Below are 60,948 nucleotides of genomic sequence, written 5' to 3'. Positions count from 1 at the left end.
ATACAGTATTTTTACAGTAAAAATAATATGGGCCTACATGACTTTGATTTCCTAAACTGGTCTACTTTGAAGGTTGGCAGCTATGTAAATCAATCATAGTCAACATATGTTGTTGCATTGAAATAGTGCCATTTGGCCTACTCTAATACCATTTTGCGGCCTTCATAAGATATTTCAGGGTGCTGTGATTACTTGCTTCCAGCATTTCTTTTCTACATTTATTTGTCTGGAATATTTGGGAGCTGGGATGAAATCGACAACAGTTCTGCCATTTTCCATTTCTAGGGCAAGTTATTGGAAATATGGTAAATTACGCTACAAGTCTTTCTGTAAGGCCTATAAACCTGTCCAGCCAATAGGTCAGGAGCTTACTGATAGTTCACTACACATTCCAAATCCCTACTTTAATCCCACCATCATTCAGCTGGACCATTTTTAGCCCATAAATTTGTCTTCTGAAATAGCCCGTGTAACAGATTACTGGTGTGGAGTACCTCCACAATTACACTTTGACAACTTGAAAAGTGCTAAAGCCACCATTTGAGGCACTGACACATATATTCCCAGCCGTCCCTGCCACAATTTAAGGAAAACGATTGGTGGTGGTTTACACTGGATGATAACAGTTGACACTGGATTAGAAGGAAACAAAACTTCTGAGGTAGCAGAAGAAGTAAGGGGGAACAAGATGGAAAGAAGTATCTAGTCCCACAGAGAAATCATACCATGGGCTGGACATCCAATAGTAGAAGTCTTAAAGGTCTTCTGCTATCAATAATGGGCATCAAAGGAGGCATTCTCCATGCCACTTCTCCCTACAGCTTCTTGTGTGGACAGACACTCCAGTTCTACTTTATTTTCAGGGCAGAATAGATGTTGGTAAAGTGTGATCAACATTTCTTTAAGCTGACATACCTTAAGCTAGTTCCTGTGCTGAATAACTGCATTTTAATGCTGAGGTATAGAACAGCCTGTGATCTTGCTCTTGAATGAACCTTTCTATCTACTATTTATATCAATTCAAAAATACACTGTTTTCAATAGGTGGCTTTGTGATGTCATTGGGTTTGCAATATTGTTTTGGGACAGGGAAGCTGTAGCGCTCCAGATGTTTTGGGAATACTGTTCTTAACAGTAGCAAGCTAGCATGGCGAACAGTGGGAAATCCTGGATAGCCACAAATTAACACCACCAGAGTTATATAGCTACGTTTGCTGTGGAGATAAACATTATCAACCAAGTGGTACAATCCCTGCCCCCTTTAACTGTCTGGAGTGCATATGGCCATTATGTCTGCCATTTTGATATCACTGATTCCCATGCGTCCAGGGGAATGTATGTGTTTCTCACATACACATGTGCTGTTCTTGATGTAGCTAGTTGTTACCTGCTTCTTTCTATATTATGAAGGGTTTTTTGGATGGTTTTTAAAAATCTTTCTTGAAGAATCTAAGGATAAAACTGTAAGTTAATAGTTTACAGTTATTTTTCAATCCAACAAATTATTTTTATTCATATTTATTATTCACTCAGAACTCAGTTGGCTTCCTACTGTGTCACAAAAAGGCCAGTCTAAATGGTTTCTGCACATAGGTATTATGTGAAATGGCCTACTTACATGCATATATACATATACATACATAGCAAAATAGCATAAAATGCATTTTCATAGATAAACATAAATCAGCTTCTATAACTTAGTGTTTTCCAACTGCATTAAACAATTCTCAGAATCCCCAGCCACCACATCTGGAGGACCATAGTTGAGCGCTGGACCAGAATATTTTTCTGAATTCAAACTGATAAAAAATGTGATTTGGCCTTTTTTTTTTTAAACACACAATGGAATTTCAGTTAAAATCCATATAAAAGGAGCGTGGTGTTTTGCATGAATTCCATTATGATTGCACCCAACGGGAAATGAAGTATCATATCAGGATCTTGTAATTCATTGTAAAGTATTCCTCCTACAGTCTACACATACTTACCTACACACATACACACACCTCTTGTTTTTCACAAGGGGCTTTTTTCAGATGAGAAGTCACTGTAAGCCTGAGAGGCTACAGGGTGATGGAGTGAGGTCAAACTGAAAAAAGTAACAGCCTCACCCACAATAGCTTATATTGCAAATTTCTTCATACTTTTGAAACATCTTGAGAATGAGGTTGAAAAACTGAAGCCACTTTCACGAGGGGAGAACAGTTTCAGGAAGTTGAAAGGCAGAATTTGGTCTAGTATTAGACAGTTGCCATCCTTTTAGAAATGGGGCTCCAAAATCAGAGGTGGGATGCTACTGGTTCGGCCTGGTTCTATAGAACCGGTAGCTCTGAGGAGCAGCAGGCACCGAACCAGTTCAGTGCAACGACCTTTTGGTTGTATGTTTGGCCCACCCGCCCACCTGGGTTTTTGGCTGTCCTTTATTTCCTGCTTTTTCAACCTCAGCTGCTTTGTGCGGCGCAGCTGAAACTGAAAAAGCAGGAAAGAAGCTTTTCAAATGCTGCGCAACTGCGTGCAGCGCTTGTCAGCTGTCCTGGCGGCACAGCTGATGTCTTTTTGCAAATGTACACGCACATGCAGTGCGTGTCAGGCCCGCGCATGTGAACCGTGCGTGCGCATGCAAAACACAACTCTCACCGAACCAGTAGTAACACCAGTTGAATCCCACCCCTGCCCAAAATCAATTCCAACAGTAACTAACAAGCATTGTTTGTTTGTGGATTATACTCTAGACAGAATGACTGGAGAAATGGACCATCACTTTACTGGTCTTTCAATTTATATCGTATTCTGACATCCGTTTCTGGCTGCAGCATTCCAAAACCATATCTCTCCTTGTCAAAGCCTGGTATTTCCTTAGCAGGATCTATCAGTTCCAAGTCAAAACGGTTTAAGAGGTGGAAAACACATCTGTAAATAGGAGAAAGCCAAAACAAATCAGTATGGCCAATGATACTCACTTTGCAATTTTTTTTGTTTTAATATCAAAGAAGTAGAAATATCTAGCCTCAAAAAAAAGGGGGGATAATTAAACAAAAATTACAATTGTAAAACTAAGCAGTACAGCATGCAAATTTGCACTGTGAGTCCTTAACCTATTAAAAGTAACTGTGATCTTATACAGCTTTGCTCAGAATAATGTGTGGCTTTATTGGATATTTCTAAAAGACACTGGCGGTGGCCAGAGGTGTGATTCTTAACAAATTTACCCAGCAGTAAGATCCAGAGAAACTAATTTTTTTACAAACTATGGCTTACAGCCACTTCAGACCCAGAAAAGCACGCACAATAAATCCTCTGAATGAATGGACTGAGATACAGTATTTGTAGGCAATCAGCAGAAACTCCAAATGGATCAGTAAATGAATCCTTGAATTTTTGCTAAGGCAAAATTGAACAGACCAACTATCAAACTGAGAGCAGGCTATTACTAATTAACAATGAACAGCAATCTATTCTGGGGTATATAAGGAAACTAATTTGCTGCTTGCTTTGAATTGCAAAGTAACAGATGTAATGGATGTCAAACAAAACTTGCGGTTGGCATTCATCTTGTTTCCTTTCAATCTGATGGATCACAAGATGTAAAATTTATTTTATGTGCCCATTTCATGAGAAGTTACTCTGAGTGGTTATGAACAGTGAAATTTGGAACTAATAGATGAAGTAATCTCAGATAGAGTATCATCTGAGTAACGGATGAAGACTTCATAGAGTTTTAAAAATGGATTCAATCCATATTCACACTGTGAAACCTTATCAGATGAGCATTCCTGTTCACTTTGTTTTGCCTTTAAGAGCTTTAGCTTCTGCTACAAGCCAACCCTTGCTTCTTTTAATCGATTCTATGCTTAGAGAGTGTTATGCATTCACTTACAGTTTGATGCTATTAACTGCAAAGAACTTTCCAATGCAGACATTTATTCCTGCTCCCCATGGCATATTGTAATATTTGAGCCTTTTTCCTCCTTTATAGAAGTCTTTTTTTTCTGTGCCATCTGAATTGAGAAACCGGTTGTATATGAACTTCTGAAAAAAAATTCAGATAAATGTTCATTTTCATTTGAAATAACCAATATTTAAAAAGAAACATCCCACTTAGGATATTTAGCTGTATAAAATTCCATCCAGAAGTTTAAACTAGAATAAATGGGAGGGGAATTGTCTATGTGACACATGATGGAACTGGATCCAAATTTAATCTTAAAGCAGACCCACTGAAATTGGTATAAACTAACCCTAATTAACTTCAATCTCATAAACGTTTATATGTTAAGTATTCTATGATCCTGAAGCAATAAAAATATTTACTGTTTGCAAAACATGGCAAAAGAAATGAAAGCAGTTGGATAAGATAAACTCTATAAGGTTTTATTTTAGATTTTTCTGTTTTTTAAAATCTTGCCTTTGTTATTTTTATCCTTCAAAAAAGGAATCCACTCCACTCCAAAGTAAATTTAGTCATAAAGCCTTGTTGAACATTGTGAAAATAATTTGTTATATTGGTAAAAGGAACAGCAATTCCCTAAATGAACAACTATGTATTACTTTGCTTCAACAAAGAGGCAAGTTTTCCTCCCACAGATCGAGTTTGTGTAGGTATCTAGTAGAATATTTGTGAGAATTCTTGTATTGTGATCTTAACCTTCCTTCAAGTGTGATAGTAATCAGAACTTTTATATTTAGATTCTTTTTTTCCCAGTCTCAGGAAAACAAACCCACAGGCTTTACTGTTTATTGGGACTTGGGTTATAATACTATCATGGTTTTCTCAGCATTGTTCCTGGGAAATTGTTCATAAAAGGAAGCAGTTCCAGTATGACTCTCTGTCAACAAAGAAAAAATTAGAAAGGTGAAGTAAAAGAGAAGCAAGTTAGGAACACTGAACTGGGGAAGATACTGATATATTTTTTAAAGAAGTGCAATAGGTTGCCATAGCAACAGCCAAACAGGAATTCCAGGAGAGGTTTTTACATTCTTACTATTATTATATCATTATATTTTTATATCATAAATATGGATCCAAACTATTTTTGTTCCTGGGAAAACTCGAGAGCTGGTCTTATGAGAGAAAAAAATATATTTTTGAGCTGATATGAAAGAACCATCACGAATCTTAATGTTACCCACCAGAAGGTCTGCATTCCTTTCTTGATGCAATCAGTTCAGACGTTCAGTGCAGAGAGAGAAAACCCAAGACTGATGGGTGGGCTGATTTTCTTTTTCCACTCCAAATATGGAACTATTTTATTTTTTTTTGACCATTTTACAGTTAGTCCTTGACCTAAGACCATTTGTTTAACGAGAGGACGAAGATGTCCTTGGAAAAAGTGACTTACAACCCATCCCTGAAGTTACAGCCATTGCCCCATCCCCAAATGGCTCACATGTGTCAGCTGCATCTCGTGGTCGCAGCCTGCAGCCACAGGCAGAGTCAATTGGGGAAGCTGGGTTTGCTTAACCACTGCATCATTTGCTTAACAGCCCTGTGATGCACTGACCAACAATTATGATTTGTTTAAAGACCAGAGTAAAAACGGTTATAAAATCGGTTCGGGTCATGTGATGACTCACTTAACCACCGCAATGCTCAGCAACTGAAATTCCTGTCCCAATTGTGGTCATAAGTCAAAGATTACGTGTGTATTGAATTCACCGTGTTTGTCAACCCTGAAGCTGGCCTAACTGTGGCCATTTTGTTTTTGTAGCTTTCCTCTAAGTTTCTCTTCGCGCTGGAGCGAAGCCTGGAGCGAAGGGGCCAAGGAGGTAGCTGGGGTGTTGTAACCTAAATAAAATTCTTTCCCCTGGGAACCAAGGACGTTGGTGCAGGTGTTCAAAAGGTGGAGACTGAGGTCACCTAGCAACTGGACTGTATGCTGATTGGACCATGTGACTGGAGACTCATGGGGGGGAAGTGACAAAGTTTTATTTTTAATTGGGTGTGTAAAACCAGCGGGAATTTGGAGCCGGTTTTCCTCCAAGTCTGTGCCAATTATATATGTCCCAATAAAATGTTCTTTGAGGAATATGCCTGCCTCAGAGATCTCATTGAATGGGATGTATTACTTGGAACCTTGACAGTGTTTTAAACACAGCTATATCATTAGAAAGCTTTAGCAGTAACATTTCCAGAAATTCTCCCAAGAATAGATCTTTAAGGGTCTTTGATCTCTCACAACAGCCAGGTTTGGTATAGATGGCTTGGTGTGGCTAGGTGGGCATGACTGGGTGGGTGCCCCCATCCATGCCCACCTGGCCACACTGACCAAGTAAAACTCACCCAGCTGTGCCCACCCATCCATATCGACCTGGCTGCTGTGACTCGTTCCATTCTGAATCTTTAAGGCTCTACTGCAAATGAAGGAAGAAAATCTGCTATACTTGGTAGTTATAAGATAAGCCTGCCAGATCTCTTCCTGGGATCTCAACCTGGGATCTCAACCTGGGATCTCAACCTCAGCCTCATTACCTGACTTATGCAATGTCTACATGTAGCTGTTCCCTCAGGTGATTTGCCATTATGTCATTGCCTGTAGTTTTGACAAGTCTAAGAATGCTGCGCACTGAATAATCACAGTTCTTCACTCAATATAGTAGTTAAGAGCACAAACAAACATCAGAGCAAAGTCATCAGGGGAAACAAGATTCAGAATAGCACTGTTTTACCTCTGGCTCCTTATAGATTCCGGGGTCCCTCTGAGGGCTTATGAATGGGAAGAGGCAAAGCCTATCTCCTTTCCTCAGGTGGTACTTTCTGCCAGCTGTCAGTCTCAGGGCCATGTCCTGAAGGACTTCTCGGCTGATAAAAGGAGCAGCTGTCAAACGCAGGGTTTCATTTAAAGCACTGTCTGTACAAACAGAAAACCCACAGGGAAAATTATGGCACCCAAAATAGCACAGGAGCAAAGGTGTGGATAGGCTGTCATGACATCAATGTGCAGGGAAGATGATAGCTCAATTTATAGCCATCACAATTGCCACCCAAACTCCCACCTTGCCAAATCCCTTAGAAACAAGACCAGAAAAAAAGGAAATATAATAGGAACTTGTCAAGTATATTCATGAACTGGAATAGAGCTTGGTAACAAGGTCAGCAATGAAAAGGCATAGCAACTAAGTCAGCCAATGAGGACTGTTTTTGGAAACTGAAACTAGAAGTTGCCTAGGCTGGAAACTGAAACTAGAAGTAGCTTAGGCTTGGCTCTATGTTAAGCTCCACAACTATGTGTTGAGCTCTGAGTCTGTCTATTAAAGATAAAACTAACTTGCTTGCTTGCTGAAGACTGGAGCTCTGCTCTGAACTTGCAACATGTTTCTGTTTGAATTCCATGTTGGAGAAATCTACAACTGGTTTGTAAAATCTTATTATGTTTATAAAGACATTAAATGAAGCATCAGCCATCTGTGTTTATTTTTCTGGCGCTGAATTATCGCTGCAAAACCCTCAATAGAACTCTTGTCCTAACATTGGGGGCCTAAGAAAACCAGCCAGAATATAATTCTGTTAGTTAGATCACTGCTAGCTAGGCACTTGCCCTAGGCACGAAAGCCAGCTGGTGACACCTCTCTCAGCCAACCTACCTCACAGGGTTGTTGTTTTTGGAGAAAATAGGAGGAAGCAGTATTAGGTATGTTTGTTGCTTTATTTATAAAAATAATGAGGACAGGATAAAAAAAATCTAATAATAAATAGTGTTTGCGTACTGCATCCATTATTATCTGTGATTTGGCTTTTTTCTGTCTTTCTTTACTGGTGGCTTAGAACAGGGGTCCCCAACCGCCGGTCCGCGGACCGGTACCGGGCCGCGGAACAAGCCTTACCGGGCCGCTGGTTGCTGGGCGCCGCCATCTTTTTTTTTGGAAAGCTCACCGAAGCGCTGTTTCGTCATAAAAAGATGGCGGCGCCAGCGCTTCGGTGAGCTTTTCCGGTAGAAAGCCATTTCTACCCGAAAAAGCTCACCAGAAGCGTGGCGCCGCCATCTTTTATGACGAAACAGCGCCCGTGACGTCCGAAGCGCTGTTTCGTCATAAAAAGATGGCGGCGCCCAGTTGACGCCGGTACCGGGCCGCGGCGCCCAGCTGATGTCGGAACCGGGCCGCGGCGTCGAAAAGGTTGGGGATCCCTGGCTTAGAACATCATGGAAAGTTTGCCAACTGTAACTTATTCAATCAAGTACAGTTGAAAAACTTTGCATGATATGTGGAAGTGTTAATACTTATTTTATACATTTCTTATATGTAATAACCAGAGCGTAATCAGAGGATAGGTCTGGAAGCAGTGTAATATTTGTGATCCTGCAGTAGAGAAGAATGAACATAGTGGGAGAGGTGGGGGCTTTCTATACAAAGCGAACCAGCAGAGGGCAAAGATAATTCTACAATTTCTTTTACCTGTTCAGTTATTTTTTTGTGTTGGGAATTTTCCCATGGAGAAAGGGCAGTTTCCAATCATACAGTTCAATTGTGTTGAAGCAGTTACCTTCACCATGTGATGATATGTGTTTGTATGAGAGGTAACACTTTTTTCTGTATACCTATGGTTGGGACTAATATTAAGATGCTGACAACATGGAACTTGTTACACCCTTTGAATTTAATAGGATTATTGGTGATTTAAAAGGGTTTTGCGAGGCGCATGCTGATCTTTAGCAGGAAGACTAGAATTAAAATGCTTTACTGCTAGTTTTAGTAGCAGTTCTGAATACAGATCATCTGCATTTCCTTAAAGGAGACCTGACTGGGGCAAAGAAACTGTAGGAATCTGAGAGTTAAATGTCATGATTTAAAATTACAAATAAGGTCGCTACATCCTTTCAGAGGTTCCCTTACTACATTCTGAAAGTGTTCTTTGCAAATCTCAGACTAGGAATGAGATGAAATGTGAGAAAGAAGGCACAAGTGGTAGCAGAAGATCTTGAAAGTTAGATGAAACATAGTGAACTTTTTCCATTTAACCTGAAAGCAGGGGATGCAGCTTTTACTCTGATTGGGTTTTGACACTGTAATACACTGATTGCTGATTAGGTATATGACACCATATAATCACATGCATAAGCCCCAATTGATCATGTAGCCCAAACCTCAATAGTCCAGATCAGCGGTGGGATTCAAAAAATTTTATTACCGGTTCTATGGGCGTGGCTTGGTGGGCATGGCAGGAAATCCCCATTCCCTCCCCACTTTGGGGGAAGGTTACTGCAAAATCCCATTCCCTCCCCACCCCACTAACCTGCTTTCCAGCTCTGTTCTCCTGTGCAGGGCAACCAAAGAAGACCCAGCCAATCATCTGGGACTCAGGAAGCAGAGAACAGATGGGGGCAGAGCCAGTCAGAGGTGGTATTTGCTGGTTCTCTGAACCACTCAAAATTTCCACCACCGGTTCTCCAGAACTGGTCAGAACCTGCTGAATACCACCTCTGAACCAGATTATAATCAACATCTGCAACTCTGGCCTATTGTTGATTAGCTCAATTTAATTCTCATCTGGGGTTCTCTACACCTGAACTAATAGCTAATTCATGGTTAACAGCTACTATTAAGGGTGCAGGAATAGTTACAAACAGGATAAGATAATACTTTTATTTTTTTAAAAAAATGTTAAATGATACTAAAAAGATTGTTGGGGTGCCTAGTGTATACAGCAAGGGAAACAGAGACAATGATCAGACTGGTTAGCTTGACTGGCTGAGAACCAAATGGAAAGTTAGTTTCCTACTATAATATAAACTAAGTCTACAATAATGGTTCCATAAATAATTCCATTATATCTTATGCAGGGGTGCTTTCCCTGCCCAAGACAGTTCTCATTTCAAGGTCACCTTAGAAGGGGGATGTGACTGGAATTTGGGGGAATTTTCTCTCAAACTTTGCCAGCCCTGAATTTGAAAGACATTGCACCCAGGCACATACTGCAGTCTTCCTCTCGGTGATCATATCCACATGTTTACCAAGATAAAAAGACTGGATACAACATGGAGACAGCTAAAGGGAAGTATCTGATATTCGCTATGCTTTAAGTAAGTAAAGCAAATCAAAGAGACAGGAGATCCAGTGATGACAGTGGTAAATATTTAACTGACACTTAAGGAATTAAATAGCTCAGGGTTAGATGAATGACACGTTACTAACTGAAAATGGGTGTGCTATCCAAAACGTCTTGGTTGAGTATCTCACAAATTGGCCTGGTTGCTAATCGTCTGTTTCTAAATAGTTTTTCCATTTCAGCTTGAACTGCTGCCATGACTGGAGGATGTTTCAAAAGAAACAGGAGAAGCCAAAAAACTGCTGGACCAGCATTGCTCTAAAAATGAAAAGAAACAACAAAGGAATCAGACAGAATTTAATGCCAGAGAACACATATAGAACTTTATCACAAAGCAGCAAAATCGGATCCAATTTTAAATATCCTTTCAGTTAAAATCAACGGAGTCTGTTTCACCTTCAATAAGAAAGTTCCATATTAAGCAGTTTGATAAATGAACAACAGGGTGGCCGTAGATTAGATTTCTGGTGCCAGAAAGTCCAGTTGCCTCTTGAAAAAGCACCTTTGGGACAACCATGACCGGGATGACTGAGAATCTCTAAAGACGTTTAGAAAACCAACATTTTATTACTAAGACTTGGCTGGGTCTTGAAATGGGGGTTTTCCTTTCTGAAATTTGCCCAGTTGTGTTTCAATTTGGCATCAACCAAAACTCTGGGGTAGGGGAAGATTTATGACAATCGTTACCAGGGAATCTTTTGTGACTTCAAGGGCTGTGCCCCACAGATCCCTGGCTGTGAGATTCAGTTCATTAAGTTGGGCTCTAAGGATCATTTGCTGTTGTATCAACTTCCCTGCTGCATAGCAACTTCCCTGCCTGAGCTCTTTGACTCCATTTTTCAGGTTAGGCATTGAGGTCTCCAGACTTATGGCTCGAAAGTTAATCTCCCTGGAGAGGAAAGAGTTAAACAGTACTTACAGAATGCTAATTTACCTCAGATACCTAAAGAGATTGAAACAATGTTAGAAAACAATATAACTATGATGGAGTTAACTGAAGCACTCAAGAAGCAAAATAATGGAAAGGCACCAGGCCCAGATGGACTTCCGGCAGAATTTTACAAAACATTACAAGAATCGTTGAATATTCCATTGCTAGAAGTTATGAATGAAGTTATATTAAAGAAGAAGATACCTAAATCATGGTCAGAAGCCTATATTACACTTATTCCAAAAGAGGAGGCCGATCTATTACAAATTAAGAACTATAGACCTATTTTTCTACTAAATGCAGATTATAAAATCTTTGCTTCAATATTGGCAGAAAGACTTAAAAAATATCTAAATAATTTTATTCATCCTGATCAAAATGGATTTCTGCCAGACAAATTAAAGATAATATGAGAGTAATCTTGGACACCTTGGAATACTACGAGGCACATCCTGAAAAACAAATGGCTCTGATATTTCTAGATGCACAGAAGGCATTTGATAATGTGAATTGGCGATTCATGTTATTACTGTTGGAACAGATGGGCTTTGCTAGAAAATTTATTCAAGCAATAGAAGCTATATATTACAAGCAAATGGCAAAGGCAATGATAGAGGGAGAACTGACAGACTCTATCAATATAAGAAAAGGAACAAGACAAGGGTGCCCACTATCACCTTTGTTATTTGTGTTAACTTTGGAAGTGCTAAACAGAAATCTTAGAGATGAAAAGAATATAAAAGGAATGAAAATCAAAAAGGAAGAATTTAAGCTGCAAGCATTTGCAGATGATCTGGTTTTCATCTTAGAAGACTGGATCTACCAGGGACTTTGCGGTATCCCTGGGATCGACAGGATGCGCTCTTTACATTCACCATCTCTTCGGGATGGTTTAGATCCAATTGGACCGTCCAGGAGCAAAGATATCGGCAGTGATTTCAGACCACCAAGATCGCATGACGTATCATCGTGATGCCAGCTCTGCCGATCTGGTTTTCATTTTAGAAGACCCACTAGAAACAGCACCAAAATTGATAGAAAAGATAGAGACATATGGAAAGGTGGCTGGTTTGAAAATAAATAAAGATAAGACAAAGATTTTGACAAAGAATATGCTATTAAGCCAAAAGGAAGAACTGGCAGACCTATTGAAAATTCAGGTCACTAATAAGATCAAGTACTTGGGGATATATTTGACAGCAAGATGTAGTACACTAAAAGAGAATAATTATATCAAACTTAAACAGCAGATAGCGCTAGATCTGGCGAAATGGGAAAATTTACAACTGTCACTAATAGGGAGAATTTCAACAATCAAGATGAATATATTACCCAGAATTTTATATTTGTTTCAAACAATTCCAATTAGGCTTGGAAAAGATTACTTTGAAGATTTAAATAAAATTGTGTTGAAATATATATGGCAAGGCAAGAAAGTGAGAATAAAGTTAAAACTTTTGCAAGATGCTAGAATTAGAGGAGGATTTGGTTTGCCTAATTGGGAGTTGCATTATCAAGCTACAAATCTGATGTGGGTTAAGGCAGTGGTCCCCAACCTTTTTTGTACCAGGGACCGGTTTCAAGCAGAAAATTTTTGCAAGGACCGGGGAGAAGAGAAGGAGGCTTCGCTCTCTCGCTGCTCCACCAGCCCAGGAAGAAACTGCTTCAAAGAAGCGGGGGGCTTTTCCTGTCGCCGCAGCTATTCCGAAGCGCCTGTTTCACCCCCACCCCGCCCGCCCGCCCGCGCGCTTCAATCCACAGTGTCCCGTTCTGCCTGCCTGCCTGCCTGCCTTAGTTTCTGGTTGTTTGGGAGCAGCTTCAGCTGAGAATAATAACTATTCGCCTCTTTTACTCAGCCGAAGCTGTTCCGATTCAACCATTAACGAAGGCAGGCAGGCAGGCAGAACGGAGCACTGGGTTGAACCCCGCGCGCGGGCGGGCGGGCGGACAGGGTGGGGTGGGGGAGAAACGGGCGCTTCGGAGGCGCTGCGGCGACAGGAAAAGTCCCCCCCCCCGCGCTTCTTTGAAGCAGTTTCTTCCTGGGCTGGTGGAGGAGTGAGAGAGCGACTGAGAGAGCTGACCCAGAGAGAAGGACAGGCTTCGGTTGCTTCCTCCCTCCCCTTCTTTCATTTGTGTCCTTGATCCCCGATCCCAGTAGCATTCACCGAAGGTGAAGAAAGCCGCCATTTTTTAAAAAAAAAAATTCTTTGCGGCCCGGTAGAGAGTGCTCCACGGCCCGGTACCGGTCCGCGGCCCGGTGGTTGGGGACCCCTGGGTTAAGGAATGGATAACACTAAGAAATACTAGATTGTTGACATTAGAAGGACATGATTTGTTGTTGGGGTGGCATGCTTTTTTATGGTATAAAGGAACTAAAACACAGGGGTATTTTAGAAGACATTATATACGGGAGTCTCTGTGGTTAAACTGGGAGAAGATTAAAAGACAATGTTATTTGAAAATTCCAGTCTGGCTATCGACTATTGAAGCATTTTCTTATCCTATAATATACAAAAAGGAACAAACTGTTAGATATGGAGAAATATTGAATGAAAAGGGTGAACTTAAATCTATACAAAAACTAGAGGAACAAGGTATAAAGATGAATTGGTTTTCATATGCGCAAATACATTCAAGGTATGATAAAGATTCTAAAATGGAAGGTTTCTATGATAAATTGACTGATTTAGATAAGATTTTGACAGGTACTGATGAAAAGGTGATTAACAATTGTATGGATATTTATTAGAAATTAAATTAGAAGAAGAACAAGTTAAAGAAACTATGATTGCTTGGGGGAAGAATTTTGGATATGGGATTGATTTAGAGAAATGGCAAAAATTGTGGTCTCAAAATTATAAAATGACAATGTCAACAGCATATAAAGAAAATTTGTATAAGATGTTTTACAGGTGGCATTTCCCCCAACAAGAATAGCAAGAATGTTCAAGAATAAATCCAAAAAATGTTGGAAATGTCATCAGACACCTGGCTCATATTACCATATGTGGTGGACTTGTGCGGATGCTAAAAAGTACTGGACTAAAATCCACATGTGGTTGGAAAAAATGACAAAAAAACATATAGACTTGAAACCAGAGATATTTTTATTGGGAATTTTACCTGAAATATATAGTAAAGACTTGAAATATCTGATTATAAATGTATTAACAGCGTCTAGGATTGTATTTGCCAAAAACTGGAAAAATGAGAAAACACCACCACAGGAGGAAATCATTAAGAAAATATTGGAATGTGCTGAAATGAGTAGATTGACATTTGAAATTAGAGAACAAGAGGATAAACAATTTTATAAAATTTGGGATCTATCAATGGTTAGACAATAAAATACAGTAATGAAAAATGTAGACTTTTAGAAAATAATAAATATATAAAGATGTACTTCTTTCTTATTATATCTACAAAATGATTTTAGGATAGATTTGGGATGATAATATGAACTGTTATAAAACAAACTAAGTAAATTATTTTTATCTTGTAAAACATGAATGAATAAAAGTATAGTCAAATGATTGATTAATAATGATACTAAGATATTTAATTTTTGATTGAAAATACGAGATTATATGCAATGTAATTGTAATTGAAGACTACGAAATGGAAGCACAAAACAATTTGTAAACCAACCAGCACACTGTATGTATACATATGGAAGATGGCTTGATGTTTTTATGTTTTGTTTGTTTATGTTTGTTTTTAAAAACCAATAAAAACTTTACTTCCAATGACAGCCTTGGGCCTATCCCAGATCATCCAGAGCCTGACTCAGGACAATGGTCACGTTCTAGATTTGGTGTTCCTGTTGGAGCAGTGGCAATATGATCCAAAATGGCGGGAGCTAACCCTACCCTCTTTGTTGTGGCTGGATCATATTCTGTTTTCTTGGGATTGTCCAATGCCATGACCTACCACAGAGAGGTTGGACCATCTGAAATCTGGGCTGCTACTTGCAATAAGGGGGTGGCTGAGATCTTTGATCAGATTATGCCCATGCAACCTCTCCCTTCTCAGGAATCCCAGTACTCCCCGCGATTTGAGGTAGACCTAAGATGTATACAGAGATTAAAGGGCTGTGCAAATTATCACCTGCACTTTAACAACAAATTTTAACCCACTGTCCTTTAAATATTTAGATGAAAAACCCTAGTCTGGAAACCTTTCAAAAAGCTAACAGAGGTCTTTTTCTACTCAGCCCATCCTGCAATATCCTGACCCCACTTGGCCATTTTGTAATAGACACTAGTACTTCTGGTTTTTGCAGTAAGACATTTTGCTATAAGATGCAGCGAAAACACAGAGCTCAGCATTTATTTCTCAAGGAAATTAAACCATTAGAACAGCACTATACTATCCAGGATGAGGACTGCAAAGGTAGCCTTTGAAATTTAGAGGCATTTACTAGGAGGAGAAATGCTGGGGAAATCAGAACATAATAACTGGAATACCTGCAAACTCTTCATTAGCTAAATCAGTGACAGTTCTAGTGGTCTTTGCTTTTTCTCCTGGATTAGTTTTGAAATGGTTTATATTCCTAGCCTTTAGGAAAAAATGTACAAATATTTTGGCCTGGAAATTGGAATAATAATGGAAGTGCTCTTCTTAAGAATTTTGCATTGTGACACCTCCAGTCCATTAATAAACGGCTGAACAGGAGTTCTGAATGTGAACCCCCAGGTTATATAAAAACTCAGAATATTCCTAATGTCCATTTTTCCTAAGAACTTGTATTCCTACTATTCTTCATTACTAAGACTGCTGTTATATTTCCCTGGTAATTTAAAAAAGTAATATGACAGCTCATTTTGGACACTAACATCTTTCATGTGGTCCTGAGATACTTCTAGTGGCCACAATTAAGAACAAAAGTTAAAAAAAATCTTCTTGCACAGTCTATCATCATGCCAAGGGCAGAAGCTGAGTTTACCTCTCTCATTATAAACCTGTCTAGCTATTAAAACCTGCAGATTTCATGGAGATGTTTCTACTGTTGGAATCATTATTCGAAGGAGCTGCATTTGGTTTTCATGTTCTCAACATTTTCAAAATCTGTATCTTGCCATTTCCCCCTCCTAAAGAATGATGGTAAAATAGCAGAGACCAAAATACTTGATTTTCCAGTTTTCAATTTGTATCACTTTTCAATCTTATCCATTTAGGTCTATCTTCTAGACATTCAATAACATTCTAATGGCGACCTATGTGAGAGCCCATGTATGCTATTTAGAGGTTGTTATTTATAATATTGGTCATCCTTATGTGCGTAAGATCTTTTCTCAGTTCAGAAGAAAATGAGACTACCAGAAAGTTGGTTAACATCCCTTCTGGTCTATGACATGTTTGTTTCATTGCTTGGGTTAGCCATTTTGTTATTGGTATTGTTATATGCTTTTTGTTTGTTTTATTTTTAATTTGTTACCTTATAAGGAAGATGGTAGTATAAAAATTAATAAAAAACAAACAGATTGGAGTCAGGTGATCCATGTAAATAAATAAATAGACAAGCAAGCAAGCTGACTAGACAGCTTTAAGCAGTGCAATATGGAGACTTGGTTCTTGGGAACAACTCTGTGTTCCCAACCACTGCCATTCCTTCCCACCACTGCATCTCACGGGAATGCTCTTATTTCAGTATCTGAAAAACAGAAAACAGGAAGCCCCAGCACTTCCTATGCTTGCTTATTAAAATTGCTTGCTTATTAAAATTGAGGTGATTAAGTGAAATGCAATACAGCACTATGGTTGATCGCAAGTACATCAAGAGTACATCAAATCCAATAGAGAGAAGTGCAAAGAATAAATAATACATGCTGATTTTGGAAGGCTGAGACGCAAGATTTTGTTCTTGCTTGGTTTTTTTTTTTTTTTAGAAGGATGGCTGTTCTTCTAATTAAAGTGCAGCCATTAAAAGTGGGGTGGAAGTGAGAGAATCAAAGTGCATCCAGGGCTTTTAATTATTAAATGTGGTGACCAAAATGGATTTATTCATGTTGTTATGGAGGAAAAGTCTCTCTTGCCACCTTGAAAGCTGCATTCTAAAAATTCTTATTTCAATGTATAAGAACCAAAGCATGGAGTGTCTTTGGGAGCAGATTCACTAACACAAGTCAGGATAATTATGAGAGGGACAGGAATTCAAATATTTTAGAGCAGGGCTTCCAATTATATGCTAGGAAACAAAGGGACCTCTTGGAAAACAATTAGTAATAGTCTGGTCAGAACCAATACCTTAAATTAAATCTTGGTGCTTGTACTATTAGGTTAGTACCTCTACACGCTCTGGAGCAGCTTTTCGGTTCTTTCAGAGAGATCTCCCCATCCTGTTTGGAACGCAAAAGCCTAAAGCTGATCTCCGCATGAAATGTTTGTGCTCTATCTCTTGGTTTTGTTTGCTTCCATAAAGGTGATCCTGCATGCCAGATCTCAGGATACTTTGAGTTAAAGGATCTCCCTAAGTGAAGGTTGGAGAATCTGTGCCTCTCCAGGTGTAGAAGAAATACAATCTTCTAATTTTTGATAGCTGAGAACTGTGACTTCATGGCCTGGATCACTTGGAATCCAATACTAAGTTCCTGGCTCCCTTATGCTCAAAGGATTGCTCAAATTACTTTGGTCATATGCTCTAAAACAGGGGTCTCCAACCTTGGCAACTTTAAGAGTTATGAACTTCAACTCCCAGAATTCCTTAGCCCACTTTGCTTAAAGCAGGGATCCCCAAACTTGGCAACTTTAAGATTTGTGGACTTCAAGTCCCTGAATTCTCCAGCTACCTGGCTAGAGAATTCTGGGACTTGAAGTCCACAAAGTCTTAAAGTTGCCAAGGTTGGAGACCTCTGTTCTAGAACACAGGTCTAGGTCATTGGAACTTTGAAGGACATCTCTGGAGCTTACACTACAAAAGGGGGCTTAGGTGACTAAATTAATTAAATATTAACAACATTACTCATAATAAACATATGTTTTTACAAATGCACCTCCAGCAATTTACATCTCCTCAGTTTTCAGCTGATTTACAAGTTTAAAATGAATTTAGAAACATACAAGCAAAATATTGTAAAAAAAAATGCTCTGCCTATTTTTTCCTTTGTGCCTTTGAATACTGGTGACTACAGGAGTCTGCAGTTTTCTTGGCAAGATTTTGGAAGTGGTTTGCCACTGCCTCCTTCCTAGGCCTAAAGTAGAGTGACTGGCCCAAGGTCACCCAGTTGGCTTTGTTTTTAAAGACAGACTAGAACTCACGTCTTCCTGCTTCTAGGTCGGTGCCCTAACCTCTGCAACAAACTGGCTCTCTGTTCCTACATATGCTCTCCCATATAGACACAAGAGAAGATGGCAAGATAAGAAGGGAATGAAAAACATTATTGATGGTACTGCTGGGGATATGAGGTGGACCTGGACTTTCAGATACTGCAGTTTAAACCCATGTGCTAAAGAACAAGAAGCAGATCTTTCTATTTGACTCAGAAATCTCACCTGTCCTTTTTAAAAAACATTGAGATGGCAAGCACAGTACTTTTTATTATTTTTAGCTGTGCCAAAAAGGAGGTCTACCCACTGAACTATTGTGTATGCTCTTGGTATGCAGGGTTCCTAGGAGTAAAATTCACATTTGTCACTATAAAAATATAAATCATCTTATAAAACATCAGAGTACTTATCCATTTAACTCCATATTTTTAACTGCCCCTTTAAGATTTCATCCAAGGGTTTCTCTCCTGTTAGCTAGTCAATAACTTTTCTAACTAGAGTCATAAAGATATAAAGAACTGCAGCTGGGAAGTTTTATATGTGACAGTACTCTACTTTTGATAAATGACTTCTCTTCCATTATGATTATAATACTATTAACATTATTATAACCATTTTATTTTCAATCTTTCTTCCTAATGGGGAAATAAGCCAACTTACTGTTCATCCAATTTACTGTACATATCCTGTCTCTACGCTGCAGCCTCCCTTTCAACTATAGCTCCTGTTCAGAGAGTTAGATCTGATCTAACTCTGCTTTGCTTCAACTTTGTCATCTGCAGCATGCAGGCTTCTTTTCTAGCTGAGACATGGGTTAAAAAACAGCCTGCCCAGCCTGTTTTACATGAATTAGAGCAGTGTTTTTCTAACTTGGCAACTTTAAGATGCGTGGACTTCAGCTCACAGAATTCCCAGTCAGTCTGCTGGCTAGGGAATTCTAGGAGTTGAAGACTTCCTATCTTAAAATTTCCAAGTTTGAAAAAACACTGAATTAGAGCCTCTCTCATTATAGTCTGTTGTGTTCAACGTTTCTAAAACTGAGCGTAGAAAATAGGAGTGAGCTGACCGTTTGAAGCCAAACACTGAAACAAAAAAAATGCAATTATTGCTATAGAAACTCACATATTTTCTGAGTTTACTTATGTACCACGTGGCAGTCAAAGGAAGGTAATTCCAAAAGAGTCAAGACAAAAAAACATGTTGTCAGATACAGTATTAATTCTCCCAATCGAAGACAAACATTAATAGTATTGAAGTAGTATACACATCGGGACATGAGGAACCATTTTGCCCCTAGACCATCAAGCTTCCTGTTCTTTCTCACCCACCTTTTCTCAGATACACAGAGAGACCTCAGCCCACTTTCTCCTTTGCCCATTCCTTCATCCTTTCCCGAACCCCACTAAAAATCTCCAGCTGGCAGAGATAAGAGTGCATTAGTTCCTGCCCCACAGGTGCTTTTTTTTTCAAAAGGCAACTGGACTTTTCTAGGGTTTTTTCCCCCCTTGAAAACTCATCTACTTTGAAGAAGCTTCTTAGATGAGGGGCAAAACGTTTTCAAGGAGAAAAAAACAAGAAAAGCACCTTGGATGATTATCTCACTTGGATGATTGAGATACTCTATAGACATTATGTCCTGCCATTAGTGTCAATAAGAAACAAGTGGTTCATGATGCAAGACTGGTATTAACATAGAACATTTATATTTTTGATAATTATGGATTCTGTTTTTCTAACTCTACCCTTTTCATATAAATAGTTCATGTAAGACAGGGGTGTCAAACACATGGCCCGCAGGCCAAATCCGGCCCACAGGGTGCTTAGATTTGGTCCGCGGGGCTGGTCTGCAGACGGCAAAGAACTGGCCCACAGTCCCTCTGCTAATTAAAAAGAACTCCATTTTCGCTGGCAGAGAGCTATCAAAACAAATTAAAAACAAAACAAAAGGAGAAATGTTTCCCCTTTTGCAATTAAGCATGCAAGAAAGGAGAAAAGAGGAAAGACAAAATGAGAAGATGTGAAGACAGCAAGAAGGGAAAAATAAGGAAAGATGGGAAGTAAGAATGAGGGAAGGAAGGAAGGAAGGGAAGGGAAGGGAAGGAAGGAAGGAAGGAAGGAAGGAAGGAAGGAAGGAAGGAAGGAAGGAAGGAAGGAAGGAAGGAAGGAAGGATTATAAGTGTGAGGGAGGGTCTCAGGGAAATCCTGCCCTAGCACTTGGCCACCACAGGTGCTCCCAAACACAAGTCCCATGTCACGCCTCCCCATGGCCATACCCCCAGCCACGCCCCATGCCCCCCCAGCCCTCCGAAGTCAAGCCCAACCCTGATGTGGCCCTCAATTAAATTGAGTTTGACACCCCTGATGTAAGAAACTTGAGATTGAGAAACCATAAAGAGGATGAAATACAGAAAGTAAATTGCATATTTACCTGAGTACTCCAGAGTTGCAGCACCATGGCTCTAGTTTGCATAACTTCATTCACACCAAGATCTACCAAGTGTTCCTTATAGATGGTCAACCAAACACTTTGGTTTGCTCTGCTGTTCAGTTTTTCCATAGGAAAAAAGTTCCAGAGATCCTTCCTGATGTTGTAAAAGTTCTGTTTTTCCACTGAACAGAGAAGCACCAGAGATATAAATATAGATGACAGGTGGTTACTATTGGGGCCTTCCTCCAATAAAATTAGAAGGCCTATCTTATTTAATCCTGAGAGCAACCATGTAAAGTTGGCATTCTCAATTTTTATTACATATTTTAAGAAAACAAATTTATGATCTCTCTCTCACTCCCTCTCTCTTTTTCTCTCCCCTCCCTCCATCTCTCTTTCTCTCTCTCTCCAGGGGGCTTTGGGGCCCTTACTGAAGAGGGATAATAAATAAATGAAAGTAGCTTTCCATCATGCTACCAGGTGAATTGCATGGGTGATCAAGAATTCGATCCTTAAAGCCAAACATTATGTCTGAATTTTTAGCTCGGTTCACTCAGGATGTATTTATTTTCAGGTCTTGTATACCTTAATTACTTGCACATCTAGCAGGTACCAGGCTGAGAAAGACTTTTCTATGGATTAGCTCAGGGATCAAGAACTCAGAGGAAGAAAGAGAGAAAAGGGAGGGATGGAGGGTTAAGCAGGCAAACTGTATGTGATTAGTGAGGCAGGTGCTGTTGCTTATCAACCTGGAACCACAGGTAGAAGGCATAGTGGCATCTACAGAGTCTCTCACAGACATTCATTAACAGAACTGGTGCATACACACGTTTATTTCTTTCACTCTCTATAAGCTGTACTCCCCACCCCAATTGTGCTATGGGAAGCACAATTATTTGTGCAGGATGTTTTCTGTGTTTGTTTAACAAGGTGCTCTGTGTGTGTGAGAGAGAGAGGGAGGGGGAGGGGAGAGGGAGAGAGGGAGAGGGAGAGAGATTGTGAGGACAGTAGACAAGTCCCTGCAGTTTTCTTGGCAAGATTTCGGAAGTGGGTTGCCACTGCTTGCTTCGTAGAGCTGAGACAGAGGGACTGACAGTTGGTTTTGTGCCTAAAGCAGGACTAGAATTTCCCACCTCCTAGTTTCTAGCCCAGAGGTCTCCAACCTTGGAAACTTTAAGACTTGTGGACTTCAACTCCCAGAATTCTCCAGCCAGCTTCAGTTGCCAAGTTTGGGGGGCCCTCTTCTAGCCTGATGCTTCATCAATCTAGTTCTCATTGAGGCATATCTACTTAGAAGTAATTTCAACTTCTCAGAAATTAGAGGTATTTGAGGTCCAGCCTCAATTATACTAGCCTCAAGATGGCCAATCTCAGCTTTTCGAACAGTATGCACTCTGCTATCCAACAAGGTATATGCTAACTGGAAGACTAGACTAGACTTCCAAGGTCCCTCCAACTCTATTATTCTCTAGTTTATATTCTAGTTCTCATTAGGTATTTTTCAGCTTTAAGGGTGAAACAAGTTGCAGGTTAGTCTTAGCCAACTATGGGTGCAGGTCCCGAGCTCTACAGATCAGAGGACCTTCAAATGATCACCATGCAGGGGAAATGGTGGCAAGCCATAATGCATTAGGTTCTGTGTTTCAGTCATTTCTACAGCTGTCAATGACAGAGTCATTTTAAGGTGTTTATTGTATCACAACATGATGATAGATGCTTGATGATGAAAAGGTACATCACGATTATCCTACTTGCGAGTATTTTTTTCTTTGAAACACTTTTACTAATTTAAACACTGGCAAGAAAAAGAGTTCTGCTTATTTTGTAAGCTTGGACTGAAAACACTGACAGAATCGTTATAAAATTATCCTATTATCTCATCTGCAAGAAACGAGGAAAGCTGGATGGACCCTACCCATTTCAACAGCCTGTAATAAAAAGGATCTAAAAGGTTGCACAATGGCGCCATCTACTGTTTGTAAATTTCCTTTTCCCAATAGTGGCATTTAAAAGATGTGGTTGTTTACTACTCTTCCAGGAAGAAACAGCTTCACCAACAATAATAAGATTACTAACATTACCTCTTTTATGAGGTTGCATTTATTCTATTAATTAATCACATTTACTCAGTAGTTTTATAGGTTGTTTTTTTTTTGCTTGTTTTGTTCCAGGGAAAATCTCTTTAATAGAGAAGTAGCAACTACGGTACTCATATTAAAATACTACGTATAGTGTAAATATAAACATGATTTAAACATGGAAACTATACTATCTATCTTTCTATCTATCTATCTATCTATCTATCTATCTATCTATCTATCTATCTATCTATCCATCCATCCATCCATCCATCCATCCATCCATCCATCCATCCATCTATCTATCTATCTATCCATCCATCCATCCATCCATCCATCTATCCACCTATCTACCCACCCATCCATCCATCTCAACTACCTTTGAACATGGGGGTGAGGTTTGGTTGGATTAATACCACGTTCTTCCAAAGGCAGATGTGTCCCACTAAAAAAATCAATAATCTGCAGCAAAAAAAAAAACCCTTCATCCTTTGAAATAGGTTTCAAAATGATCATATCACTTAACTTTCCATTACATTTATTTCTATATAACATGTTTTTGGAGGCTACAATTATTTAGATCAGATACATCTTCTGAAGTGAACTATGAACAATCTGTCAATCAACCAGCACATTATTGTTATTTTAAGCTACCAACACATTATTTTAAAAATATATTTTTATCCTACCTTTATTATTTTTATGAATAACTTAACCCTGTGAGATGGGTTGCACTGAGAGAGAATGATTTGCCCTTGATTACCAAATGGCTTTCGTGCCTAAAGTGGGATTAGATCTCAGAGTCTCCTGGTTTCCAATTGTCTTAATTAATAGTCAGCACTTGCTCATAATTAGCTATTAATATTTTTTTTCTGCACATACCACTCTAAAAACTAAATATTCAATTTAATTAAATTATAGTTACATTTAAATAAGAAGTGCAAACACACTGCAGATATTAGTGTAGCTTGATTCTAAGAAGTAAATTCACTTTAGTCTAGGTTTCAAAGCATTGGAATTTTAAAAGTGATATTTCTTTACCAATGACACCTACCTACACTTAAGGTTGACCGGGCTGCTTTCATCAAAAATCGGTCTAATTTATAATATGCATTATAAACTTCCATCGAATGATCCCGATCTTTAGCTTGACCGTTAACATCTTCATAATCCTTGCTTTCATTTCCATACAACGTCAAGAATCCAGCTCTGCAGAGTTAGGAAGGGATTAAAACAATTATTTTAAAATGCCATTATACAATATATTGTAAATGTCACATATCTTAGGAATAGATAAAGTAAATCCCTGACATTCTATACTATTTCTTTTGTATAAAGATGATATTTTTCTCCTCTATTATAAACGTTTCATCCTCTATTCTTGGTTTCTCCAGTCTGGTATCTTTCAGATGTGTTGGAATTACAACACAATGCTAAACAAGCTCCTCTGTTGAAAACATAGCCAGCCACCTTTTCAGCTAAGTGTAAATCTCTCTTTCTTCTCTCTCAATTCGAGTGCAGTTCTTGAAACTACAGCAGGGGCACCCAATCCCTGGGCCGTGGGCTGGTACCGGTCTGTGGCCTGTTAGGAACCAGGCTGCACAGCTAGAAGTGAGCAGCAGGCATGTGAAACTGTGCATGCACTGGATAATAGGTTGTTTGCTCCTCCCCACCCCTCCTTGGTCAGTGGAAAAATTATCTTGCACAAAATCGGTGTCAAAAAGGTTGGGGACCACTGAGTTAGGTAGGGTTTCTAACCACAGAGGTAGGATTTCTAACCATAGAGGTAGGGTTTCTAATTATAGAGGTGGGGCTCCTAACCATAGAGGTCATGTTTCTAACCATAGAGGTAGAGTTTCTAACCATAGAGGTAGGATTTCTAATTATAGAGGTGGGGCTCCTAACCATAGAGGTCGTGTTTCTAACCATAGAAGTAGAGTTTCTAACCATAGAGGTAGGGTTTCTGCAGGGTCCAATCTAGGTCGGTCATTGGGACCAGAGATTTTGTCTTCTCAGCTTTTGGACTCGTGCTGGAGCCCATCTTCATGGAACTTTTCTCTAGCCCTGAAGATGGGGTCCAGCACGAATCTGAAAGCTTGGAAGACAAAACCTCTGGTCCCAGTGACTGACCTAGATTGGACCCTGCAACGTTATACAGGGACACATATGTTCATCTTCATTCATAGGGTTTCTGTCCTAAAGCCCTTAGCCAGATATTATTTGGCTCACTTAATGAAGCACTTCCTCTGGCAAAAGGAGGAGTGCTGTGTTTACTTGTCAACATTTATTCTTTTGAAAACTGTTGAGACTCCAAATAGTAGGAGACTCAGCATGGTTGAACAATTGTACCCTAAGAATGTATGTCAATGATTCTACATCATTACATCAAGAGGCATACAACAAGTCTCTTGGCTTTGGGTTATTCAACACATTTATAAAAGATTTAATCAAGGTTTAGAAAATATCAAGTTTGCAAAATATCAAATATCTAGCTAGGAAACAGAAAAATGAATTTCAAAACAAGCACAAAGTTTTTCATTTAGATAGAAAACAGCATATAGTAGTATTATATCCATACTACTTAGTACTACTACTAGTTAGTAGTACTTGCAAAAAAGTTCTGGGTATCCTGGTGTATCATAAAATAATACACTGCTCTATTCAGCAGAGATTAGACCACATATAGAATATTGTGTCTGGTATTGGGCACTATATTTTAGGACGGGCATTGACAAACTGGAGCATTTATTTTATTTTATTTAAATATTTATATAGTCACCCATCTTCAGATAATTCTGGCTAGCACCCAATCAAAAATTAAGAGACATAAAAAATTATTTTAAAAACTATAAATCAATCAGTCAGTCAGTCTGTCTGTCTATTCTATTTCTTTCTTTCTTTCTTTCTTTCTTCTTTCTTTCTTTCTTTCTTTCTTTCTTTCTTTCTTTCTTTCTTTCTTTCTTTCTTTCTTTCTTTCTTTCTTTCTAATTTATTGACCGCCCATCTTATCACAGGGTAACTTTACCAGAGGATAACTTTAAAAACTATAAAGCATCAGTTAAAACATAAAACATTAAAATATCAATTCGTGTTAATGTGCTACAGCATGTCCATAAGAAAACAAACAATATGATAAGGAACCCAGAAACTTGGAATGATCTTGGATCTATTTAGCTGTCCTCAGCAATTTTCAAGTGTCTGAAAGGATGCCAGGCAGAATTGTTCAGAAAAGAGGACAAGAATAACAGATTTAAATGGCAGAGAAGTAGATCTCAACTGGAAAGCGTTTTCCTAACAATAAAAATTGTTCAACAATGGAACAGAAAGTCTTTCCTTAGCTGGAGAGCTTAGATTGGCTAGAGACCAACCGTGGGGCATGTTGTAATAATGAATTTCTATACTGGGGAGACAATTGGACTAGATGATCTCCAAGCTCCCTTCTAATCCTTAAATACAAGGCATTAGTATTTGGAAGATATTTAGGAAATTAATCAGAAAGATAGAAGAATTATTTTCTCTCATTCTAAAAGCCATAATTGGGCACATGACTTAGTAGTTTACAATGAAATCTATAGTCACTTTTGGACAAGAAATTGGATTGTGTATGGAAACTGGATCCTACATTCTGAAATGTGATCATGGTTGTTCTTTGATCCCCTGTGTGCCTAAAATGTTCAGCTGAAATTTGTATGTTGTTTATTCATGACATTTCCTGTTCATGTTGCATAACGTTCATTCATATGCAGCTATTCAATAAGCATTTTTATCAACATTCTGCAGCTTGGTAGCTCCATTGTGTGAGAGGAGATCATTGAATATAAGAAAAGAGAACTCGATTTCCATTTCTTTGTTTAGTGAAAAGGTGTGGAACCCCTTCCAAATACCAGGAGAGCCAAACAAGCTGATTGGAACTGCCTATTTTTTTCTGCTTTTGTCAGTTTCTTTGTGTTTATACTTTGATCACATGCAGACATCGAGACAGCAAGCAAAGCAAGTGGGAGCTGTGCCACATTTCTTTTCCGTCTGGCACGACTCCATTGTTTAACTCAGAGAGGAGAACAGGAACAGGTAATCCTTGACTTATGACCACAATTTTGCCCAACATTTCTGTTGCTAAACTTAAATCGACAAGTGAATTTTGCCCCATTTTATGAACTTTCTCGCCACAGTTGTTAACTGAATCCCTGCAGTTGTTGAGTGAGTAACACAGTTCCTGAGTGGATCGTGCTTCGCCATTGACTTGGCTTGTCAGAAGGTCACAAAAGGGACTCACATGACCCTGAGACACTGCAACCATCACAAATATGAACCAGGGGTGGGATTCTACCGGTTCTGACCTATAGAACTGCTTATTATGATTCTACGCAGTTTGGAGAACTGGCAAATCATGCTCCTGGCTGACCCCGCCTCTCTCTGCCCACCCCTCCCCTCCCCACCTAGTCAGTCCTTATCGTGCATGCGCGACATTGCAACATCGCTGACTGCGTTCTCCCCCTGCCCAGTCAATCCTTCAGGTATTTCTTTTCCCCCCTTCCCGATGATCAGCTGTTCCAATGATCAGCTGTGCTGGGATCCCCCTCGCTGTCTTACTGCTTCACCCAGGAGGCAAAAAATAGGCATGTGTGACGAGAGGGCAGGGGGGGGCACACAGCACCCCCTGCACTCTGTTTTTTGCCTTCCTGGGCCCCAGGGAAGACTTCTGAGAGCAAAAATGCCCCCCAGGAGGCCCAAAAACTTCTGGAAGGAAAAACCAACTCCCCAGGAGGCTCACCTAAGGCCCAGGAGGCCCAAATACAGAGTGCAGGGGGGAGCTGCGTGCCCCCCCCCCCGCACTCCATTTTTTGCCTTCCTGGGCCCCAGGGAAGCCTAGGAGCAAAAATGCCCCCCCAAGAGGCTTCCCTGAGGTCCTGGAGGGGGAGTGCTGCCAAAAAAAAAGAAGAAGCCATATAGCCATGAGATGCTGCAATGGTTGTGTCATGCCCCTGGTGGAGTCTGACTCTGAGGAAGAGGAGGAACAACCAACAGGGAGTGGGAGTGTGGATCCAGAGGTGGTGGAGGAGGCTGGGGAAGGGCAGAGGCCGGCTGAGCAGTCAGAGGAGGATCCAGGCCCAGCCCCTATCCATCCTAGGTCACGCAGGGAGGAAAGGATCAGGGAAAAGCGAGGTCTACTCAAGAGGAGATTACCATGATCCTCCTCATGGCTTGAAGGTGGGAGCTATGTATATAAGTTTCCAACTGCGCAGTTAGAATTGCTGAAGTCAATTAGTGTTCACCTTGAAAGAGGCTTATCTTTGCTGGCGTTCTTCCCATGGACTTTTCTCGGCTATTTTCCTGGAGTTTATAATTAGTTATCTCGGCTTGCTTCAGACCTCTGATCAATGCGGTTTGATTTGGTTTTCTGTTTGCCTCCTTATTTATTTTTGTGACTTTAAACTGTGCCTAAAAAACAGTGAAGTTAAGTTGAAGGCTTTACCGGACTTTAATATATGTTTTGGGTTTTGGGTTATTTTGAGAGACTACGGGTCATCACAGGTTGTTAAGTGTGAAAAACAGTAATAAGTCTCTTTTTTCAGCGCTCTTGTAACTTTGAACGGTCACTAAATGAACTGCTGTAAGTTGAGGACTACCTACAATAGAACGGAGGAACAAGTAAAGGAAACAAGAGCAAGAAGGCTGAGAAGTTGGCCTTAGATCCCTCACTGGAGATCCTGTTGGCGGTCCTGTCAACTCTTCATATTGAATCCAAGCAGACCTCCTTGGAAATTTGTTCAGGACTTACAAACATGTCTTGTTAGTTTTTTTTTAACACTTGAGAAGTTGTCATAAAATGTGTAAGGGAGTTTCACATGTTATGTTGGAAATGCAACTGCAAAGAGAGTATTTTTTATCATCTCTGGTGAATGTATGATAAAGCATATTGGCATCAAGTTTCTGCTTCAATTCAGAAGTTTCTTAAAAGAAATATAAATAATGAAACCGGAAGGTTTGAAGGATAAGGAATTTGAATGAAAACACAAAGCTTCATTATTATATGTGTTGACAGCAACAAGAATCTAATATACACAAGGATGGAAAAACACATTAATTCTCCACAATGGAAGAACAAATGGTAAAGGGAATGGAGTTAGCAGAGGTAGCAACAATCATTGTTTTAATTAAAGAAAGGCATTTATCTGGCTTTGTTTCTATTTGGAAACCACTTCTGGGCTTTTCGCTCAAATCTGAAAAATATATATGAAACTTTGGTTTTAGTTTTGATGATTGGAATGATTTTGTGATTATAGAAATGGCTTGAAATCTTGTCAAATGTAAAGCAAAAGATTGACATTGCATTAGTTTTGTAATCTACTGCACTGAAGAAAGTCAGAAATCATTATCTTTTTCTCTCTTTACATTTTTCTTCTTTTCCCCTAACTTTTGTTCTTATGCATTTTAATCTTATAACGAAACTTAATTAAAAAATTATTATAAAGGAGAATGTTTGTAGTTCAGGTTTCAAATGAGAGCTCCTTGATGCTTTCTAAGTTTGGCTGTTTTCTTGCAGATGTTTTATCACCAAAACTAGGTAACGTCATCAGTGCTGTGTCAGGGAACAGCATCACTGCTGCATTAGAGCACTGGTGATGTCATCTAGTTAAATCTGCAACCAAGCTCAGAGTACCAAGGATCCCTAATTTCCCTCACCACATTTCCCTCACCACATTGTAAAAAGATGTTGAGACTCTAGAAAAAGTACAGAGAAGAGCAACCAGGATGATTAGGGGACTGGAGACTAAAACATACAAAGAACGGTTACAGGAACTGGGCTTGGCTAGTCTAGTGAAGAGAAGGACCAGGGGAGACATGATAGCAGTCTTCCAATATTTGGGGGGCTGCCACAAAGAGAAAGGGGTCAAGCTATTTTCTAAAGCGCCTATAGGCCAGACAAGGAATAATGGAGGGAAACTGAACAAGAAGAGATTTAACCTGGAAATACGGAGAAACTTTCTGACAGTGAGAACAATCAACCATGGAACAGCTTGCCCTCGGAAGTTGTGGGAGCGTCATCCCTTGAGATTTTCAAGAAGAGATTGGACTGCCATTTGTCAGAAATGGTGTAGGGTCTCCCGCTTGGGCGGGGGGTTGGACTAGATGACCTACAAGGTCCCTTCCAACTCTGATTGATACTCTGATTAGATAAACTCTGTTTATCTAATTTATTATTTTGTTTTAAAAAATGAGTTAGAAACATTTCACCCACCTGAACATAGTTCTGTAGGAGAGTTGAAACAGGCCTTCCTCTTTCCACTGCCCACTGGCTCCATCAGGTCCAGGAAGAATGGTTTGTAAGTTAAGGCACATGGCCTTTGTCAGGCTGTGAAGGTTCTTGTCCGTCAGAGAGCTGAAGGAAACACACAAGAATATTTTGTGAAACCCCTTTTTGCTTCCCACTTAGATTCCCCAAACTCAGGTTCCTTAAATAAACCTTAGAAACTTGACAACTTAGCTAGAAGTCATTGTGAGTTTCTGATAGTCTGACTCACTATGGTAGAAAAAGTGGAACATTCTGACTCACTATGGTGGAACATTCATGCCTTATGTAGAAATGATTAAAGATTTTGGTGCAATCCCCATTGGGGCTATAAATATTACACTGTAACTCAATGGGACTTAGTCCCAGGTATGTTCAGGATAGCAGTTTAAAATAATGTATTCAATGAGGATTTACCAGGGGTCTCATACCAGTGGCCCGTTGGCTGAATTCAGCCTCCGAGTAATTTTCTGCAATCGACAATACTCTGTAAGCACTGATAGTGCTTAGCAAAAGGGTGTTGCAAATCCATGCAACCAGGGCCAGGGGAAACCACAGGAAGAGGAACTTAGGAGTCCTAGATATAGTGGTAAAAGAAATCTGCCAAAAAGAGTCTGATTCCCATAAGCAAATTCCAGTATAGGATGGGTGGTAGAAGAAATGGAGTCAGCTGGAACCCCAATCCTTTCCTGGAAAAGTTAATTTTAAAAAGTAAGACTTTTCCATATAGAATGTGGAATGTTCAGAAATTTGCAAATAAAAAGTGTATGTTTGGGACAGTTGTATATAAAATCAACATAACTCCGGAATAACAGAGAGCTGGTTGATCTAAACAAAATGTATATTTGAATTGATAAATATCCTAAGCATAAGTTACAGATAACCTGGTATTCACAAAAGTACAAGAATGGATATACTGAGAAAAGGCAATTTGGCTGAACTTTTTTTTAATGGATTCAGTACAAAAAAAAAAAAAGAATAATAGAATAGAATAGAATTCTTTATTGGCCAAGTGTGATGGACACACAAGGAATTTGTCTTTGGTGCATATGCTCTCATGTACATAACGGAAAAAAATGCATTCATCAAGAATCATAAGACTCACTTAGTGTTAGTCGTGGTTATTAACAAGCAACCAAATCATACTAGGAAACAAATAAAACAATACAAATTGTAAAGATAACAAAGCTGGCAAAACACCGTGTGATATCCTGTGTTGCTTCTACATTCAGAATGGCACTGACATATGTCAAAGTTTTCCCATGAATGGGAACAAATGGGAAAACTTTGACATATGATGCCCTCAGTGGCATTCTTGAGGTAACAGTTCTAGAGGAATCCTTGGATTGAATTTCATTTCAGCCTCACAGCTGTTCTATGAAGAATATCAGATTGTGAAATGAGGAGTGGCAGTGCTACTGAAAGTTCATTGTGAAATGAGGAGTGGCAGTGCCACTGAGAGTTTATTGCTAAAATGGGTCTTCGTCATGTTTTGGGGAAACTATGTTGGCTTAATGAATCAAAAATGCATCAGCTGCTCCCTATATTTCTCCAGTAATATCCCAAGGGACCAGTTACAGTGGTTATTTTGGCATGTCCAGGCAGTAGGAAACTTCCTCAAGCTTTCACAGGGAACATGCATGGGAAAGTCATGCTGCTTGACATTAATTCATTTGGACTTCCAATCTAACATCCTAAATGACCCACAATACTGAAATCCTTTCAATAAGAAAACTAATAGAACATAATATTTGTAGCTCAGGATTAAATGGTGGGGTCCTGGGTGCTCTCTGAACTTGGTTGCTTTTTTTGTTGAAATATTTCGTTAATAAACTAGATGACATCATCAGGCTACCATCAGGGGTTTGTTAGTATGGAGGGGAGTTTGAGCAAATCCCCACCTTACTAGTACTGATGATATTACCTAGTTTGGTAATGAAACATCTGCAGGAAAACAAGCAAGCTCCAAGAACACCAAAGGCCCCACATTAAGAAAACTCTTACAAATTATTACCAGAAGAGGCCAGATGTCATGTCTTTTTCACCCATATAAACAAACCTATAGTAGTAAGTGCTTTTCTCATCAGAAAATTCCTGGTTCATACTCTGCCATGCACTCACAGGGTTACTTTAGCCTAGCACTCTTTTCCAGTCCCAGCCTTTCCTTTCTATTGCCAGTCCAAAGTCAGCAGGCCTACCTAACAGAATTCCTTACTGAAAGATAGGCTGTTGGCTTCCTTTATGATTACTTGTAAAAGAGCTTTTGAAACAGGCTTATTCTCTCTGGATCTGATTTATTAGTTTGTTGTTTCTTTCTTTATTAAATACGTATCCTGCCACGATCAAACAACCCCTGATGTTATCTCACTGTGAGCTATTGAATGAACTCACTAAGAGGTTTATTTAGATCAGGGGTGTCAAACTGGTGGCTTGTGGGCCGGATGGGTCATGCACAGGCCACGCCCATCCCAGCTCCGCAAAGGCAAAAAACATCACGATACGTCATGAGACACAATCGAGTTTGACACCCATGATTTAGATAGCCAGGGAATTAGGACCATCTACAATACAGTACAATATAAGAGTGAAAAGGATCCATTTCATCTACAACCCTGGATCCAGGGTTGGTCTCTTTGGATGGGGGTACATCAAAGCTTCCTTCAAGAAGAGCATTGACAATCTGTCAGACCCAGTGATTACCTCTACACCCATTCTTCACAACAGTGAAAATAGGCAGGGAGACAAAAGGTAAGTAGTAAACAAGAACCAGTCAGCACCTATCCACTTCCTTGGAGGTCACAGCCCAACATGAGATAACAAAATAACATCACAAGACCCCAATCACCACAAGGGACTCTACCAAAATAAGTGCATGTTCTGAAACACCTTGTCTGAATACAATCTGAAGTATAGCCCAGATCTATTATCAGAATTTAAAGGTGATGTTCTTTTTAAGTTTACTATCTCAAGATTTATAATGCTTTTGGCTGGAAGGAAGAATGTAATGTAACTGAAGAAACATTTACTATATATAATTCCTTATCAAGGTTTTATTAACAAAGCTGGACAAAGCTGGTTTATGCATTCCAACACGTATTAAAGATGACCAATTGACTCTCAATTTTTCAATATTTAAAAGAAGATGCTACCACATGTGTAGTATTCCCCGAAATGAGTGTTTTAAATACATAGTCCATAGAACATATCATGGATTTCTTGGGTGCATGCACTTCCCCTATAAAATTTATACTTACCGTCTTAGCATGGTCTTTTCCTCATTAGAATCATAATTTGGGAGTGTCACATCAAACATCCGTTTCATTAAAATTTGTGCATATTGGCCAAAGTCCAGCTTGGCACATGATTCCCAAAGCACCGTTTCATAGGAAAGCGGATCCAATAAGACCGTTATGAATTTTCCTGCAACTTGAACCTTAAACAAACAATTACATTTAGTCATGTAGAATTAATCTAGTACATTAATGTTAAGAAAGCAATGAATTTTGAAAAATAGAGATATTTCATCATATCCTGCTCCCAACTCTAATCCCTAGAAATCCAATGATTCCTATTAAACAGAAGACTGAATTGAGGTCTTACAGTTTATCCTAAGTCTTGCACATAATTTTTCAACAGACTCCTAATGCAACATTATAGTCAATAAAAAACCAGACCCCGCTTCAAGGATGGAGAACATGTGAACCCTCAGGAATTGAAGAGTGGAATTAGAACAAGGTCTGGAGGGTATACTAAATAAACTGCCTTGACTGTCCTGAGGACCAAGCAGTGGTCTTTGTAGTGCCTATGAGTTTGCATATCATAGCATCTAATGCATTATATTAAAAAGGAGGTGAACATGGAGGATGTTTATACTAGGGCACATTTTAAATGGTTCCTGAATCTCAGTAATGAAATTTCCATATAAAGAAGGCCCTTAGAATCGCTGTATGAACAATTATTAGAAAAAATGATTGATTCATAATTTAAGAGATTTTGGAACTGAGTGAATAGTTCATGTCCCTTAATGGCATCAGTTAAACTGGCTGCGTGACTCTGAGCTAGTCATTCTTTCTCAGCTCACCTCACCTCATAAGGTTGTTGGTGGGAGTAAAATAGGAGAAGGGAAGAGCGTTATATATGTTCACCACTTTGGGTTAATTATTTTAAAAAACACCAATAAACGATACTTTCCCCAAACATGGATAATATGGATTACTATAGTAAGAAAAGAAAGCGAGAGAGGGGAGAGTGGGAGGGAGAGATCAACTGAAACGGAATTCATATTCCAAATTTAGCCGGTTTATATATGTTTGTATATGACTAAGTACACAATTTCTGTGTCCCTAGCAAAAACATTTGAGTAACATTTTTGGCACCATATAGTGTTCTAAATCAAGAATTAACTTTGATTCCTAGAAATCCTACTAACCAGAGCATACAAAACATTTGCTAGACCAATACTCGAATACAGTTCATCAGTCTGGAACCCACACTACGTATCTGATATTAGCACAATTGAGAAAGTCCAGAAATATTTCACAAGAAGAGTTCTCCACTCCTCTACTCGTTGTAGAATACCTTATGCCACCAGACTTGAAATTCTAGAACTAGAAAACCTTGAATTACGCCGTCTTCGGTCTGATTTAAGCATGGTATACAAAATCATACATTGCAATGTCCTACCTGTCAATGAATACTTCAGCTTCAACCATAACAACACAAGAGCACGCAATAGATACAAACTCAAAGTTAACCGCACCAAACTTGATTGCAGGAAATACGACTTCAGCAATAGAGTGGTCAATGTCTGGAATATTCTACCCGACTCTGCAGTTTCTTCCCCAAACCCCAAAAACTTTAACCTTAGACTGTCTACTATTGACCTCACCCCTTTCCTAAGAGGCCTGTAGGGGGCGTGCATAAGCGCACCAACGTGCCTACCGTCCCTGTCCTATTGTTTCTCTTATTCTTCTTTTATTTTTCTTATATGTACCCATTTCATGTATTCACAACTATGTATACACTTATACTTATTATCTTGTAAACAATTGGCAAATCAAATAAATAAATAAATAAATAAATAAATAAATTGTGCCATTGCTGAGGAATGCTGTTACAGTATTCAGGAACACCTGTAGGGTGAAGTATCACCCACCTCAGTTTTAATGGACTTTGTTTTTGCTCTGGCTTTAAGGAATGAATAGAGGTTTCATAGCTTGGAATTAAAGAGGAAATGATGGAGAATTATTCAAAATCATCTGGCTACATTCCATCAGGTCCCTTCTTCTATTCTATTTGAATCTTTATCTATTTAAAATATTCACAAATTTTGAGGAACACTGGTAGCTAATACTAAATATTCTAAAGAATCCCAACAAAAGTCTCAAGTGTTCCCTTCCATTCTATTATTAAGTGTAATCAATAATAGCCAATAATCACCATTTGAAAAATAAGGTTTTCATACTTATTCTGAACACCTGCTAATCAGAATAGGAAGGGAAATTTCAAATTCCAAATTATGGATAATATCCTCAGATCAATCCTATCTGGAATCATACATCATGATGTCATTAGTTTTTCAAGACTCCAGGATCTCGTGTTTGTGTGTGCATGTGATATATATATGCGTGTGTGTGTGTGTGTGTGTGTGTATACAATCACACACACATACCTTGATTACATGGCAATCACATATGTGATTCTTTTATCTCTTTTCCCAAGAACGCTAATAGGCATCCATAGAAAGAGAGCAAGGAAGGCAAGCAACCAAACATGGGCCCTGATGCAAATTATATAACATGATATAAAAGGGGTGGGACTTGTAGTAACATTGTGTCATATGATTCATCATTCTGATATCATCACAAGCACCTGCATATGGAAATAGGTGTGGCCTTGGAATTTACTATTCCTATTTGCTAATAATTCCTTTCCCTGGCTGATGGCTATTATGCTAGACCACCTTAACACATTTAGATGGATGGGAACAGTAATAACAGTGACACAGCTATGCTGCCTTCTTCTGCTTACACATTTTCGGTGGAAAAGAATACGGAAGCACCAGTGGGAAAACTCAGATGGCTCGCAACTCAAAAGTGACATCATCCAGGTGCCGTATAAAACTCTATCAATTACGTGCTGCACCTTTATTTATTTAAATCATTTATTAGGTTTATACCTTACCAGACAGTCCTCGACTTACAACAGTTAGTGACCGTTTAACATTACGGCACTGAAAAAAGTGACTTATAACCATTTTTCACACTTACGATCTTTGCAGCATCCTCATGGTCACGTGATTTACATTTGGATGCTTGACAACTGACTCATATTTATGACGGTTGCAGTGTCCCAGGGTCATCTGATTCACCTTTTACGACCTTCTGATAAGCAAAGTCAATGGAGAAGCCAGATTCACTTAACCACCGTGTTATTAATTTAACAACTGTAGTGATTCACTTAAGAAATGTGGCAAGAAAAGTTGTAAAATGGGGCAAAACTCACTTAACAAATGTCTCACTTAGCAACATAAATTTTTGGGCACAATTTTGGCCATAAGTTGAGGACTACCTGTATAAGGCCTCCACGCAGTTTACAAGATTTTCAAGGTAGCATTCAATGAATGCCTATCTACACTGTGTCTTGCAGGAGATGAGCTTTGGCACCCTGGAGAATGTAAATTTATCAATACTCACTGTGAAAATATCACCATGTTTCTCTTTCATCTCAGACAGGAACTTGGCAGCATCTTTACCAAATGCCAGTGCGTGCCCAAGCCAAGGAATGTGACCTCTGTCAAGTGGAGGTTCATCAGGCCTCCTGGAAAGCATATCAAGATAGATAAACGATTAACCACATTGCTATTTAATCATTCCACACTGTCTCATAAAATACATTGTCCTGAAGTCTTAGATGAAGTTAAATAATACAAGAACCAGAAGCTACCATGTGACAGCTCTAGCAACAATTGAAAGTGAGGGTGTGGCATATGGGCTTTACTGATGTGGCATGGCTGCTCTTCTGCAAGCATGAGACCTCCAATGGAATGGGAGATAGGGAAAAGAGAAGCTCGCTTGTCTGCTGGCCAGGGCTATCCAGGACTGTTGTGGGGAGATGCTGAGGCCCATTGGTCCAGCCTGATACAGAGGTAAGCAGTACTAGAGCCTTGGGAGTCCCACCTCCTCAATGGTTATGCCGCTACTCTAACCTAAAAATTGGAGAGAGAGAAGAAAGAAGGAGAAAACAGAGAAACATTGTGCACGGAGGGAACAGCATAGCTAGAGAGAAGGTCTGGAGAGAAAAATTAAGTGCTCGGTAGTTGTTAGTCCTTGTAAGGAGAAGAAAAGTGCAGGAGTGGTTTCCCTGGAAGAGGGAAAGTGGAGACCCAAAGAGATGAGAGCTCCATCCAGTGCCAAGAATAAGAAAGAGGGACCCAACTGGCCATAAGCAGTGGCTTCACCAAAGAGCCAGGAGGGGTAGATGTTGGTTGATAAGCTCTGGTCACAAAGAAAGACTGGTTGGACGTCTCTCAAAAGATCCTTTCCCCAATGGACAAGCAGAAGGTCTTCGGAAGAGGTCAATCCACGCTGAGCTCATTACAGCAAATTCTAGCCCACTGTTTCTTTTCATTCTCTCTCCTGTCAGGGCCACAAACTGAGGAAGGAGACTAACAGAATTACAGAGTTGGAAAGGACCTCAGAGGTCTTCTGGTCCAACTCCCTGCTCAGGTAGGAAACCTTAGTCCAGTGGTGGCTAACCTTTCTGGGCTCCTGTGCCAAAAATTGCGAGCACACCAGCGGGCCCGCACTTGCGTGCCAGCACCCAGAATGGAATGCGCGCCCCCCCTCCCCATGCCCCTTGCGCATGCACTCACAATCCTTCACCCCCACCCCCTTACCTGCACTGCGCCTCACAGCTGATTTTTCGGCTGGTTTGAGGCCTTTTTCGGCCTCCCAAAGGCTTGGAAAAAGCCTCTGCAAGGCTTCTCAGGCTGAATTATAGGCCCGTTTTGTCACTTCCGGTATTACAGTGACGAAACGAGTGACAAAAAGTGACGAAATGAGCCTATAATTCAGTCTGAGAAGCTTTGCAGAGGCTTTTTCCAAGCCTCTGGGATGCCAAAAAAGGCCTTAAACCAACCGGGGGGGAAATCAGCTGTGAGGTGTGCGCAAGTGCAGTAAGGTAAGTTTGCCTGCGGCTCACGTGCTGGCACAAATGGCTCTGTGTGCCACTTGTGGCACGAGTGCCATAGGTTCACCTTATACCATTTCAGACAAACGGGTGTCCAATTGCTTCTTGAAAAGTGACTCAGAGAAAGGAAGAGGAAGGAGGAGAACTAGACTAGAGGGAATCTCTAGGAGGAAGACTTAGGAGGAAACCCGACACTGCCTGAATACCAGTACTGTGTTGTACTGTTGTATTGTTCCAACACTACTGTAAACAATGTCACAGTATATAGTAAAAAGCATAAAAGTTTCCACTGTCTTATTTTTCAATGTCGATTGCCACACTTGCAAAACAACTGCTGTGACAGAGATATTTGTAAAACAGCCTCAAACAATTTAACAGAGTTGGAAGGGACCTTGTAGGTCATCTAGTCCAACCCCCTGCCCAAGCGGGAGACCCTACACCATTTCTGACAAATGGCAGTCCAATCTTTTCTTGAAAGTCTCAAGTGATGGCGCTCCTACAACTTCCGAGGGCAAGCAGTTCCATTGGTTGATTGTTCTCACTGTCAGAAAGTTTCTCCTTATTTCCAGGTTAAATCTCTCCTTGTTCAGTTTCCATCCATTATTCCTTGTCTGGCCTACAGGTGCTTTAGAAAATAGCTTGACCCCTTTCTCTTTGTGGCTCAAAAGTCTAATGAATCTTATCTCAATTGCAATCCTTTTTAAAAAATATATATATATAACCCCTCTCATTATGGTAGAGGTAATTGGCATCATATGGCAGAAGTTTAAAGAGAAAATTAAATTAAGAAAACTGTTTAAGGGGTGAATTATTGGCTCAGATAACTACTGTCCATATTGAGAAGACAGAGCCCTGGTTAGATAAAGTATAATTTAGATAAATGTATCACAATTTAAAAACCCCTGTCAAAATGTGTTTGTGGTTAGCAGATGAATTTCCCAGAGTAATTGTGCTATGTTTAACTGCTGCATCTTGAACATTAATTTAATGGGATGCAGATGTCTGAAATTAATTGAAAGCACATTATAAATCAGAAAAGGTTATATATCTTTAACATAGTCCTCACTACCAAACAAACACCACAATCCTGCCAGTCTTGTGCTATCTCCTTGCTTCAGCATATTGTATACCTCTAGATTCAGAATGTTCAATCTATGCTCATGTAATTATTTCCTCCATGGGTTCTGAGCTACTTTCATCCAGTAAAAATGCTAAAATAAAATATAGTTTTATTTATTTAAAATGAAAAGCATTTCAGTTGCTCCATTCTTTTCCTATATAAAATTCTTACTTTAGGTGAAACCTCCTCCCATATGGTGACACCCCCCCCAAATGGCTCCTCCTCTGAGAAAAAAAACAGCCCCAGATACAGATCTCGTGTCTTTCAACAATCTGTTCATATACAGCTATTGTCCTTGAAATACATAATAATCCATAATCAGGAGGCTGTCAGTTCGATCCTAGGTAGAGGCTAATATTTGGAATAGACTCTCTTGCTCGAGCAGGGGGTTGGACCAGATGACCTCCAAGGTCCCTTCCAACTCTTGTTATTCTATGATTCTATAAGTATGGGTGAAACCGACACCACTGTTTTTATAAGGTTGCCAGCTACTTTTCTGACCAAGAATGAAAAGGATGAAGCAATCACAATTCAATGTTTTCCTAGGTTTTAGTTTCCAGATCTGCTGAATAAATTCAATTCAATGCATTTCTTAATAAAACATTTTTCTATTTAGCCCAAAAGATCACATAGAAATCAGTTGTTAACCAACAACTTACTTAACTGATATAAACTATGGACTATCAACTGCTTAACTAATATAAACTACGGGCTGTTTGATTCTAAAAATAGAGAAAGTTGGCTGCGCTGCCATTCTGCCTTTCTCTATAGTTAAGCCCAGAGGGTAATAAATTACAAAATGTGTTTCTTAGTTCCACAAGGACAAAAAGAAGAAAGGGCTTTCCAAGTTTATAAGACAGAGAATTCAAGTACAATGGTTGCTAAAGACACCTACAAAGTAAATTTTTGTAGTTTGCTCTCAATCCCTTCTTCATCAAATATACAGCTTCCTTGGAAAAAGAAGTTTAGAGCATTTTTACTTACTTACTTACTTACTTATTAAATTTATGTGCCATCCATCTCACTGTCAACATTTTGTGTATACATTGATATATAATTTTAAAATTATTGTAAAAATTAATATTTAAATAATTTTCCAGGATGTATATCTGTTATAATAAACTATGAAAGATGAAGCCAGCCATGTAATGAGTAAATGCATTCATCTGCAAATTAATTTGTATTTTCCTTTTAAATTCCTTGCTGATTATTTAGCATATGGCCTATTGCACATGGACTTGCAATCAGTGGCGGGATTAAAAATTTTTTACTACTGGTTCTGGACGTGGCTTGGTGGGTGTGTCGTGGCTTGGTGGGCGTGACAGGGGAAGGATACTGCAAAATCCCCATTCCCTCCCCACCCCATTAACCTGCTTTCCAGCTCTGTTCTCCTGTGCAGGGCAACAAAAGAAGACCCAGACGATCAGCTGGGACTCGGGAAGCAGAGAATAGATGCGGGCAGGGCCAGTCAGAGGTGGTATTTGCTGGTTCTCTGAACTACTCAAAATTTCCGCTACCGGTTCTCCAGACCTGGTCAGAACCTGCTGAATACCACCTCTGCTTGCAATATATATTAACATTTCACTTCGATTAATAAAATACACTAAAATATAAATGTAAAAAAGATCTGTCTTCAAATTCAAATGTCTGGGCCATCTAACCATTGAAATGCAGCATCATATATAAGAAAAAAAAATCAGGTATGTGCCCTCAGCTTAGTCTGTCACAATGTGATCTACAGTTTGACATGGGACCCCACAGTCACACTGAGGGGAGGATGTTATGTCCCATTTATGCAGACACCACAGACACCACATGAGGTGCGAATCCTATTCAGGATTGTCCATTGCTTGTGTGGTAGTTCAAAGCCTGGCACCTTTTTGTGGGATTATTTATATGTCTTCCTAGGCCTGGAAGTTCAGTGACCGATTTGGCTTTCTATTGGAAATCGATGTTAAAGTTGTTGGGCAGATCTTGTGCAAGTGGTTTCCTGGATTTGAGTCTTCCTGCTGATCAATGGCAAAGGTCAGCATGCACCAGTAGGAGTGAGCTGTTCATAATTTTTCTGTATTCTCTCATTAGTCACCAACATCCGATCATGGATATGGCACAAGAAGAAATAGTAGTCCAACTTGCCTTTGTAAAACTGGCAGTGCTACATGGCTCAGAACAGGAAGCCAGCAAGTCAGAATGGTTTTAATACATCCACTTATAATCCTCATGGTGTCGTTGAGTCTGCCGTCTAGCTTACTAGTATGGCAGCTGTTAAGCCATACAGGGGCACAGTATTCTCCTTTGAAAAAGATGGTGTGGTGATCCAAGATCCTGTTTAGGTACACACCTTAATGAGACCTGTAACTTTTTAACAAGGGGAAGCTTGTTAAAACTTCTAACTCCAGAACTGATCGTAATGTGGGAGGTTGGGTGAGTCACAAATAAGTGCTAGGTACAACGTGATTTCAACTCAGTAGCATGCCAACTGATGAATTTATTTAATCTATTAGGATGCTCTTTGCCAGTCCATTGTTCTATTTAATCCTCTTCATTTAATATATTTATGAAATCCACCTCTTTTATTTCCTAACAGTGCTCTGGGGGCCTATGTGGACCTGATAGGATTGTTGGAAATAAATGTAAGGTTTATACACTGGCATTTTGCTCTGCAGGGTACCCTCTTCCCAAGTGTAGCCTCTTCCCACTTCATTAAAATTGAAACTTTAAAATTGACTGTCAGGGAAGAAGTGAGTCTGTTAGTGACAAGAAAGGCATGTGTAAAATGGCATCGTGGACATTAATACAGTATGTCTTCCCCAGGGCCAGCTTTAAGTTCAGGTTGAGCAGACAATGGCTTGGGGCACCAAAGTTTAAGGAGCATCAACAAACACAGGCCAGAAGAAAAATGATCAAATGCTAAATTTATTGCAGGAATATAAAAATGTTAAAATAATTATTCTAAAAATGCAAACCCTCACATTGGAGAGAGGTTGGGAATGTTCAATCCTTCAGAACAAATGTATCATTTTGGTTTTCCTTCAAGACATGGAATAATATGGGCTAAAATTCTGTAAAGGGTTTCCCTATCCATTCTTGTCTTATGTAATTAAATAATACTGTATATAGGTAGCCAAAATAATTTATAACTAATTAATCCTAGAAAAACTTGCATATAAACCTTGAATCTTAAATATAGGTGTAAGTAAGTCAACCTTTAATCAATAGAGCTTACTCTGAATAAACATGAAGAATATTGCATTACAATGCAATTATTAAAAAAAACCACATAGCTCCCCGGCCTAGTCAATAGAAATTTTCTTTAGTCTAAAATCCACTCACATTTCTAAAGACTTGGGTAGTATTTAATGTCACTCACTATGCAAAGATAGCTTGTTTAATTTGAAATATGATAGAGTTTTTTAAAAACCTAAGCTCTAACATTGGAACATACAAAATGTAAGTTTAAAAAATAGCATCACAGCATTAAACCATCCATATATGCACATACAATTGCTGGTCTTTTTAAAAAGAAACATGCATGGATTGAGTACTTTTAGATACATTAGGTCAAAATAATTAATAGTAAACTGAAACAATGACATAGTGATAGAAAAGCAAAAAATACAATCCTGGAGATTAAGTGTGATAAAACCCATCTGTTACATATTTTTACCTATGAGTAATTATTGTTGAACCCAGCTATTCTTAATGTAACAAAGGCTTGCCAAGGTTGTGCAAAACTCAAAGAGTTTGATGGAGACCATTTTGGCAGTCAGATGATCTAACAATTGCAGGGACAGAGATATAAAACAGAAGATCAGGGTGTGTCAGATGTGAACAATCAGATGCACATGTATAAAGTTCAAAGTAGCTACTTTATTGTTCTCTGACAATAATATAAAAATATGCCCATACTGGGACCTTTTGCTTGGGAAAGACTATATAAGGCTCAAAGGTGTGTGGGGAGCAAAGGGGTGTTTTGTCAGACTTTGCTCTCTGGTACTTATATGGTGAGTCCAGGCTAATCATACTACTTGAGCGCTCTTCCCATCTGGGATGGTTGCTGTCCGATGAGTACAAACCATAGGTTTTCGGTCATAAATACTCATTATATCACAATTAGGAAGTGTGGTTCTCTAGATTTTTGGATGAAGTTTGGAAACATTCCTTTTCCAGATATTTTGTCTATTTTAGGGCTTTTACTTCATTTTTTTGGAAGCAGTAATGCAAATTGTTAGCAGTTGTGATTCTAGGAACTCAGAAATGTGGGTTGCTGCACTGCAGCTGCAAATTGTTCATCCCTGGGCTAAATGCATCAATTAAAATACAAGTAGGGAAAGTATACAGAGCAGTGCTTCCTCAACCTTAGCAATTCCCCATGCTGTTCTGGGGAATTCTGGGAGTTGAAATCCACATATCTTAAAGTGGTCAAGATTGAGAAGCACTGATATAGAGCATGACTTTTGGATTTGTTCTTTTGGCCAAAAAGAAGCAGCTGTGTAAACTTGCTCCTTCAATGAAATAATATGTCACATTTTTGTGGGTGCTTGTGTCATGTGCATGCTTCTGCTCTCCTTTTGTCTTTTGTCTGTGTTTGTGTGTAGGGGTCTAATTAAATAAATATTCTTTGCTCTGGATCTACGATCAGGAGGTTAGAATGGAGGAATTTGCAGCGTTCTCTGTATATTGGCTGACTTTTTCTGAATTTTTTTCTTTTACCAGATCCTAGCAAGAGCCCACCTGTTTTTTTTAATTTGGTTTTTCTTTTGAGAGCTGCTCTTACACAGATTGAATGAGGACCCATTCTGCTCAGTTTCCAGAGACTTATCATGCAGGCAAGCAGATTGACAAGAACCTTGAGTCTCTGTATAAAATTACTTTCCAGCATACTTTCCAACATACATTTCCAACATTGGGTTGGAAAGAATTAAAAATATAAGTGCATACATTTTTATCAAAATAGCTGTCAAGAGATACAGATATATTACTCTGTTATAACAGAAATAGCCAAGAGTTTTGATTATGTAAGATTTCCTGTTATTGTAACAGAATATCTTTGTATATGCAATTAATTTTCCTAAAAGGTCTTTGGAGTAGCTGGTAAAACTGTTCTGTTGTGGTTATAGTGATTAACTATTTTAGAAAGTTCCTTTGCTTTAGTGTAACTTTTTTTTTACTAATTTTTATTTGGGCTAATTTTTTTCTTATATTATTTTTATGGCTTACTTTTAAACAGTCTCTAATACACATTGGTATGGTTTGCATACTGCACTTAGCCACGATTTTAACCCATGGTGAGTTTCACATATTCATTAGCCACCTGGGTAACTTTGAGCCAGTCACTCTCTCACAGCCCAACCTACCTCACAGAATTGCTGTTGTGAGGGAAATAGGAGTAGGAAGATGTGTTGGATATGTTCACTGCCTTAAGTTATTTGTAAAAACAATAAAGGCAAGAAGATACAAATAAATATCCATGAAATGGTATTGGGTGGGGATTTGGCGTGTGGGGGCAGAGTGCCTTTCAAATAATAGGATGCCAAGGTAGTTTTAATAAAAAATAATTTGCTAATGAACCAACCACACATCAAATGTCATGTTAACCATTCTTGATAGGTTGTTTGATCATTTCCCCCTCCTCCCCCCAATGTCTAGGATGCAAACTAGAAAAGGCTGCAGAGAAGTTATTTGGTCAAGAAGCAGAATAAAGAACAGTTATGCCCCAAGTACTAAATAAAGTATTTGATCTTACAAAAAAATTAAAAAATACTCTATTTGCTAAAAGCAAATGGATGTTGCTCAGAAAGAAAAACAGATGAAATATTTACTATTGCAATATTCATACAAATTCTACATCTGAACTATTATGGAAAATGCATTCCATACAGAAACAAACATAGTGTATCAGTTAAGGCAAAAACTCCCCCCTCCCCCCCCAAATGTAGCATCCTTCTAGCTGGCACATCTCCTTTTTAGTTGTGTGTTCTCCTCACACACTCTAATTTTGTCTGTTTTTTATTGTGCAGAATAACTATTTTTGCACAACTTTCTTAATGTTGTTTATTTATTGCTAATATCTCAATTTATATGGTGGCCCATCTCAAGTTCATGACTCTGGAATATGCCTCTTTTGTTGGACCTAATGGGACAGGTAGATACAGTATGATGGGGAAGAGGTGGCCCTTTAAAACCCCAGCCCCATACCATGAAGGGCTTCACAGTTTAAAACCAGCAGCTCATAGAGCACGCACTGATGCATTGAAGAGGGCACTTAACTGCCCATGCAGGTGCATTCTGTACCAGCTGTAGATGCTTTTGAATTAACCATTTTTGGGTCCATACAATATACTGTATTCTAAACTCACCAAATGAATTTAGCTTGCATAAAGCACAAATTCCTCCCCATGGTTAATACCAAACAAGCTTAAAATGCTATACTAATATAGCAGACATGGCTTACCTGGCTCAAGTTAAATCTTCTGAGGTGATACAAACCAGGCTTTTCAAAAGAAGTTGTAAGTGGCATTTTCATATGACAGTGTGTTTCTATTGCTCACTTAAGAACCACAGACATTTTTAGACATAAAAATGCCATCACAAGTTGGCACTTGAGTTTCCAGACTGGAAAAATTTTGTATTGGAACAACAGTACTATAATACCACTGCCACCAATCAAGAAATGTAGAAACTCTGGTGGGTGCCAAGGAAAATACTGTGGGCAGACTTGGGGACTCCAGCATAAAATAGAATATTTTGTAGTTAGATAATCTATAGTCCTCTCAAGACACACCCACACATACCAGGTGAGATTTGAGAGCTGCATAACAGGCACATGCTACGTGAACAAAGAAATTGCATAACGGATCATCCCAAAAGGTTTATCTAAGTCCAACATCCTGGGAAGTCTCAGGAATCTGTCAAGCATAAAAGCTCATAAAAGCTTCTATAAAATCACACCTTTTAGTTCCTATTTAAAGAAGATGAGCTTAGGTTCTGTTCCCGGAAACAATGCTATCAAAATCAGTATGATTTTTTTAAAAAATCATCTCATATTTTTATTAAAAAGCCCTCTCATTTATTAGCTGGGTTGACACAAATGTTAAAAACTCACGACATAATAATTTATCATTTGAATGAATCTATCCAATCATGATTTATTCTATAAAGTACAGTTAAACATGACTGTATGTGTAAAAAGCGCACATAGTCTTCAAGGCTAGTTTCTTAGTATGATTTGATTGTTGATTGTACCCTATGACTATCATTAAGTGTTGTACGTTATTATTCTTGATTCTTAACGAATGTATCTTTTCTTTATGTATACTGAGAGTATTTACACCAAGACAAATTCCTTGTGTGTCCAATCACACTTAGCCAATAAACTATTCTATTCTATTCTAGTTTGCCATTGCTTCATTTCAGGATGTTTTTGAGATTTCCTACTTGCGCCAAAACCCCTGATATTTCCGAATGATTTTCCATCCAATTATTAATCAGGCTTAGTTATTTTGAGATCAACTGAAGCCACCACAATGCTCTTCTAACTCCACCGATTAATCAATGCACTTAGTGATGAGATAAAGTATTGTTCTTCCTTTCCTAGCACTGGCTTTCCCATCAGTAAGGTTGGATGAGCTTGTTTTCCAGGAACTTACCCGATCCTGTTTCTCCACCTCATAATTCATATTACTCCCTCCATCAAATTACTCCCTTCCGGCAAAGCTCTTGCCTTCTATTATACTCTCAACCCATTCCAGGCATCGTAAAGCGATCCACTTGTAAGGTCTCTAACCGTCGCACCGACCTCACCTGTAAGGGACGGAAGCCACATTTAGTGGCGATCTCCCAAACTTATTTCTGTGCTGTGCTGTGGCAGCGATAGATTCCCACCTGTCCCGACCCTTCCCTGGAGGCGCGCGGAATGGATCCCGCCAGACACTCACCTAATCCTCCCGCTGAGCGAGACCACCAGCAGCAGGAGCAGCAGGAGCAGCAACAGGAGAAAGTTCAGCCAGCTTGCGCCGAGGACGAAGGCGTCCATGGTCCGGAGGAGCGCAGACGCTCTCGCTCTTTCCCCGGCGCGCTTCTGTCTGTGCCGCTCTCCCGCTCTTCTCTCGCCTCCGCTTTCTTCCCGGCTCCTGGCGCTCCCCTTCTTTGCTCTCCTTGCCCTCAGTCCCTTTTTGAAGCGCTCCGCCCCCGTTCCGGGTCCGCGCTGGGCCTCACCTCAGCCCGACCCGGCAGGCTTCGCTTCGTGGGGGGGAGGAGAGGAGAGGAGAGGAGAGCGGGCTTTTAGCGTCTGTCTGCCTTTCCTCATCTGACTTCAGCTCAGCCAGAAGTGGTTGCCGAAAGATTTCCACCTCGTCTTTCTTTCCTATGCTTCGAGGAGGGATTTTTCGGGAACGAGGAAGCAGCTATGGGCCAGGGACTCCAGATTTTCCTCAACTGCCATTGCATTGTAGCACAGCTAGGCCAGATCGCTATGTGGTAGGGCGTAGAGAGGGGGCAAAATTTATTTTTATTTATTTTATTTATTTATTTTGATTTGTCAATCGCTTAGAAGATAATAGGTATAAGTATATACATAGTTATGAATACATGAAATGGGTATATATAAGAAAAATAAAAGAAACAATAGGACAGGGACGGTAGGCACGTTGGTGCACGCCCCCTACAGACCTCTTAGGAAAGGGGTGAGGTCAATAGTAGACAGTCTAAGGTTAAAGTTTTTGGGGTTTGGGGAATAAACCACAGAGTCAGGTAGAGTATTCCAGACATTGACCACTCTGTTGCTGAAGTCGTATTTCCTGCAATCAAGTTTGGTGCGGTTAACCTTGAAAATGGAAAATGGAAGAAGGTTGCTCCAATTACAATTCACCACAAAAAACAGCTCATAAATTGATGCCTTGGTCATAATTCTATGGCCACACATCGCACATGGCATGACTCCCTGCTGCCGTGTAAAACAACAAAACAATTTTAGAAATATTCAAAAGGGACAAAAAAGTAATATTTTAGAAGGCTAAGAGACAGCATCCAATTAACAAACAATTGGAGCCACCTAATCAAATTATTGCTCATTAGCGAGATTCCCCAACCCCACTTTTAAAAATTATGGAGAATCCCAAAAGAGCTTTTGCTTGTATGGGTTGTATTTATCAATATTTATCATATTAAAGGTTAATACTAACATGTTCATGGAATTTTTATTTATTGTATCATGTAAAAATTACCTATATTAAACCCATTAGGTAGTAATATATTTCCATGAACAAAGCTATATATTTTAACAAACAGAGAAGAGCAACTGTTTTATATTTAAATATATTTCCAAATATCTAATATCAGGAAAATATTTTTTATTTCCTGGACTTCTGAGAAGGTCTCGAGGGAGTCTTCAGATGATACTTTAAAAAAACTGTCCCAGAGGAACAATCCAGCTACTATCATGTCTATAAGTAACATTTCCTAATGGAAATAAAAGAATGTATTTGGCACAAATCTCACTTGAACATACAGCATGGTAACTCAGATCCTTTCGGTTCATAAACATACTGTTAGAGACTCCCTGAAATCAACAATTTATTATTCTTACATTAAGAAAATTGGTGCTCAAAGGTCAAATGTTGCTAGTACTCTGGGAATGCAGCAAGGTGACATTGTGATTCTCCCTCTTTTGGCAAACCGATTAAAGAAAGGACGGGTGACCGCAGGTTTTGTCTTTAAACTGGAAAATGCACCCCTTTCTCTTTGTAGGCTGTTGTGAATGTATTGGCTGATTGACTAAGTAGAGTTCAGTGTCACCTCACTCCAAACCAACTCTGGGAGGTTTGCAATATAAAGAGAACAAGCTAAAACTCAACAAGGTAAAGAAAAAAAACAGTACAAGAAATAAACAAGTGAGAAATCCAGAAAACCAACAGCAAAATATATGCAATAGATACCAAATGCAGCCAACCTGTGCCAAGGCTTGAGATCCAGAAAGTCGTCTGGGTGAATGTAGATTAGGTGCCAGCCTGCAGGCTTAAATAAACACTACACCACCTCTATTAATGAGAGATGGCTTTGCGATGCAGGTTTCTCCAGCCTGTGCCATTCCTAGAGAGAGAATCTCTGATGAACCAAGGCTGGAAGAGATTTTCATGTTCCCAACAGCCTCTAATTACAGTTTGGGAACTGGGCATCTGCAGTCTCATTTTGGAATAGTAAAAGCAACATTATTTTGCAAGATCTTTCCCTTTGGGATGCGCATGTGAATCAAAGGGAACAGGGCTTGCCTTACAATAGTATGGCATTACTTTCTTCAGATCAATCTATTTTACCCTCCATAAAGATCCAGCTGGAAGAACGTGGGAAAAGAAACTTCCATATTTTTATACAGGTACATAGATCAGAGATAAGAGCCAGTTTGTTATACAGGAACTCCTCCACTTCAAACAGCTAATTTAGTGACAGTTCGAAGTTACAATGGCACTGAAAAAAGTGACTTATGGCCGTTTTCACATGATCATTGAAGCATTCCCATGAGCATGTGATCAAAATTCAGATGCTTGGCAATTGACTCATATTTATGACGGTTGCAGTGTCCTGGGGTCATGTGATCACTTTTTAAAAACTTCTGACAAGCAGTCAATGGGGAAGCCAGATTATCTTAACAACTGTATTACTAACTTAACAACTGCAGTGATTCACTTAACAGCTTCGGCAAGAAAGGTCGTAAAATAGGGCAAAACTCAACAAATGGATCACTTAACAATAGAAATTTTGGGCTCAATTGTGGTTGTAAATCGAGGACTACCTGTACTGGTTGAAGGCACCAGGTGGAAGAACAGGAGAACTGGAAGTTCTGGAAGCATGATGTCAGCTGGATGACCTTGAACCAATTCTTCTCTCTCAAATATTGGAAGAAGGTGGCAAGGAAAAACCACTTCACAAATCTTACTCAGAAAACCTCAGGGGTTAATCAAGGCAGGCACCAGAAGACAGGACTGACTGGAAAGTCACACACAAATGATAAACTGTATAGTCAGGAATTTGCTTTAGGGTTTTCTTTCTTCTGTGTGATGCTTTATAGTCTGTAAAATTTGGAGAATTGGGTATAATTTTAGCCTTTTGTCATCCTTCAGGCTGTATTCAGGATGATTTTTTTTTTCTCTTAGAACCTTCTTGTGATCTAATAATAATCTGAAACCACTCTAGTTTTTTTAAGAGATTAAGGCAGACAGTTTTCCATTGTTCAGGCCCACATCATCATGTGGTTTGTCTCGAATATGGTATTTTTGTTTGGATTTTTTCTTTTAAAATTAATTTGTAAGCTGACGCATGACATGATCTGGGCAGTTCTATAATTTATGTTGATACTACATTGTCATACTTAAAGTGAAACAGGTCTTTGTCTTCTAAAACATATTAATCATTTTTAAAAGAATAGAGAAAGAAATAAAAAGGAAAAAAACAAAGATAAAAATAATTAATACAGAAATATATGCATAAGTGGACCAAGGAGTTATGAGGGTTGTACAGTTAGTGCTCAAATGATAAGGAAATTAACCATAAAGAATAAAGTAAACTGAATAATTTAACAATAGGAGAAAATATCTGAGTACTCAAATCTCCACTATTTTGTATTTAAAGATACAAAGAAAAAAGGCTTCTAAAAACATTATAAATAAATATTTAGCTTCCAACTTCCCCTTTGTTGTACTTCTACAATATATAATGTTATAAACATTTAAAATACTCCTGGATTTCTATTCTAAGTCCTTTAGTCTATTTTTCTTCTTAAAATAAAAACTATTCTTTAAATATTTACATTTGCCTTGCTGCATAATATAGGGGGTAAACGAATGAACAAATGAACAAACGAACACTATACAGAAGCCTGATGATGGCAGATGAGATTCTGCCGAAACGTTGCTACAACTTTAAAAGCACAACTATAATGACGTGGGAAAATACCCGAACAAAGCTGAATAGCACACATATAAATACCCGCAAAAACTTAAGAAAACACACACACACACACACACACACACACACACACACACATATGCTATTTTTGCTTAAATTTGCTAAACCTGTGTTGTGAATATGTGCTGTTGAATTCTCATTACTTCATATTTTCCAAGTTAAAATTTCTGAGTCCTATATTGTTCATAATGTATTTTTCCACTGTTGTGCTAAGTTTGTCCTCCTGGTTGCTAATATATATTTTAGTAAACTATGATTTTTTTATTAATATATATTGTGGAATTATGCCTAGTAAAAAAATCATAATTCTTTCTAGTTTTTATTTATTTTTAAAAAAATAAAATTAGATTTCTTTTATTTCTTATGAGATGGAGCTGGTTCCCAAAGTGGGGTAGGTAGGATTGATCCCATTATTGTACCTCTTCACTAAATGATTAAAAGAAGTTGACCTTTTATTCACCAAGAAAATAACAGAAGATGCCTATCTTCTATCCTCTCTCTCATACTTTGGGCTTGTAGGTTGGGCACTAGGTAAGGTGTTACCTGGAAGGTAATTGGTTGCAGCAGGAACTGCCAGACCATTATTCAAAGCCAGGAGTTGGGCGTCAGGATATCATTAACAGATAATCAGAGTTGGAAGGGCCCTTGTAGGTCTTCTAGTCCAACCCCCCCGCCCAAGCAGGAGACCCTACACCATTTCTGACAGATGATGGGAGTCCAATCTCTTCTTGAAAGTCTCAAGTGATGGCGCTCCCACAACTTCCGAGGGCAAGCTGTTCCATTGGTTGATTGTTCTCACTGTCAGAAAGTTTCTCCTTATTTCCAGGTTAAATCTCTCCTTGTTTAGTTTCCATCCATTATTCCTTGTCTGGCCTACAGGCACTTTAAAAAATAGCTTGACCCCTTCCTCTCTGTGGCAGTCCCTCAAATATTGGAAGACTGCTATCATGTCTCCCATGGTCCTTCTCTTCACTAGACTAGCCATGCCCAGTTCCTGTAACCTTTCTTCATATGTTTTAGTCTCCAGTCCCCTAATCATCCTGGTTGCTCTTCTCTGTACTTTTTCTAGAGTCTCAACATCTTTTTTATAGTGTGGTGACCAAAACTGGATGCAGTACTCTAGGTGTGGTCTTGCTAAGGCTTTATAGAGTAGTATTAGTACCTCACTTGATCTTGATTGTATCCCTCTTGATTGTTAAATCTGAAAACCAGGAAGATTTTAGAGAGATGAGATTTGAGCCTTTCACCATGTAAACTTCAGCAATCTGCCATATAAGTATTTGGAGATTCTTTGATAAAGAAAAAAATATAGGATACTGTATTTAAGGAACTGATCTAGACTATGATGCTCTTCCAATCTCTCAAATGATCAAAAGAGAGATGTGAATTACAGAAAGCACAAATAACTTTGTTTAGTCATAAAAGGAGAAAAAAAGAATGATACTGATAATGAAAATACGCTCAGAAATAACACATGTATGACATGTACAGATCAATAATACATTCAAAAGATTCATAACTTTCTTTTCCTTAACCTGCTAAATTGCCTATACTAATTAGGCAGCCTGATGACCAGCAAACTGAAACTCACACACTTCAAACATATGATGGACCAGAAAAAATATGCTTGGGAAGACTTGAGAAAAATAAAATAGGAAGCATTAGATACTATTGATAATATCATAGAAATTACTGAAAATGTCTTGGAAACATTCTGACTGGGAAGCAAATTATGATGTGTGCATCCATCCATAGAGTTAAACTTTACTTTACAGAACCTAATTAATTTTGTGATAATTTTTTTATGATCTCTTGAATCAAGTGTTTCTTCAGGTTCCAATCCCTATCTAGGTAATATTGCTGTTTTTATTACTAGCCCTGTTCCTCTTCAAAGTCTCTGTCCAAAGCAGTAGACAAACAATGAAAATGTTAGACAAAACAGTAGGTGAACAATAGTAAAAACAATTAGTTCAAAAAAAATGCAAGAATTAAAACAAAAGACATCCTTAAGGTCATTAAGTGATATAAACTATCCCTTTAACTGTGTATAAAACTAACAAAAGAGTAAAACATGAATTATGTCTCCACGTCTATGGATCCATAAGGACAGGTACAAAAGTTCCAAATCCATACAGCCATTTCAGCACGGGTGATTTTGCTGCATAACAGGGAGCTAGTAAAGTTTTCTTCACAGACAAAAAAGGAGTCCCAACTATACAACTTAACCAATTAATTGTTATAAAGAAAAATATTTCCTTCTCCCTCCACATATACCCCACAGAAGAATGCCTAGTGAATTGCTCCACCAATTTATTGAAAATTAGAGTTGCCAAAGATGTTGAATATAATTTTTGGATTTGATGTTTAAACTGTTTATGATATTAGAAATACTGTGTATTATTGTTTCTCAAGTAAGATGTTAAGAATTTTATATCTGTATTTGTAGCAAAGAAAATTGGAAGTTATTCTTTTTCTTCCTTTCTCTCTTTTCTTTTCTTTTTCTTTCCTTTTGCACTCTTGTTTTTGCTCTTTCTTTGACCTTTCTTTTCCATAACCCTCTTTTTTAAATCTTATGCTTTTTAAACATAATAAAAAATTGAGCCTAAAAAGAGAAAAGGAAGAAAATTGGATGGGCTAAATGGGAAATCAGATGTTCTTGCTTCTGTAACAAATTTGCTAATTTAAGATATTTAATCATTCTCATAATCGGAAGATGTTTTCATAAAGCAAACAAGAACATTGTGGCTTAGATTATTTCTTCCTCTTAAAGTGTGGCTTGTATTAATTAGAACTAGAAGAAGTTAGTCATACATCTTTCTCAGTTTTATATTTTATTAAATTTTAAAATCAATCATTACTAAACATTTCAACATTTTAATCTCTTATTAACTCTTAAACCATTCTAATTTTCTATTTCTAATACAAATGCTACAATACCATCTTATGTACCTTGCAAAATCTTTTTTAAAGAAATTATACTTTACCCTTTGTTCCTAAAAAAGATTCCTCTTTTCCCATCTGATTTCAAAACTTTGTGGCTTTTCTCCACCTTTTCCCTTTCTTTCTTCTCCCACCAGACCTTTCTACCCACCCTTCTCCTAGCCTCTGCCTTACTGGCTTCCCTTCTCTGTTGTGTTCCTTTTTTCTTTTGTTTACTATCATTATATTGATTTTGCACCTTATTTTTCTCTTTCTTGAGTGTTTTTTTAAATCTTAAGTCCTTCATTTTCCTTCCTTTCTTTCTTCCTTCTTTCTTAGTTAAATTTTGAAATTCATTAAAGATGGCTTCTTCTTCTTCTTCTTCTTCTTCTTCTTCTTCTTCTTCTTCTTCTTCTTCTTCTTCTTCTTCTTCTTCTTCTTCTTCTTCCTCCTCCTCCTCCTCCTCCTCCTCCTCCATCTGTTGTAGTGTTTGTTGATAGGTAGCAAGCGCCATTTCTAAAAAAAGGAAGGCTTCTTTTACACCATCTTTGCCATCTTTTTTTGTTTGCTCATATTCTTTTCTCAGTTCCTCAACAGAAAAAGCCATTATAAATCTTTTCTTTTCTTTTTTCCCCCCTCTTTCTTCTTGCAACAACCAAGATATTTCAAAAAATAGAACAATCCCAAAGTCATCAATCAATCCAAGACAAGACAAAGTTCTCACTTTCTCTTCCTGGGGTAGTATCAATCAAAAAAAGAAAGTCCAAATCTGTATCTTAAAGCCTTATTGCAATACATTTCAGTCTTCAGATCCTTAAGGCATCTCCTCCAACAAAATCTTAACATATAAATATATTTTTTGTCCTCTCCCTTCCCACTTATCACATAAAGCCAGTTTTTACCTGAAAAGACAGGTTTCTCAGTATCCACTTGTTGATTCCGTAGGGAAGGAGAGTAAACTTTCCTTTCAGCACCTCAAAATTGCCGCTTGTTTTCTCTTCTGGAAAGTATCATTCAAAAAGCCATAATTTCCAGGAATTATGTTAAATATGTCTTAGAGTCCTGGGTCAATCAAGAAAAACTTTCACTTTCAAAGACTTTCTCCTCTTCCTCCTGCGCATTCTTGCCCAGCTGCCGGCTTCTTTGTGGCGGCCATTACGGACCGCCGCTGCACCGTCTTGGGAAAAGGGGGTTCTGCCGGCCGGGGAGGGGGTCTGCAACACCCCCAAACCCCTCTCCGGATCCCCCCTATCTTCAGCTGCCCCTGCAGGGCAGCCTTAGCTCCAAACCCGTCCGGATCGGAGCACCAAAAACGGCTAGCGCAGCAGGGATCGCGCAGTATCGCGAATCCCTGCCGCTCGCGAAGCCGACAAACCGGAAGTCTCCACATCTTTCTCAGTTTTGTGCTACATGCTGTACTGATCAAGAGTTATGAGGATTAGTCCAAAATGTTTGTGAGGTCAGGTAGGCAGAAAAACCTGTTTTATTTCCACTGATAATTTATTTATTTGATTTATTTGATTTGATTTGACTTGTTAATCACTTACAAGATAATAAGCATAAGTATAAACATGAGTAAGAATACAGGAAATGGGTACGAATAAATGGGGACAATAGGACAGGGATGGTAGGCATGATTGTGCACTTATGCATAACCTTATGCACTTATGTACTAATTGATGGGACTTCCACTGGACATGTCTCATTGAATCTAAATTTATTCCCGCTTCAGTGATGCCACCTTCTCATTTATTTTTAGCAGTGGAGCCCAATTATTTACATCTTGGTGGAAGCATATTCAAAACAGTTGTCAGTGTTCCAGCAAACCTCCATTCCAATCAGTAACTCCGAGACAAGCATAATCTCAAAAGTACTTTTATTAGAACAGCACCTGGTACGTCTGTGAAATCTCAAAACTAAAGTTTTCCCAGACTTCCCACTATGTCCCAAACATGCCTCCAAGACAACAGTACTAAAACTTACCTTTTCTTTAAAATGCTGTAGAATTTTGGGAATGTTTAGTTTCAACGGGGAATCTCCGTTCATTTTATCTATCAGGTTTTGGGCTTCAATCTCCCTTGGCTATACTAATGGGGAAGGTGACTTGATGGCTTTTCAATTCCTCATCCTGGAACTGCTTAGATTTCCAGATAGTTAGGAAAATGTACACGGTATGAAATAAGACCTTAGGCGAGACTAATTTATTTATTTCACTTATGTACGGAGCCCGGGTGAGTAGCTTTTTATTATGCAGGACTAGTAGCTGCGTAATGCTCCTCAGTATTTGTGTCTTCTGCTCCTCAGTATTTAGAGCAGAAGCCTTTTGAAATCTGAAGTCTTAAAGGTCTGAAACCTCAGATTCCTCTTCCAAAAAATATAAATACATAAATATGGATTATATTACAAAAGACACCAATTATGTACCAGTACACTTATCAAAGTATTAAAAAATATATACATAGCTGTGCATCTTTATTAATGCATTTAATCAATAGTAATTCAACAAGGCTTTGAGCATATAATAGTTTTTGATAGTGAGATATATTAAAATTAACACTTTTTGGAATCGAGAGCTAAAAAATAATTTCATTGCTGACACTCATTGTTGAAAAGCTGAACTACCATTATCGGTTAGTCAAAACAAAGTTGTAATTATTTGGCATGCAAATTCATTTCCTCCCACCACCACCAAATTCTCCAAATTCCTCTGGTTTAGAAATCGCCATTATCATTTATTTCCAACCACTTTTGAAAAACTAAGAAGCAGAAATAATGGCAATAAAGTAGTATCCATTATCTAGAAATCTAATTTGTTCTACTGATGACTAAAGAATTAATGCATATAGTTTTTTTTCCAATTTATAAAACAGGTTTTTTTTATAATGCTGTGCTTGCGACTTTTAAAGAGACTTTTATTATCATCACCACTATTAAAACATGTTCTGGAAACTAACTATGCTAAAATAAAGGAAGCTAATATGGCATTAGAATTTTTGTTTTAAAAAACCCTAACTATTGAAATTTCAATCCTATTTCCATGCAAAGTGACTACTACTATGTTCAGTTGGAGTTTACTCCCAAGTAAGTGGATATATCCACTTATCTCAGTTCAAATTCTATTAACCTGAATGAAGTATACTCCCAAATAAGCTTGGCTGGAATTTTTATTTGTAATTTCCTTTTAGTATTTTAAAATACTAGAAAAATTTTTTTTTAACTGGAGTGAATTAAAGTTTGATCAGGAGCCAAAGTACTAACTAGGACAGTGATTCCATAAGAAACATGTGACTATTCCTCATGTCAGTTTTTCCATTCAAAATATTCCCAAAGTGTTTCCCATTTAAACTGAATTTGCCAAGAAACAAGCGCATGCATGCATACAGCCTGAGGTTGTGGGGGGAGGGGAAAAGAAATAAATCTAAATGGAGGAGTTTCTGTGCCGTTAACGTTTTGACCTGGCAAACGTCATCAGCCACTCCCTGGTGCACCTAGGCGCATGATTTAATAGAAGAGCATTTCCTAGAGAAGATCGTCCAGATGTCTTGAATAACTCAGCTTGTTTTTTCTTCTATACAAAGAGAAAACTCCTAATGTTGGAGAATAAATTTAGAGGCGAAAGGGAGGAAAACAAAGGCTTGGAACAATTTATTTGATCCAATTTCACCAAAGAATCAAACTACATCTAACATTAAGGGCATCAATATAATTAGTGAGCACCTCTTTTTTTGCTATATACAGTGGATAGTAGGTATGGGGAATAGAAGGCAGGTGCCCCCACAGTCTTGCTTGGTCAACCTATTCTTCACATTCATCAAACATTATATATATATATATATATATATATATATATATATATATATATATATATATATATATATATATATATATATATATATATATATATATATGGATCTTTGGTTATTCGGGTTCTCTCCCGCGTAAGATTCAAAGTATCTAGGCAACGTTTCGGCGAGGTCCCACTCGCCATCTTCAGGCTGGTGCTTTCGGCTTAGTGCCAGTGCAAGCAGTGTGTGGGAGAGAACCCGAATAACCAAAGATCCACATACAAATACCCATGAGAACCTCAGAAAACAAATATATATATATATATATATATATATATATATATATATATATATATATATATATATATATATATATATATATATATATATATATGCCTTCTTATTGGAGAAGATGGAACTGAAATATACCTGGATTTATGTTCTCTTATGATCTGAACTTACACAAAGAAGCTGATTGTTGTTTGTAGCATATGCCCATTTCTCCAACTGAGTCTGGGCACAAGCCTTTCTGCTACGTCTGGGTATTCCCCTTCTGTTCCCTGCCTGTGTACAGATACAGAATTCATCCATTCGGATTTTCCACTTTATGCATCCATTTTGTCTGCTTCTGCTGGCATCAAGGCTCCTCCCCTTTGTATGTATGTTATGTGGTGCATTTGGACCACACATCCACACACTGTGCTTCTAGCTGGAATAATTTACCTTTGATTGAATATATACCGTGAAGTCACTGCCAACTTTTAGAGACCACATAGACTTATTTATCTTTAATGGTTCTTTTTCTTTTTGTTTAAAGTGCCCACCAATAGTCAGCTTGTTTCCTGATAAGCTTATCTTGCTTGCATTACTTAAAGGATAGTCAGATCTTGCCTCACAAAATATTCCTTGGCACTTTGGGATTTCCCTCTTCTCTGCATGTTTCATTAACATTTCCTTTAGGAATAAGGAAACACTCATATAGTAAATCCATCCTCCCACAATGTCTTCCCAAATTCCACATCATCAAGTATTAAGAAGGCATTAGATGGATGCGCTCACTCACTTCTTCCTAAACTACCATCTGGCGCTGAAACTTTGCCTGATTTCTGTACAGGATTGTATCCTCCCCCCCAAATTTTAAACTATAACCACATCCTATTCCAGCTAGTGTGACTAATTCTCCTGAGTTTAACTTAGGCAGCTTTTCGTGAGCTTACCCTGTTTTTGTGTAAATACATCTGTTTCCTCCACTCCTCCATTCATTTGTAGGAGAAAGCCTTTTGCTTCTTTCTCTTAAAACAAAATCCAGCTGTTATTTTGCTTGGCATAGTCTGGAAAAACTCTCAGCGGTAATACATACCCTAGAGTTAGGGTGTGCCCAGCCGATCCAAAATTATGCTAAGTGTTTTGCTTACCATATTTGGATGTAGCGACAACAGAAGAGCTGAGAAGGCATGAGAGGAAAAGATGAAGAAGAAAAAACTCAGAAAGATTCGGTGGTGAGGAAGATTTCTCCCCCTTTTTTTCCTTTTTAATTACCTTTCCTAAAAGGGGGAAATTGTAACATTGATTATCAAATATTTCCCATTGTTTTATTTTTAAGTAATATAAAGTGTTTACATTTAGTTATACTGGCCATATGACCATGGAGACGTCTTTGGACAGCGCTGGCTCTTCGACTTTGTAACGGAGATGAGCACCGCCCCCTAGAGCTGGAAATGACTAACATGTATGTGTGAGGGGAACCTTTACCTTTATCTAATATAAAGTGAAGAAAAAATGTGTGGCATTGGCCTAAAAACAAGGAGACTGTAGTTTTAGCCCTGCCTTCAGCTGTGTGACTTTGAGCCAGTCACTCTCTCTCAACCCAACTCATCTCATGGGGATGTTGTAGGGAAAATAAGTTTTTTTTCACAGTGATGAAGCATGCAACTTTAGAGTTCAGCAACATTCAGTTCCCTTTGTTAAAAAAAATAAATTCTTTTAAACCAAATGTAATATCTAGTTATTATTTGAATGAACATTATAAGTTATCAATAATGTACCTTAGGCTGCATCAAAGTATTTGTTGTATGACAAAGGTTTTGTTCTTAAGCTCATTACTCAGTTTTAAGGACTCCACTGTATTGTTACTTAATATTGTTTGTGCATATTGAAAAAAGAAAAAGGGAAGACAAATTTGACAGCAATTAAATACAAAAGAAAAAAAGGCTATTCCATTTTTAACTTCCCCCTTTTTTTGCTTCTGGTAATTTACAATATTTGTAAGCATTTTGGGCCCCCTTAGGAGCCACACTGTGAATGTTTATTTTTGTTGTGCTGTGTGATGACCCAGCTCAGTATTGTCCACTTGCTGCCCATTCACTTGCCAAGTCCTTATGGACCCAGCCCATTCCAGCTTTCATAGCCCTTTGTGGGTTTGTTAGCTTACAAGACACTGAAATGGAGAAAATCAGTCAAACAAAATGGAGGCTGCACCCTTTTTTCCTTCCCTGTCTTTTAGATGTGACCATAGTCAGATCCAGTTCATCCCTTTGCCTAATCCCATCAGACCCAAACTGACCTGCTTCCCCCAAACAAAGACCCCTGCAAGCCCATCTACACCAAAGAATAGAAACCTCTTCACCATTCCAGCCCCTGGGCTGTCTTTACAAGGAAATTGCAACACAGAGAGTTATAGTGTGTTGGAGGATACAAATACTTCACAACGGGCATTGTATCATAAATTACACTTCAGGTGCAATTTAATGAATCTTCTAATGTAGATGCACGCTGTTATGAGATGCAGAGTTTTCCCCAAACCCCATCACTCTGCTAAACAAATAATTCCACTGTCCAACTATTTACAAAGTCTGCATTACTATTACTATTCGTCTTCTCATCATTCCTTATCACCCATCACCTCCCACTTGTGACTATATGACTGTAACTTTGTCT

The 60,948-nt window shown here is 38.7% G+C and overlaps 1 protein-coding gene across 2 annotated transcripts; it reads right to left on the bottom strand.

The window, feature by feature from the left end:
- Positions 1 to 1,485: 1,485 nt before the first annotated feature.
- On the bottom strand, positions 1,486 to 49,452 carry PTGIS (prostaglandin I2 synthase). 2 transcript variants are annotated; one of them, XM_026664988.2, is made up of 11 exons: positions 49,296 to 49,452; positions 47,284 to 47,817; positions 36,732 to 36,855; positions 33,291 to 33,469; positions 29,986 to 30,126; positions 23,800 to 23,954; positions 20,668 to 20,849; positions 10,129 to 10,300; positions 6,667 to 6,848; positions 3,878 to 4,029; positions 1,486 to 2,910 (listed from the first exon to the last, which is right to left on the bottom strand). In XM_026664988.2, exons 2-11 carry the CDS (start codon positions 47,379 to 47,381, stop codon positions 2,763 to 2,765), a joined length of 1,533 nt encoding a protein of 510 aa, XP_026520773.1. In that variant the 5' UTR covers positions 47,382 to 47,817; positions 49,296 to 49,452; the 3' UTR covers positions 1,486 to 2,762. The 2 variants fall into 2 exon arrangements, with proteins under 2 accessions (XP_026520773.1, XP_026520774.1); XM_026664989.2 differs by lacking the exons at positions 47,284 to 47,817; positions 49,296 to 49,452 and adding an exon at positions 45,801 to 45,963.
- Between the last annotated feature and the right edge of the window lie 11,496 nt (positions 49,453 to 60,948).

The sequence above is a fragment of the Notechis scutatus genome, chromosome 3, assembly GCF_049901735.1.
Source record: "Notechis scutatus isolate UNSWTSFEM ecotype Mainland chromosome 3, rNotScu1.2, whole genome shotgun sequence".
Taxonomy (NCBI): domain Eukaryota; kingdom Metazoa; phylum Chordata; class Lepidosauria; order Squamata; family Elapidae; genus Notechis; species Notechis scutatus.
This window is presented reverse-complemented; position numbering and strand designations above follow the sequence as displayed.

What these genes read in the sequence shown, in the direction of transcription:
- PTGIS (XM_026664988.2), bottom strand. Translation starts at nt 47,381, where the DNA reads ATGGACGCCTTCGTCCTCGGCGCAAGCTGGCTGAACTTTCTCCTGTTG. An exon ending in TGCAACTCTGGAGTACTCAG is followed by an intron (nt 10,301 to 20,667) that starts GTAAATATGCAA and finishes TTTCATTTTTAG; the next exon opens with AGCAATGCTGGTCCAGCAGT. An exon ending in GAATCTATAAGGAGCCAGAG is followed by an intron (nt 4,030 to 6,666) that starts GTAAAACAGTGC and finishes ATTTTTTTTCAG; the next exon opens with AAGTTCATATACAACCGGTT.